At 35.2% G+C, this 72,089-nt stretch overlaps 2 long non-coding RNA genes across 2 annotated transcripts; one reads left to right on the forward strand and one right to left on the reverse strand.

Annotated features, from left to right (window-relative positions):
* Positions 1-34,180: 34,180 nt before the first annotated feature.
* On the reverse strand, positions 34,181-44,969 carry LOC137401771 (uncharacterized). The gene is made up of 4 exons (XR_010979392.1): positions 44,820-44,969; positions 37,900-37,990; positions 35,221-35,363; positions 34,181-34,923 (listed from the first exon to the last, which is right to left on the reverse strand). It is a non-coding gene; the product is annotated as an uncharacterized lncRNA (long non-coding RNA).
* A 297-nt stretch (positions 44,970-45,266) lies between these two features.
* On the forward strand, positions 45,267-48,909 carry LOC137401533 (uncharacterized). The gene is made up of 4 exons (XR_010979348.1): positions 45,267-45,434; positions 45,954-46,114; positions 47,013-47,147; positions 48,559-48,909. It is a non-coding gene; the product is annotated as an uncharacterized lncRNA (long non-coding RNA).
* Positions 48,910-72,089: the final 23,180 nt, after the last annotated feature.

Genomic DNA, 72,089 nt, shown 5'->3' on the forward strand with positions numbered 1-72,089 from the left:
TAGAAATGACGAAAGTGCATTTGTAATATTATAGGTGTTTTGGTTATCTTTCAATTATCTGATTGCATAAAATACATCAGGAGTGTAGTTCTTTACCATTCTTGCAAAGATGAATTGACATCGAACTTCACAACTGTTGAAATTGAATCCAATGCAGTCCACAAACAGCCAATCAAGATGCTAACAGATGCGACCATCAGTGGCAAAGTTTAACATGCTGAAGGTCTGTAGCATTGTCGCTAGCAATGATTACGTTGGCCAATCATCACAAAATGACGTCATAGCAGTCCATTATTGCGTGAGCTGATTAGCTGATTGGTGTGTGCTCAACTCATCATTACATGTTAGTGTAGTAGGCCTTACTGTAGGACAAACAGTTGGCTTATTGATTTTGAATAAAAGCGGTTCTAGTAGTGTTGGACCGAGAAATATTTCTATAGAGCAAGGCTAAGGACTGTCCTGGTAGAGTATGAACAGAAGGTAGCCTTTCTTATTTCTATACAGAGTAATTTATACATGAAAAAGTATCCTCTGATTTGCCCAGACTACTTCAATTTACCAAATTTCAATAGCTGCTATTTTACTGTAGAAGACCGGCTCATTAGAGTTAGTACAATTGTGTAGGTGCAGCTATGATTCACAGTCTTATACTGCATGCATAGTACCTAGAGTCACAGACTTATTAAACCACTTACCATCTTCCAAAACTTTGTGTGATTGCAGCCCTGAGATGCTTACTTTAAACTCAGTTTATAGAGAGAAAACAAAGTACATTTAACTTGTGATCTGCTAGTTGGTTTACCAGCTATGCTGTTATTCAAGCCTCAAGTTACACTGATTCCAAATTTGGATAGCATTTTAGCCAAGTGGCAGCAAAAAGTAGACTTCTCACATTTGCAGTTTAAGAACCTTTTATACAGGTGATTTTTGACAAAAAACAGATGATTGGTTGACAGTAATGTAGGTAATGGTAATTGGTAAAGTCTCTTGGCTATGATTGGCCTATGTACAGAACAAATCTCAAACCATGGATAAATATTACACTGATTAACCAAGTAGCGATAGTTTTATTGACCTCATGATCCCTTAGTGAGCGATGTATCTAATACAACAGCTGATTCCTTATAATTACAACAAATCTAATAGAAGTCATTGACTTTTTCTACAGATTGCAGAGCCAAGCGGATATTTCCCTATCAGCTCTTTTTAGAGCTACTACTTTGTTCAAAAGTCTGGCTTTGACTATTGTTGTTTACTTAGGGAGCAAAAAGCAAAAAATTAACTACAGTAAAACTACTAAGGAGGTTATAGATGTTGCATGTTAAACACTATTTCTTTTCAACACATGTTTTCACAATAATTTTACTGCCTAATATAACTGGTAGGAACAAATTGTTTTTAAAACTTTAACAGTAACTTTTATGCTTTTCACATTGGTTTAACAATACAATACAAGACATTGCAATCAATTTTGTACTAAAAGTGAAACACAAATGATTCGTTGAATTAACAAAAGATTTTTCTACTTTAAGAGTATCAAATACGTATTCCAAAATATTGTTAGGGCTCTCCCTGCCATGTACGCATCTATGCAAATCTTATTATTGACTGTCGTAGATGCATTTTTGCAAAATTTGCTGTGGTTGAGCAGCAACTGAATATTAATGATTCGTGACCACATAACCAACGATCATTAGTGATTCTACGCCATTAAGAGTGTTTTCGAAATTATTTTTTAAAAATTTAGCTATATTTGCAGAGCAAAATATAATTGTCAATTTAAAAATTCCAAGTCAAACACAAACTGTTTGTTACAATCCAAATTTTTAATTGTATAGTGGCTACTGCAAGCGCTGTCTTGTTTTAGACACAGAATAGCTTTTGTTGATGACATTGTAGTCGATTTTGATTCACAATTAATTAAATAATCAGATAATAAAAGTGACAGCACTGACTGTGATGGTGGTGAAAGTAATAGTCTTGTAAAATGAAGGAATATTATAGAGGCACATCATTACCATTATATAATTACTACATCGCCACACACAAAATACGAAAGTGAAAGAAAGTGATGAAAGGGAAAATACAAGCTGTAGAAACGATATGGCAATAATCTATTTTATATACTTAAGAACTCAGCAGCATCAATTGAAGTAGATAGTGGTTACAAGTTCATATTTATACCAACAGGTTCAAATAACTCATTGCTATCACTACTGTAAGCTATTACTTTATTTCCATTGCAGAACTGAGTAATGCAAAAAAAAGTGTTCAAGATTTGAACTTGAAGATGAAGGCTCAAGACGCAGGTAAATCCAGAAAATAATCTACTGTATATAATTATGGATTTTCCAGTTTCAACACAAGTAGACAGTAACAGGTTAATATTCATACCATTAGGTTTAGCTAACATTCTGCAATTGATATTGCAATCTATCACATTGTATTGTATTACAGATCTAAGCAGTTCAAATAAAAATTTTTAGGATTTGGATAGGAAATTTCAGGCACAAGCTACGAGTAGTATAAGATATTACCCTACTTTAAATTATTTTGTACTGGCCAGTTACACTGTAAGTAGATAGTAATATGCTCACATTCTTATCAATAAGTTTGGCCAAAATACTGCTACTATACTGCACATGCAGTTATAAGTTTATGTATACAGTTTCAGACACATGTAGACCAACTGTACATAAATATATATCTAAGCACTAATGTATGAACATTTATACATACTCACAGTCATACATATGCATGTAAATACTTCTTTCTTATGCAATTTGTAAACTAAAAATCTGATAAGTTTTCTGATTAACTAAAGTCAGTCAATTTAGTTTTTTCAACCTAAACGTTCATTTAATGTTTCCAAGGCATGCTAGAGGTTACATACTATACTTGTGTAAATATTGTAGAACTAAGGCTGGCGAATCAGAAACTGCAACAGCACGGGTCAAAACATGATTGGGAAGAGACGAGCATAACTCAACAAAGTGCAGGTAAGTGTATCCCCTACTATTTAAGGATTTTGGCAACTTGAAAGTGAATAGTTGAGCTTTAAAAATATGTAATAGAATCTTCTTAGGTCAGAAACACAACAAACATAGTTTATAGAGCAAAAAGGATTGTGAGAACTAATCAAAAGCTCTTATCCAGCAAAGAATTCCAGTAGCTTACAATTGGACAATTATCTTTTACTTATCTAGGTTAGCCGCTTGTTAAACTCTGAAACTAGAATTTCAATTTTTACAAGTGTTGGCAAATTGGCATTTATTATGTCAACAATAAATGGGTTATAAAATATTTTGTTTTTATTATAAATAGATTAAGGTTCTAGAATTCCTAAAAACTAAATTGTTTTTAGTTTATAATTTGACAAGAGTATTGTAGACGTTGATGATCAAACTCCAAATATTAACATGTCAGTATCTCGTTGTTTGAACACTCATCATGGGCTAATCCCCAATAAATATATTTATAATTTTAACATGCCCTAATAAGGTAATGCCTTGCACTGAAGAATTTGTACAAATTGAATATTTACTACAATTTTGGAGAGGCGATTTTTTAGTAGATGTACTTATATATATATGTATATATATATATATATATATATATATATATATATATATATATATATATATATATATGTTTCCACAAGTTTGTGTCTGTGTATGTCCACCTATAGCTAATAAAATCTTGGAATGAAGAACCCGTATAACAGAAGATTTGATCTCAGAATCTTCCATTCACTAGTCCAAATGCCTGACCAATTAAGCTACACAAGCTTGGTGGATTCATTAGGCAATATATTTTGATATGTATGTGGGTGCACATGGGCTACCACTCTCCGTTATGGCGCAACGCCATGGAGAGTGGTGACGTAATTTTCTGCGTGCTCAACTATGCAACCAAGTAGTTAGCTCATATTAGTAATATGACTCAAATTACCCATTGGTATTGTGCCAGGCTAATGGCAAGAGGCAGGCAACTACATTACCTTTCATTGATTATAAGCTGATTTTTAAAACTCGAGCAATGCCAGGCATTTCTCTAGTCTGTTACTAAAATTATTTCCTCCGGAGTAGTTTACAAAAATTAGTACTATAGAGTCAAGTTGGATAATATTTAAGTTAAGTAGTCAAAAAGAATCCCTGATAACTTACATTTAGGTTATTTGTGGGATGTTTGCTGCATCTTGTCACAAAGTTATCAAACTTGGTAAATGAACTTAAAATCACTAAATTTAATAATAACAAGTATTTACTTTTTGATTTGCTAGAAAAGAAATACTATCATTTTGTCTTGCAGGAATTCAAATCTGTTGTTTAGAGCAATATTTTTACAAAATTACCAATTTGATACACCTGCCTCACTAAAATACCAAAACTGCCATATTTGAAAACATGCATATTTTTAATTCAAACTTTATATAGAATTTTTCAGAAATTAAGCAGTTATGAGTCACAACAAACTAGAACACAACAGCCAAAGCTTAAAAATAGATTAACTGTTGATACAATTGATTAGCTGGTCAACTATGCTTTGCTTTTGTGCGCCGCATTCACTAGAACTTTAAATTCTATAGAATTTTGCTCAATGAAATTAAAAGTAGGCATAATGTCTTCAATAGTAACATAAATTTTCTGATTAGCTACTGACCAGAAGAAAAAATTAGAAAAGAACAAAAAGGTAGAAGAGACGGTCTACCCTTTTATCTTGAAAAACTACAACTTGTAGTTTAAGAAAAGATATTTTCTACAAATTATTCCTTTGAACATTTTCAACTCTACAAAGTTTTAATGCCTTTCTAACACTCATAAATCTGTATAAACTTGTAATTCTGTGTTCCACTTTACCAACTTGTAGAAGGAATAATCTGTATGCTCTCACTCCCTAGTTTCATAAACTAGAGTGTATTAAATAATATTTATGTTGCAGAACTGCAGGATTCTAACCAGAGAGTACAGGAATTAGAATTAGGTATGTTGGTATCGAGGAATAACTCATTAACTGATTAGTTTAAATAATAAAGTTAAAAAGATTATAATAAAAACAGTTTAAGTTAGCGCTTAGAAACACTAGATATATTCAACTAATTAAATTGAATAAGAAGCAGTGGTTAGTTGGCACATTTGGACTTTTGACCTGTATACAACATTGGTAAAATTTTCTAATATAAGCATAGCCAGAACTTCAACTATCAAATTAAACTTGACAGAAATTATAATTTAACACACCATTTCACTAAAAAAAATTTCTCTTATTATTAGTTATCATATTTTATACTATCATCAACCCAGTGAGAATTTTATTTATTTTTTATCACTCATGAAACTGTAACAACATGTTGATTCTGTATTCCAAATCATTAGCGGTTATAAGTAGAGTGGAAATTAGCCACAGAATATTGATACGTTTGAGGGTAGACATTGTAAAACAAAAATGTTGTACGTATAGATATAGAAACCTACAGCAATTATTGGATGCAAGCAACACCTGATAAAAAAGCTCTTTTTTGGTATGTGCTGTACATGTAAAATAATAGAGACAAAATAGTATATAAACAAAAAGCTATATCTTTAGTTAATTTAGCTTTGGCTATGGTTCTTTTTATAGCTATAACTTAGCTATGAAAATAAGTATAGGTACTAACATTAATTTTAATGTATTTAGTGGTTATGACCTGCTTATGGCTACAATTCTTACTTCATCCATTAAAGTTGTCATTAACGTTGGGATCTATGGCTAACAAATTAAAGCTATTTAAGCAGTTATATAGTTATACACATATAATTAAATAAAATTTAAAGTAAGTATTATATTAATCATTCCAATGCACACACAAATCTTTGCTTTCCCCTACTTTTTATTAATTTTCATTTCACTCACACAGCATCAAACATTAATATAATACGAAAAATGCAGAATAATGCTAAAAGATAATGCGTTGCAAAATATATTTTGGCAAACAGCATTTTGGCATTTTCGTTACTCCGCTGAATTCAGCACACCGATCATCAACTTAGAATTGTAAGAAGTATCTTTTTTGCTGTCGTATGGAAAAAACACAAAAAAATAACGATTCCCATCATAAGGCAAAAGGTTTACGGTATTAGGAGGTATAGGTTTTATAAACTGAAATGTGTTTTATATTTACTATTTATATTTTAATATGTTCTCATATTTCTATTACAGCACTTCAGAATTCTAACCAGAGAGTACAAGAGTTAGAATTAGGTATGTTGGTATAGAGGAATATCTCATGGACTTGAAATTAAAAAAAATTGTATAAAACATTAATGGGCACGATTTAAGAATACTAAGTTGAAGGGCTATATCCATTTTCAACAACAAATCACATTTGATAACAAAAAACAACTAGCTGGATGTTGGAACTTTTAACTTTTAAATTCATGAATCTTATGCGTAACTTACCCTGCGTCATCTACATCATGCTCATTAGCAAATATGGGTATTTTTTAGTAGGGTAGACAACTTTTCGGTAAAAAAACGAAAATTAATTGGTCAGTATTTGGGTGTTGAAACACTTTGGTCACCATTGGTTAATTGTTAAAACATGTGCCATTGATTAAACCATCCTCTTACCAAATACTGATTTAGGTTGAATGATTGTTAAAAGATAAGTGAATTCAATTAGATTTGCTGCTGATACTAGAATTATGTGTAATGAAATGGTATGTAAAGATTAGCATAATATAGTCAATTTAAAGTAAAGATATTGAGCATAAGTCCCTGATAATTTAAATATATCAAAAATCTTGGCCACAGTTCCAAAATTTGACACCAAATTTTAACTTTGAAATTCCATCATTGACTTGTATGAAGGTCACAGTTTTTATGACACAAATTCTAGTTAAATTCAATTTTAAAAAACCATCACAAGTCAAAATTACATGATATTACATATGGAGATTTAATCATAAAATAGTAAAATACTAGAAATCCTACTCACTATAATATCAGACAGAAAATCCTATTCTTCATCATTCAAATTGTTATCAATCGAACTCTATAGTGGAATAAAACAGGTTCTCTTTTTAATTTTAATGATTTCTATCGCATTTGTCTGCAAAACGACACTCCGGTAATTTATTCACCTAATTAATTTAATAATAAATTTTACTATCCTCCACTCATCATGTTTCTTTTACATGAATTAAGGTTACTCACAGGAATCTGTTTGTGGTATTTGACTTTTCTGTTAAAAAAGTACATAGCATCAATAGTGGAAGTTTCATTTTTTTTCCTGAGGCAAGCCAACACAATGGTAAAGTTTCGTTTTGTGTGTCTTGCGGTTTTCACAAGTAAACCTTTCATCTTTAATTTTTTGTCACTTGTTGTATGTATTGCTAATGACGAAAACATGTGGGTTTCTTTACTGACGAGGTTTTTAGAAATACTAAACTGTCTGTCTAAACTCGACCCATCAAATTTGATGAGAAATAGCTGTTAGGTGGAATTTGAAACTTTCAGCGTTGGTTATTTCATGAATAATAATTCACCCAACATCAGCGGCCAGTTTTTCTTTAGCAAAAATAAATAACCTGTACGCTCTGCTATATATTAGTTTTATTTATTGCAGATTTTCAAAGAATTATGGGAATGCAAAGAGAAATGCAGAGAGAGACACAGAAATCATTGAGAGAAATAGATGAGTTCAGCAGGAGATGTTTCTCTACTACAGACACAGGAGATCAAGAACATGAGGATTAACTAGCATTATGAGAATTAAAATTAAATTTGATTTTATAGGATTATAAAATAAAGCCATCACTTATTTACTACTTTGTTTTAGCGCTCTCATTACACACATTCTCAATTTAATGTAACTTTTTGCTACAAATCAAGTAAAAAAAATTTACTGTTTCTCTCTGTAAAAGATAAAATTTATGTTGCTTCATTTTAAAACCGCTGCATGTACGTCATCTTTTGGTACAAGTTAGACCTATAATCTAACTTTAATAAATGCTGTGTTTGCTGTATTTATCTTCAGCTAAACTGATTTTATAGTAGTTGTGTTACTTTCCAATTCTCATGACTCACTTTAATTTCCTTAATGTTTTCCTTGCACTTTGTAACAAGACTAGTGATTTTGATATTTTCAGAGATTATTACTTGAGAGAATTATCTACCACATAGTTCTGATAAGTACATTATTTAGAAAGTTGGTCAAGTTTGTCAATGGCATGTCGATAAACTTACATTGACTTTTTCAGTAGCTATTTAGACTGAAACAAGCCATCTCAGAGAATGTGCCGGTGTCTTGCACAGCAGCATCAGCATGTATCATTAGTCAGTTGAACAATAATTTGACAACAAGCTAAAAATAACGAACATAAATGCTTGTAAAGTGTAACTCTATAAGCATAAACGGGTACAGTAGATTTTATGCAGTATACTTGAGAGATTGCCCGCATGGCAATAAAAGGTTTTCTAGGACTATCACTGAACCATTAGTGCGGCAATATCACACACAGCCATTGCATTAACAATTATTGCAGCTAACTTTAGACAGTTTTTAAAAATACATTCACTAGGACATTTTGACTATGTTCCATTTCAGGACAAAAGAGTGATGATAAGTTGAAAAGCCAGTTTATATATGAAAGGTTTAGTTCTGCTGAGGCTTGACAGAAAGTGAGGGGGCTCAACTATTCTGGTTTTTCCCCATATTAGTATTGTTGAAACTTGGTCAAGCTAAACAAATAAAACACTTGGCAGTTAGTTAACCAAGATTCTGTGCAGACATTAAGTTTTGCATCCTTACTGTGGCATGACGTGTTTGCTGCACAATAGTGATTTCATATTGTTTTAGCCATAAAACAACTGGCTCTGTTATTAAAGGCTGTTAAATAGGATCAAAGTGTGAAAGAATGGCTGAGCAAGCTAGCAACTCACACCTTGTACAAGTAATCAAAAACATCTTACCTGTCATACATGTATGCCATTCTCAAATCTTAAACAAACCATCTAAATGATATGATGCTTTTTACTATAGAAGCTACAAGTGTAAACCTCCTAGTTGTAAACCACAAACCTGTTTGTTTATAACAATAATGTAGGAAAGTTATTAAAAACGTTAACAGAAATACTTCAAAACTTGATTAGGAAAGGTGTATTCGCTTTTTGTTAACCCAGTATGACAAGTCTGGTGTGATTCAGATGAATAAAGCATGTCAGGGCTTGCATCAGCAAACCAAGACGAGGGGCATAAATGAGCGTCTTCATGATTTCCATTAGCCAATTCGCTGTAAAATATTGAACTATTCAATCTATAAGTCTAAAAGAATAGAAAAAAATAATGATATATTCATTTTACTCTGATAATGTAGAAAATACTTAACAATTGGTTGGTTAAATGTGTGCCATACTATGTTAGTAGAGATTATATCACATTGTGTGGAATTGGAATATGACAATACTGCATTTTGAATAACAACAGAATTTGCACACGTCAATAATAAATGTATCTATAATACATGTATTATAGATACATTTATAATACATTTAGTTATGCAGTAAAACATCTATAAACTTGATCGACTAAGCACCATATAAAGTTTTTTTTGGGGTGACCACTGGAGAGTCAAACAAATATTTAGTTAGACTGTAGTATGGCCACAGGCTAGTACCTAGTAGACTGTAGTATGGCCACAGGCTAGCACCCAGTAGACTGTAGTATGGCCACAGGCTAGCACCTAGTAGACTGTAGTATGGCCACAGGCTAGCACCTAGTAGACTGTAGTATGGCCACAGGCTAGCACCTAGTAGACTGTAGTATGGCCACAGGCTAGCACCTAGTAGACTGTAGTATGGCCACAGGCTAGTACCTAGTACACTGTAGTAGGGCCACAGGCTAGCACCTAGTAGCTATCAACTTAAAAAACCTGGCCACAATATTGCTCACACTTGAGCCCCTCCATTAACGGGCTCTGACAAAAATATGAATTTTTTTCCTTTATGTACTTAAATAGCGTGAAACCTCTATCTGAAAGCCACATTTTTGAAATGACATCTCTATTTGACTGCCACTTTGACATCATTTGAGCTTTACACAAATAGACTAATAGTATTTTAAAGTGTAACGCAGTCTTGATAATTTGACGCATTAAAAAGGGTTTACAGTTAGGATGAAATCTGTGCAACTATTTTCAGACTATAACTTGTGCTCGTGTAGCCAAAGTTTTATCCTAGTTTTCGCAAAATCTTTTCTAAATAGCATGGGCGTAAAAGTTTTGTTTGCTAAACTAGTTTAAACGTTAATGTCGACTAGGTTAACAGTAAAGAAAAATATTTGCAGTCAGCAGACACTGCGGAAAGTATTGAACATGCGTAAGAAGATGAAATAGTTTGCTACAACAGAATACAACCTGCTGAGCAAACAGCACAGATGTTTTAATACACAAATGTTAATTTTTGTTTTTTTTTGCAAGTTTAATAATTATGGTTTGTTTATGTCATGTGTTCTTCAATTTGAATTTGGAGCATTTTATTGGATATTCTTGTGTTTTTCAACTTTCCCTCTGTTATGGCATATTATGCTATATATATATATATATATATATATATATATATTGACTGGCATACGAAACCTCTTCATGGTGCTTACCACCAACAAATATCTAAGGTTGGCGATCTTCACCAGACATATATGTGGCTGAACAAAGGAAACCTAACGGCCAATACAGAGTCGCTAATCATGGCAGCCCAGGAGCAAGTGCTCCCAACAAGGCAACTCCAGACGAAAATCTATCACACTAGAGACGATCCTAGATGCAGACTGTGCAAAGATGCACCTGAGACCATCCAACACATCATCAGTGGATGCAGACAGCTAGCAGGGAACGCATACACTGAGCGGCATAATCATGTCGCAGGTATTGTGTATAGAAGTCTATGTGATGAGTATGGCCTTGATAAACCACAACACTGGTGGGAAGCTCCTGGTAAGGTCAATGAAAATGACCGCGCTAAGATCCTCTGGGACTTCTACATCCAAACTGACAAGCATGTCCTAGCCAACCAACCAGATATAGTGGTGGTAGACAAGGAGAACAAGAGGGCTACTATAATAGATATAGCAGTACCCAATGACTACAATATAGCCAGCAAAGAAAAATAAAAGGTAGAAAAATATCTCCCTCTTGGAGAAGAAATTGAAAAATGCTGGAATGTAAGAACAACCGTAATCCCAGTAGTCATTGGGGCACTCGGCGCAATAACACCGGCGCATAAAATGTGGCTTGCCCAAATACCAACAACAATCAACTCAGGTGAGTTGCAGAAAAGTGCGCTATTGGGAACAGCTAAGATCTTGAGACGAGTGCTCAAACTCCCAGGTCTCTGGTAGGAGACCCGAGTTAGAGCAGAATTTACCACCCCTACGGGGTATCCGGGGTGAGGAAACAATTTTTTTTTTATATATATATATATATATATATATGTATATGTACTCATACTACAGAATGTACTGTTTTGGCTATTGAAGCCTCATCAGTGCAGCTCAGAGCTTAGGCAAGGGACACAAATCCCACTTCCAATGAGAGTTGGCTTCCTGCCATGAAACAACAGCTATATGGCCTCACAGACTTTAAGATATATATATGTATGTATGTATATATATATATATATGTATATATATATAAATTGTTTCCTCCCCCCGGATACCCCGTATGGGTGTTAAATTCTGCTCTAACTCGGGTCTCCTACCAGAGACCTGGGAGTTTGAGCACTTGCCTCAAGATCTTAGCTGTTCCCAAAAGCGCACTTTTCTGCAACTCACCTGAGTTGATTGTTGTTGGTATTTGAGTAAGCCACATTTTATGCGCCGGTGTTATTGCGCCCAGTGCCCCAATGACTACTGGGATTACAGTTGTTCTTACATTCCAGCATTTTCAATCTCTTCTCCAAGAGGGAGATATTTCTCTACCTTTTCTTTTTCTTTGCTGGCCATATTGTAGTCATTGGGTACTGCTATATCTATTATAGTAGCCCTCTTGTTCTCCTTGTCTACCACCACTATATCTGGTTGGTTTGCTAGGACATGCTTGTCAGTTCGGATGTAGAAGTCCCAGAGGATCTTAGTGCGGTCATTTTAATTGACCTTACCAGGAGCTTCCCACCAGTGTTGTGGTTTATTAAGGCCATACTCATCACATAGACTTCTATACACTACACCTGCGACATGATTATGCCGCTCAGTGTATGTGTTTCTTGCTAGCTGCTTGCATCCACTGATGATGTGTTGGATAGTCTCAGGTGCATCTTTGCACAGTCTGCATCTAGGATCGTCTCTAGTGTGATAAATTTTTGTTTGGAGTTGCCTTGTTGGGAGCACTTGCTCTTGGGCTGCCATGATTAGCGACTCTGTATTGGCGGGTAGGTTTCCTTTGTTCAGCCACATATATGTCTGGTGAAGATCGCCAACCTTAGATATTTGTTGGTGGTAAGCACGATGAAGAGGTTTCGTGTGCCAGTTAATTTCCTCATCATCAAGGCGTAGGTCTATTGTAAGAGCAGCCGATTGAAATTCAGCTAGCAACTTATCTGAAATGGCCATGGAGGCTGCATATGCTTTGATGCTTTGCTCCTCCTCTTTCACTGTCTGCTGTACACTTTTGAGTCCTCTACCGCCATCTTTCCTATCAAGATACAATCTAGTAGTATCAGATTTTGGGTGAAGTGCTCCATGCATGGTCAGCAGTTTACGAGTTGCTACATCGGTTTCTTTGATGGCTTCCTCAGTCCACTTTATTATGCCTGCTGGATATCTTATTACTGGCAGTGCGTAGGTATTTATTGCCATGAATTGGTTCTTGGCATTGAGCTGGCTCCGTAAGACCTGCCGAAGGCGTTTCTTGTATTCGGTAATGGCTTTGTGACGTACCTCGGCTTCGTGGTTGATGTTGCTTTGCATAATCCCCAAGTACTTGTACCCTTCTTCTATATCTTTAATGGTACCATTTGGCAATCTTAGGCCATCTGTGAGCATAGAATGACCTTTCTTAAAAATTAGCCTTCCACATTTCTCAATACCGAAGGTCATTCCGATGTCCTTGCTGTATACCTGAGTGAGTGAGTGAGGTGTATTAGCGAATCAATATCCCTTTTTTGTTAGCGTACAGCTCGGTGTCATCCGTGTAGAAGAGGTAGTTTATCTTGGTGCCACTCTTAAACTGGTACCCATATTGAGTCTCCTCCAGCATATTGCTTAGAGGGTTTAGGCATATGCAGAAAAGCAGCGGTGATAAGGAGTCACCTTGATAGATGCCTCGCTTAATTTTTACACTCGCCAGCTTTTTGCCATTAGCCTCCAGTTCCGTCTTCTATTTGGTCATTGACATCTTGATAAATACCACAAGAGCAGGGTGAACATTGTACATACTGAGGCACTCAAGTATCCAACTATGGGGAATTGAGTCATAGGCCTTTTCGTAGTCGATCCAAGCCATGGCAAGATTGGTTTGCCTTCTCCTGCTGCCTTGACAGACCGTCCGATCCACCAGTAACTGATGTTTGGTTCCTCGGGTGTTGCGCCCAATTTCTTTCTGAGCACTGGTCATATAGTGACTCATGTGCTCTTCCAGTTTGTCTGCAACTATTCCTGAGAGCAGTTTCCAAGTGGTGGGCAAGCACGTTATTGGTCGATAGTTTTTTGGGAATCGGCCCCTGCTTTGGATCTTTTATCAGAAGTAGTGTTCGTCCTTTGGTCAGCCATTCTGGATGGTCACCTTGTTCTATTAGGCATTCCATCTGCTTAGCCATTTTAGTGTGAAGTGATGTCAATTTCTTTAACCAGAAGGCTTGAATCATGTCATGGCCAGGTGCTGCCCAGTTTTTCATACGCTGCACTCTGCATTTGATGTTCTCTTTGCTGATGGTGATTCCTTGCTGAGCCAAAGTGTGTTGATGGCTCTCTTTAAGCCTCTTCAGCCAATTTGCAGTGGTGTTATGAGTAGTCTCTTTTTCCCAGATGTCCTTCCAGAACTTTCAAGTGCTAGATCAAAGATGCTTAGACATTGGCCTTTGCAGTTCACCTTTAAACTGGGAATACACTTTAGATGGATTATTGATGAACAGTTTGTTCATTCTCTTGTTATCCCGCTCTTTGGTGTACCTCTTCAGTTGTGCCGAGAGTGCTACTAACTGCTGTTTGGCAGGTTCTAGAGCTTCTATTGTGGCTTCCCTTTTTGGACGCTCCAAACTGTAGTTAGATCTTTCACTGAGCCTACTAACCTTCTTGCACAAGTCCTTGATCTTATTTTGTAGCCTCAGCTGCCAGGATGGAAGGGCTTGAAGCTTTGTAGGCAGTGGCTTAATATCCATCTCCTCCAAGATGACGGTTGCTGTACTGTAAATTAAGGCATTAGTCTCACTGATTGATCCAGTTGAGATCGACTCCAGTGCCAAGTTAATGTCTTCTAACAGCTTCTTAGGTATGGCCTTGCTAACTCTTCGTAGTGGTGCCCTGCTTCCATAATCATTAGCAGCTGACATCTTGTTGATGATATTTTCCGCAAGCTCTCTCACCCTTGGGTCAAGGTCCAAGTGCATGTCTTCTTCAACCCGTGAGTCAACACATGATCGTGTATGCGCGACAGTGTGTGTTGATATGCACTCCTCGTTGGTTGAGGTTGCTTGGGTGAACTGTTTCCTAATTTCATCTATCTCAAGTTCCGATATGAGGTGCCGCTTGATTATGTTACTCCTCTGAGCTACAAGTTGCTTAGCGGTTAGTGGCAATTCAGGGCACATGTTTATCCACAGTTGACGCATCCTTCTCATGTAGCCCCACTTTTGAGGTTCACTCATAAAGTAGCACTGCATGAGGTCCATGTTATCAGTCCGAGTCCATTTCATCCGTTTTAAACCAGTAGCCCATTTTTCACTGCCTTGTCCTGGTTCAGCTACAGGCAGCGTGGACCTTGTTTGACCGAGCGACGTCCGAGCCGGCATGGCTTTGGTTATTGCACTCATCATAGAGGTTGTAGACATTATACAAGCAAAGGTCTTGTCTATATATATATATATATATATATATATATATACATATATATTTATATCTATATATATATGTATATATATATATCTTACATTACATATATATAATTATTGACTTACATTATATATATAATTTGTTTTAACATATTGTTGGGTATTGTTAAATTTATTGAATAGTTTTCATTTGCTACTGTTAATATCTAGATTAACGTCCAGAGAGTCTACTATTTTTACTGGCTTCGATAGTAGTCTTTAAATTATAGTTAGCAAATATTTTACATATGTTCTTATTTTTTAATAATCTCATTTTTTATGGTTGTTTCATTTAAGATTGTCAAACCATCATCACTATATAGGTTGATGGAAGTGCCATATAATTTGGTGAGCTGTGATAGAATCGTGCACTCTACTAGCTCACAGTTCTCCGCACCATCGAAGCTGCCTATTGTGACGTCAAACAATAAGCATTTTTTTCTGCGATAAATGAGCAGAACTTTGTCACATCAAAGCATAAGATAAGATCACGTGTCAAAAAAATAACTACATAGAGTACTTCATTAACATAAACGAATTCTAACCTGTGGCGTTTTGATGATGACTGCGAATATCTGCTCCCTTTCAATCATTTAAGAGCTTGTATTCACGTTCCCACATTTTTTGCATCTACAACACAGCAGAGTCAGTCATGGTGAACCTTTTGATACTAAATAACTGTAATGCAAATTTTGATGCAAGTCAACCTTTAAGCTCACCACTTTTCATGCTTGGTTAGTTGATGTTCGACGTAGTCAGACAAGGCAGTCCAGTTGGCTGGCTAACCTTGGTGGTAGCTCGACTACCTCAACGAAACTTGTGAATAGTTACCTTTCTCAAAAAACCCACTTCCAACCTATTTATTGTTTATAAAAGAAATTAGTTTAGAGCCATCAATCTATATATACAACAATCAGTGTTGGTTTTTTGTCTTTTAGCTGTTTTGTCGTTCCACCTTTTTGTACACTTTTGGTTCAGTTATAGCGTTTTAATTCTAGTGATGAAAAATCAGTTCGGTAATAGGATTGTACTTGGAAAACCAAAACAATTAGAGCGCGTTCAAATTGTACTACATTCATGGTTCAACCAAGCACTCCTTGCAACCATCTTGCTCGCTAAGGTGTAGCGCTTATATTAATTGCAGCTACCGATCATATTCTGATGACTGCGCACCTGTGTATCTGAATCTAGTTAGATCGCTGAGTTAGGGAATCTTTTTTCACAGCGTTTTAGCAAGACAACAGACTAGGTCATTAACAATCTGCGGTTTTCTGTGAGCTGCAGTCCAGTTTTAAAAAAGGCTGTTTTTAAAACGCTTGCTTATCTTAGCTAGCTTACACGCTAAACAGCGTGCTTGCCATAATCATTAAACACCAACAAATTTTTACCTATTTTCATTATTTACAGTTTTACGTTATTTGTTTATTTATTCAAATAAAAACTAATTACTTTTCTAACTATCTTTTATCAATTCCTTTTAGAAGTTTGTCAAAAGTTTGTATGCATGTTGATGCATGTTATATACACCTTAACATGCACAATTTCCTTTCATTACCAGCGCTCATTACAAAAGCTCACTATGGTATATGTTTTGTTGATATTTTTACACATTTTTGCGTTGAATTTGACAAATGTGCAATTCACATTCTCTCTTTGCTTCGCCAGCCAAAAAAAATTGTTTACCTTAGCGCGCTTCAGTGATGTATTTAAATACGATACCTCATGCTTAAGTTTGTATCAGCATTTCTGCCTTCAAAATCTTTATTAATAGCTTCTAGGGCAGTGGTAATATTTTTCATACTCATTCCTATTTTATATGTACTCACTGTTAATAACAATTCAGTATATTCATAATTTTTATTTGATTTTGCCACTTTGTATTAATTATATCTGTATGAACTGCTTTTATTGCAATCATTGTAGTAAAACTGACGTTATCTATCAATTTCTTACTGATTATGTCACACTTAAACACCTTCACCACTGTCTTCTTTTTTCTGTATTTTCTTCAACTACAGCAAAACACATTATTTTTGATATGGAGCTTCAGATAATTTATATTCTCATTTTCATATTATAAACTTTGTGGACAACAATCAAATTCTTTGGATATCACAAACGGTATAATATTCTGATGGTTGAAATGCCTTCTGGGGAGCCTGCCACCCTTGTGAAATTTGTCAGCCTCTTGGAGGTGTAAAGTTTACCAAAGTAGGTATCAGCTAGATCAAACACACTGACCAAATATAAAAATATTCAAATATATAATGAACTAGTTGAATGCCTGTTAGAGGTTTTTGCACAAAAAAATTTACTTTCAATCAACATATGATATAAATAACATCCTTATGATATACCGAACAATTACCATTTAAACATATTTTAACAAAGGAGGACCCATGAATGAACTCCTGACAAACAACGGACTATGTCTCAGAAATGAAACTGTTCACAGATTCATGGCAATGTGGAATATAGACCACATCTTTAGCTGTGCTTACCATCAGCAAGGTAATAAATTAGTACAGCAGCAACATCAAACAGTCAAAAGAATTGTGGCTTGAACTGGATGCTCCTTGCAGGAACTGTTGCACTGGCACAATTTTTTCAGAAAGAATGGTGGCGCTCGCAAAGATAAAAAGGTCTACATGTTAGTAAGTCATTTTGTACTATAGATAGCTAGAAACCCATTCACACAGCCGAGAGATACTCACCTCAAGCATTTAAGTGTTTGAGAAAAAGTACCTGTAAAGCTACCTCATGCTAAGTGCACTATCACATATACTATTGGGGAAGCTACTGCATTAATATTCAACAGTTCATTTATAGTCAAATCTACCCTAAGACATATTAGTAACCTCTGAACATATTTAACCATGGTAGGGTCTAATAAAATGATCCCTCAACTATTACCATCAATTCAGACATATATATTTTGGCAGAAGAGATGAACCAGACAGATATTGAATTGGAACATAGTGAAAATGATGCTGACTCTCATTGAGCACACCTCACCAGACCATTCAAACCCAAAGCAGTATAGCAATATATTGTATGGGATATGACAACAGTGAGTTTGAAATCATGGGAATGCGTAAAATATTACATACTGCATAGATGAAGGTTTCTCACAATTGTGTATGTGAAATCTTTTGCTGCTATTTTTTTTAGGAGCTATCAATAAGCCATCATAGTCAATTATCATATTTTGATTTATTAAAAAAGAAAAGTTATGTAGGCAAACTGGAACCAAATGGCAGTAGAACATTTAGGTTAAAAGTGCAACTCCAAGTAATTGAAATCCATCCTATGACACTGATCTGATTATTTTTTGCTCTGTATTTGGTTTAACTTTAACTGAGTGTTCAAGTAAGTTATTTAGTTTTATTATTTCAATACTATACTCTGTGTTAATTACAGCCAAGTTCAAGGTGACTAGTAATCACAAAATGCGACAACAGAAATAAGAAGTTTTAACAATGAGTTCGCTACCGCTCCTACTATCACTAAGATGTTAGCTTGCAACTATCTCATGACTCATGAAAGTCAGAAGTTGACCTCAAGAGTTGCTCTCTCATGCCACATATTATATAGATATAGATACACCTGCAGGCAAGCTGCATAAAACACCTGCATAATTTGTGTTTGATTATCGAGTGATTTGAAATGTGTGAACTTTTAAATTCGCTGTAAAATATAAACATTACATGCCAAAATATATGTTTTAAATTTCAAAGTGTAAATGTATGATATTTAAAAATCAATAACTAAAAATTTAATGTTTACAGTAAAAACACATTATTGTGTAGTAATAAAACTGAAACGAATAACTTCATGAATATTTAAAAATGTTTTCTAATTGTATGTATGTGTATGTATATGGAAAAAGTTAAATATTTTCACTTTATAAATATGTGTTTATGTAATTATGGGATAAAGTGTTTATAAGCATAAACACTTCATTGAGGTACATGTGGGAGGTTTTAGAAATTGTCTTTTCATATCTACAGCAGTGAGCCTTGTTAGCCAAATGGTTATTTGTAGAAACTTTATTTGAGAACAAAGCAGTATAGTTGTTATATGTGCCAGGGTTAGCTAATAATTAACACATAGAATCTCCTCAGGAAGAATGTGGTACATTTTAAACAATTAGATCATTTTACTTTTTATTTTAATTCTTTATGTTGATCATAGCTAAATGCAAGGTTTATAATTAGGAAAATAATATGATAAAATATATTAAAAGTTTAAGAATTGAGTTAGCTACTACTTTTACAATTACTAAAATGCTGACTAGCAAATATCTTAATGAAGTTAGATTTTGACATAAAGAATTGCTCTCCCATGCCACAAGTTTTAGCTAAGAGTTTCTAAATGTCAAGATTATCATATCATCGTCAATTTTAGCCAGATACCACACCGCTACATGCAAGCATATGAAATAAAGCTCCTGCATGATTTGTGTTTGAATATGGAGTGGTTTTGAACACATGAACTTTAAAATTATCAGTAGGTCATAAACACTACATGCCGAAATTCTGTGTTTTAAAACAAAAGCTATAAATTTATGATAGTTGAAAATGGCTAACAAAAGATTGATTATATTTAGAAAAAAAGCTATTATTTTATAGAGATAAAACTAGAATTACTAAATTATTGGCGATTTGGAAATATTTCCACTTTGTTAAATCTGTAAATGAATGTGGTAAAAGTTTTACAACATTTTTTCAACATTCACAACATAACTTCACATGAAAAAATATTTGGTATTTTTTTCATGTGGAGTTGTGTTTTCACATCTATACTTTAAAAGCAAATATTTAATAACCTTGCTGCTCAATTTTTTTCTTCTAAAATGTAGAAATCTAACTGTATGTTTCAGAAATAATAAGCATTTAAAATTGGGGCATTAAAAGTGGAAGTAATGTAATAATAACATTTAAAATGGTTGATGTTGGAATTGGTTTATTCTCAAAACTATAAGCTTTTTTCGGCCATCAAGAGAGTATTGATTTCAAAACTGCTCTAATAAGAAAGTTATCTATTTTCCTATTACAACTCAATAGCACTTTTTTGTAGATATATTCAAATTAGTAATCAAAGACACTAAAACCAGATGTACAAGTCTGACGACTTTGATGATCCTCAAAACACTCAAATATATTTGTTAAAAATGTTTGGTTCACTGTTCTGTAGTTGGTACAGTTAATTTCTGCTGTATGTAGTATTATTGTTGCTTTTGGTATATACATGTAGTTTGCAAAAGAATGTTTCTCAAAAATATTAAAGTGTTGCGCTTACACACCATCAATATTTAAAAAAAATTTCATTGTTTCAGTAGAAATTAGTTTGCTGTTTTGTTAAAACACGCAAAGTATTTTATTGGTCTTTAATAACAAAAATAGTTGGTATAAAGCATAAATGTAGTACACCCAAGATGTTCATGCATAAGGTGATATGTATGATGTGTCTGGGGTATACATGTGGTTTGCTTGGTACACCTTTTCAGAGTGGCATGTTGCACGTTGCTTATTTTGTGCTCAGAATGTTTTGTGCACATTATTATGTATGTGTTCAGCAAATGTAGGTTTAGTACAGACCTTTGTATAACTATGTTGAACATTTTTGATATCTATGTGTATACTGTTTTCATGTTAAATATGCTGGAATTATAATTTTTTTGTAATCTCTAAACCTTTTAAATTGCTTTCTATAACGCCTCTGAAACTTCTTCTTGTTGTTACAAAACAAGTCATACTTTTTTAAAATAATATGCCCTATTCTTGTTTCTAGCACTAGAAAACTTTTTAAATTTTTGCTGGTTCATATGTGTGCAGTGTTACCCAGAAGGCAACTGTACATAGAGTGACATGCATATTTCTTTTCTAGAGAGCGCAACTCCAGTGTTTAATTATAGTCTGTTAAATGCATATATATTGCATTTTAAAACAGTTCCACATACAATATAACTTATATTTGTTCAGTATTGCAGTATAAATTGTGCAGTCACAGCGCACTTTCTTTCAAATCTGCGAGCCAGGTTTGATTGTTACGCGGCCCATTTTTAATTTTTTAAAGCTCTTAGCATGCTTTTGAACGAGGAGGCAAACAATGTTCTTATTATAAAGATCAAGAAGTTTAAACAGATAAAAACACACATAACGTATTATCCTAAATATAAAGAACAGTCAAGTGATATATCGGATAGTATTCCTGCAGACATCAAAAGTACATATTAATGCATATTACTTACCCAAGGAGCGGTGACACAAATTTCAATTAAAAAGTAATTACAAATTGTGATTGCAAATGAAATTACACTAGAAAATACAAATCAACCCACGCCAATATCATTTACTGGTGGAATCCCAACCGTATTAGTTCGCAGCATGTCGGTTTACAACACGTTATGCACAGCACATAAATTAATAAATATATTAAAATATTGCATTTATAATAGGGTACTGTATTAATTAATTTTCTTTTACACAACTATACAGTTCTAACGTTAGCTGTCTGATGTATATTAAAGTTTAGTTAGATAACGTTATGGTCTTGGTTACTAATTTGGCAGGCAACGTCTTTGCTAATTACAGAATGTCTCAAAAACCAGCATGCATTAGTTACTGCTTTGTTAATAGAATATTATGCTAAAAAGTATAACATACATAACTTTAACTACCTAATACATAACTACCCAACTTTAATGGTTTTGTCAGTAAACTACCAGCTGCCATTTTTATATAAATATGCAATTAAATTAATTTGCTTGCCAGGCATCACCTCACAGCTTGATAGAAATATTAATTACGGGCTCCAGAAAACCTCAAACACAGCTATCCATTACTTGCAACTTTGCTAATAAAATTCTATGCTAAAAGTATAATGTTTAGAATAAATACCTGTAAACACCATTTCCAATGTTGGATTGTAAAAGTACAACTTGGCTTTCTTAAATGAACGCACACATAGAGTTATTTTCTTGTCTATCACAAGCCCTCAGCATAATAGACATATTATTTACCGACCCCAGAATGCCTAAAAAACAGCTACTCCCCAACTAACAACGACATTCCTGGGATGTTCCGTAACGTTACGCTGAAATAACGTTCCAAAAAAAACATTGTCATAACGTTCTACAAACGTTATTTGATGATCATTGTAGAATTATGTTCCAACAATGTCGCAGGAAGGTTGCATAGAATGTTGTGCAATAATATTATCATAACGTTCAGCAGAATGTTACAGGAATATACTTTGGAAACGTTATCATAACATCGTTAGCGAACATTATTAATGAATGTCCCAGGAATGTCCCAGCAACGTTACTTTGGAATGTTCGAGTGAAAACATTCATATAACATTGGCTTGAAATGTAACTGGAATATTATGGGGTGACATCATATTTACATTCAAATAATTGTCCCAACAATGTTTCAGGAATGTTACTTTTGAATGTTCGAGAGTTGATGTTCATATAACATTGGCTTGTAATGTAGTTAGAACATTATGGTGTTACATCAATTCTACTTTCAAATGAATGTCCTAGCAATGTTACAGAAATGTTACTTTTGAATGTTCGAAGGTTAACATTCATATAACATTGGCTTGCAATGTAACTAGAATATTATGGCGCGACATCCTATTTAACTTCAAATGAATTCTCTAGCAGTTTTTCAGGAATGTTACTTTTGAATGTTTGAGTGTTAACATTCTCATAACATTGGCTTGCAATGTAACTAGAATATTATGGTGTGACATCATAATTAACTTCAAACGAATGTCTTAGAAGCGTCCCAGGAACGTTACTCTGGAATGTTCAAGTGAAAACATTCACATGACGTTGGCTGGCAATTTAGCTAGAATATTATGGTGTGACGTCATATTTACCTTCAAATGAATGTCTTAGGAACATCCCAGGAACGTTACTCTGGAATGTTCAAGTGAAAACATTCATATAACATTGGCTTGAATTGTAGCTGGAATATTATGGGGTGACATCATATTAACATTCAAATAATTGTCCCAACAATGTTTCAGGAATGTTACTTTTGAATGTTCGAGAGTTAATGTTCATATAACATTGGCTTGTAATGTAGTTAGAACATTATGGTGTTACATCAATTTTACTTTCAAATGAATGTCCTAGCAATGTTACAGAAATGTTACTTTTGAATGTTCAAGTGAAAACATTCATATAACATTGGCTAGCAATGTAGCTAGAATATTATGGTGTGACATCATATTTAACTTCAAATGAATTTTCTAGCAATGTTTCAGGAATGTTACTTTTGAATGTTCGAGTGCAAACATTAATATAACATTGGTTAGCAATGTAGTTGGAATATTATGGTGTTACCTCAATTTTAATTTCAAATGAATGTCCCAGCAGTGTTACAAAAATGTTAATTTGGAATGTTCGAGGGTTAACATTCATATAACATTAGCTTGCAATGTAACTAGAATATTATGGTGTGACATCATATTTAACTATAAATGAATTTCATAGGAATGTCCCATGATATATTTGATATTTTATTCATGAATTGAAGTTAGTTTATTCATGAATATAATATAATTGTAAAAGTAGCATATCTACTCTACACTGCATTTGCAATTGCTAATACAATGGGCAAATCCTGTCATTCACCAGGATATCCAACTAACAACGACATTCCTGGGATGTTCTGTAACGTTACGCTGAAATAACGTTCCAAAAACATTGTCATAACGTTCTACAAACGTTATTTGATGATCATTGTGGAATTATGTTCCAACAATGTCGCAGGAACGTTGCATATAATGTTGTGCAATAATATTATCATAACGTTCAGCAGAATGTTACAGGAATATACTTTGGAAACGTTATCATAACGTCGTTAGCGAACATTATTAATGAATGTCCCAGGAATGTCCCAGCAACGTTACTCTGGAATGTTCAAGTGAAAACATTCATATAACATTGGCTTGAAATGTAACTGGAATATTATGGGGTGACATCATATTTACATTCAAATAATTGTCCCAACAATGTTTCAAGAATGTTACTTTTGAATGTTCGAGAGTTAATGTTCATATAACATTGGCTTGTAATGTAGTTAGAATATTATGGTGTTACATCATATTTAACTTCAAATGAATGTCTTAGGAATGTCCCAGGAACGTTACTTTGGAATGTTCAATTGAAAACATTCACATAACGTTGGCTGGCATTGTAACTAGAATATTATGGTGTGACGGCATATTTAACTTCAAATGAATGTCTTAGGAACGTCCCAGGAACGTTACTCTGGAATGTTCGAGTGAAAACATTCATATAACATTGGCTAGCAATGTAGCTAGAATATTATGGTGTGACATCATCATTAACTTCAAATGAATGTCCCAGAAATGTCACAGGAACGTTACTCTGCAATGTTCGAGTGCTAACATTCATATAACATTGGCTTGCTATGTAGTTGGAATATTATGGTGTGACATCATACTTACATTCAAATGAATGTCCCAGGAATATTCATTAAATATTACCTTTGAATGTTCCAGCGTAAACATTTATATAACATTGCCTTGCAATGTAGTTAGAACATTATGGTGTTATATCGTTTTTACTTTCAAATACATGTCCCAGCAATGTTACAAAAACATTACTTTGGGATGTTGGAGTGTAAAAATGCGTATAACATGGGCTTGCTATGTTGCTATAACATTATGGTGTAACATATGTACATAGTTGTATAACTGGTTCTATTAGAGCTTTTGTTGGTAGTTTAATAAATAGGCGAACAACAAACCATTAAAAAAAAGATTAATTTTACTTTTACCCATTTTGCCATCCTCCTATGCAAATATTGTTTTGACTTGTACCAATTGATAGCAATCATTTGTCTTTTTCATCATAACAGCTGTTTGCAATCATTTTACTTTTCTCATTTTTGTATGGGAATTATTAATAGCTCTATCGATATTCATTATTTTGAGAAATCGAGCACAATGGTACAGAGAGTTTTAGACATTAGCCAAATGTGATTAATTATGAGTTGCAATCAGGAACATTATGGTCAGGCAAGTGTATCCTGACCATGACGGTTTCCACCGCTAATGGTCGCTTCTAGATCCCAAATTTTCAACTGGGATATATGCAATAATATTTAGAAAGAAACCTATTTAAACAAATTAGAAGCTTGCATCTAAAAGCAACAATGCTGTTGACATATTTGCTCGGAGCACGCCACACAATATTTATATTTTGCATACAAAATTACATAGAAGTTACCTTCTCATTTTGCAGCAAGATACAGTAACTTCAAGTGATGTTTTAATAATTTGGGAGTTGTACCACTACGCTTTAACAGAAGGACAACTTTTAGTTTCACATTAACTCGTTTTTATTAAATTGCTATAATAGTTGGTGCTTGCAGTTTTTTGAAACTAACATAGTTAAACTGCAGTAGTCAATAAAATGGAAAGTAAGATTATTGACTTGCTAAAATTCGCGAAAAGAAAGACACTGTATTCACTTTGCATACAGTTTATAGATGCTATTAACTGAAGATCCTAAATACTTGGTATGTAAAATAATACTACAAAGTTTATAGCAAGAATGACAGACTATCGCTGTATGCGTTTTGACCATAAACTCATTAGTAATGTAGTTAAAACCTCATTAGTAACCTGTTAAAAATTTGAGATAAATGCAAATATAGTTGAAAAGAGCAAATTTCAAAAATAATACCAACTGGTACTGGTACTAACTTCAGAGAGCGCTGAAAAAGTAAAACATTGGCTAATTTGATAACAGGCCAACGCAAAGAAGTTTGAATGCAAACAAAGAGTTTCTAAAGAGGAAAGTGTAGCAGTAATATAAATGTAACGAGGTTATAAAGCTGCAGCACTTACTAGTTCACAGTAGTTGCATCTGTTTAGACTGTTCTACATATACATTTGGTAAATAGGCATAAAGCATTCAGCTACAATTGTAGTTCTTAGAAGTAATGATGATGCAAAAAACAGTCTTTATATAAATTGACAAACGACATTTTATTAACAAGTACTTTGATTCTATGTGTGTAACATCAACTGATATGTTTTAGGGGAATTAATAATACTACGGCAAGGTTTTAAAAATTGTAGCATTAAGTTTTGAAATTCCAAAAACGATAATTCAATTGGCTTGCCAGATATTTGTTTTTTCATCATTAAAAGCTTTTACAAATTATATAGACGAAATACAAGTAAGTTTAATATGTGTATTAGTACATTTTAAACAAATTTTTCATGTTTACATTTTGTTTTGTAAGTTAAATGTTTTCAACCAATTGATTAAAAATGTATTTTGTTGAAATTATTTCAAAAGACTTGAGTCTGCTGTTGTGAGCCTGTGCAATATTTTTAAACATTTTTGGTTTGAGTTTTGATTTATTATACCAAAACAACATTGTTTGAATACTTTCAAATTACAATTCAATACTCGATTTATTCATACATTTTATTTGCATAACATAGTACCGAAAGTATATACCTTTCATTCCGCTAAATAATTTAGTTCTGTCATAATGTTAGAATAATAATAAATGATGATTTTACCAAATATGGCAGTTTTCATCAATTTAGTAGTTATACTAAAGACCTGGTAAGGAGTTGTTATACTGTGGTGTATTTTATCAGGATGTTTCATAGCTTCTGTTGTTGTCAGGTTTCAACTCTTTTGCAGAATCACATTGTACTAAGCATAAGTTTTAGGGTGCAGTAAGAGAAGTTACCGGAGGTTGTATCAGATAATTGCTAGTAATTCTAGAGAAATGCTATGAGGCATGATTAACACCTCATAGATGCAACCTTCCAAGGAGGGAAAACTCTAACTGGAAAAAACTGGGTAATCTGTTATTGAAATAGATTGCAGCTGAGTACATGCTTGAACTGAATCAGTGTTTTTGCATTACATAGAAAAATACATGTGCATGTAGAGAGCTCCAAGTCAAGTCATGTTTATGAAAATCTTTAACAAGTTCACATTAAATTAGTTTAAAAAAATTCATTTTTATCATGTTGCAGTTCAGATCCCAATAGGACCCTGAAGGATAAGCTAGATTAATTTGGCTTTAGAATTGTTAAAATACATCATATATAGATTTGATACTAAGCAAAATGGCTATAGTACAATGCAACCACAAATGGTTTTTCTATTGTCTGTTTGGGTAATAGGGTTTGTGCATTTAAAGTATATCATAATCCATTTACCATAAAGATTTCTTCTCCAGAAAGGGAGATATTTAAATATCTCCCTTTCTGGAGAAGAAATTGAAAAATGCTGGAATGTAAGAACAACTGTAATCCCAGTAGTCATTGGGGCACTGGGCGCAATAACACCGGCGCGTAAAATATGGCTTGCCCAAATACCAACAGCAATCAACTCAGGTGAGTTGCAGAAAAGTGCGCTATTGGGAACAGCTAAGATCTTGAGGCGAGTGCTCAAACTCCCAGGTCTCTGGTAGGAGACCCGAGTTAGAGCAGAATTTACCACCCATACGGGATATCCGGGGTGAGGAAACAATTTTTTTTATATATATATTGTGGAGGACTAGACAAATGTATTAACTATGCTCTTATCCTTAGATATCAATGTTCTGTATTACAACCTTATGTGTGCTTTTCTATTATAGCCTGTTATGTAACACTGCATGCCTCACAGGCCTGCCGCAACGTAATTAGGTGTTATGTAATTATTATGTAAGTGGGCGACGCTGTGCAACACGTATTCATGATTATATATAATAAATAGGCTAAATTCACTCACACGACTGATCACGTTTATGCCTGCCTGGGTGGCTTAGTCAGGACCATTCTACCAAAACTGATCTAGCTTCAAGTAAGGACTGCTTGGGAGATACCTAAGGAAGGCTAAGGGTTGGCTACGCTACAACAGGACCTGATCAGAAATGCCATAGCATTAGAGATCAGGCCCTACAGTAAGCTAGCCCGGAACCTAGACTAGCCTAGATAGGGTCTCAGAGAGCAGGCTGTGTTAGCGTTCCAAGTGAGCCTGAGATTGGGGCAACCAGCCGTGGCCTGATCAGACTACTAGGTGTGTCAGGCAGGCCGACGAGGGGAAGGCCCAGAGTTCAGGCTGCACCGGCTTGTTAGGATAGTAAGGCTGGCTCAGCTACCGGGCCAAGCCATTACAATATACACATATATATATATGTATATATGTATATGTATATATATATACATATATATATATATATATACATATATATATATATATATATATATGTATATATGTATATGTACATACATATACATATATACATATATATATATATATATATATATATATATATATATATATATATATATATATATATATATATATATATATATGTATATATTGTAATGGCTTGGCCCGGTAGCTGAGCCAGCCTTACTATCCTAACAAGCCGGTGCAGCCTGAACTCTGGGCCTTCCCCTCGTCGGCCTGCCTGACACACCTAGTAGTCTGATCAGGCCACGGCTGGTTGCCTTGGCCTGATCAGACTACTAGGTGTGTTTGTGCAAAGCTCATCACTTTTGTGATTTGAGCACTCTGGTGCCAGCACATTGATTTTCTTAAAGTCTGTGAGGCAACCTAGTTGTTTCATGGCAGGAAATCAACTCTCATTGGTAATGGGATTTGTGTCCTTTGCCTAAGCTCTGAGCTGCACTGATGAGGCTTCAATAGCCAAAACAGTACTGTCTGTAGCATGAGTATATATATATATATATATATATATATATATATATATATATATATATTAATCTGTGTCCAAGTGTAGTCCTGTTATAGCAATGATAATAATTACCATCTAGCTTCAGGGCTCATAGCCTCACTAGCTGAATGCCTGGCATTGCAGGGGTAATAAAACAACTTATAAACAGTTGCAGTTAATGTACTGTAATTGTAATGTAGTAGGTAATGTAGTGTTTATTAGCAGTTATATTACCCTTGCAACGCAGGGCATTCACCTAGTAATAAATGAAGCGTTGTGCATGTCTTGACAATGTTCTAATGAACTGGAATGTTTTGCAGAGATAAATTAATCATATTAGCAATGAGCATATTAGTCTTATTAACAATGAACAAGATGAATGTTTGAAATATGTGACATATTATCTGAAAACCTACCTCAAAGAAGAATAATGGCTAATTTTGTGAATACTTTTTACAGAAGCAGCGGACCATTTTAACCTTAGCTCAAGTGTTGTTTTTGTAGGCCCAAATTTATTTTGGCTTAGTGTAACTTTAACTTAAGTGACCTCATAACACCTTTCAGAGGTACATGTATATGGTTTCATTTGATACCATGCCTTCAAAGTTTGCTCCATAATCGAATTAAGGGCAAGTCAGTTAATGTCAACTCATGCATACCTCAGATGTTTAGATTTGTCACTCTGTAGCTTTTAAATGAAGTAGACGTATTGAAAGTGATTGTTAAGTATCCCTACCATAACTTTGCTAGTAGATGAACTAGGAAGCCTCATACTAAGTCATACACTGTGAAAAGAAGAAAAGCGATGAGACATGATCAAAGTCAACTAGCATTTGCAATGATTGGTGAAACATGTTTATTCATATAGAAGAGCAATAAATGTGAAAAATTCAAACAGCAAGCAGTAAGCGCTGTAAAATAGTCAGCTTGTCTGAGGTTGGGTGAAAAAAATCCTCCATAACATGACAAAAGCAATCACAAAGATTCTGTTATAAATTCTGCTGATGTTCCAAGCTTTAGCTGTGGGTAACAATATCTGTAAAGGCAAAGGCTTACAAAGATGTTTGATGTCAGAGATAGTCATTGACTCCGCCCAATGCACTCGTGCAACTGCATCAAGCTTTGAAAATATAAATTCTAACTGTTTACATGTTTCAAAAAACAAATAAGTCTGGTAAATCTAAAATCTTACTGTGCAATCATTGGTGGAGCTGTAGGAAGTTGCAGCTATGTGATTGCAGCCAATTTCATGCGCAACTAAAATTGATAGTAGTTGCTGCAGTGTAAACACACCGTAAGACATTTCCACTGTAAGCCTATTGAGTGATGTCATAGCGAAGAGGCAAACTGGTAAACATGACTAAAATAGTAAACTTTTGATTGATTACTGTTCATGCAGTCATGGAGCTTACTCCATGAATAATACCTACTTTGGGACAGCCATAGCATTGCTCAATGAGCGAATGATGGAGATGCGATGCACATGAGACTGGTGGGTTTAAATATACCATAGTCATCTATTTTGGCAGCACAACTAAATGTCTGGCCAGGTGTTTAGTGGTGTTTGGTGGTTGACTTGCAACAAAATTCACATTACCGTTATTTGATATGAAAATATTCACTATGTCTTACTCTGTTGTGTTGTAGGTGCAAAAGATGTGGAAATGTGATTACAAGCTCTTAAAAGCTCAAAAACGAACATAAAATCGCAGCCCCACGAGACCGCCGTAGTTTGGATTCCCTTTCCAAAACGGCTCAAACGTGATGTAGTTGTGAGAGATGGATTCTGTTTACACTTTCATGCAATCTTATTCGTCAAAATGTTTTCGCAAATATACTTCACGCATTCAATCAAACTATGTCTATTGTTCTTACGCGTCAGTTTTATCGTCATTGTAATGCTGTCACTTTTAGCACTGATATCTTATAACTTATCGCAAAAGTTCATTAAATATTTTAACCTTACCCCGAAGGAGTACATATCATTGTCTGATAATCATGACGAGCCTGTTGGTCACCTTTGATGATCGAAAAGCGCTGCAAAATTTATTTGCGAAGTGTTGGGTCACATTATCAGATTATGACTTGCCAATTAGACCAGGCCGAAGCAAAACTGTAAAGTAGTGAGCATCTATATTTGATATGCGGTCTTTGGTAAAACCCAAAGTGTTTGTCATAAACTATTGCTACGATAAGTTTTATATTGAGCTTTGTATTGGCCTTTCCATTCACGTGAGAACATACGTGACAAGACAATAACCAAACTTCGTGGTTACGTCATCGAAATAAAGAGATTCTAAGCTATGGCGGCTTTTCGTTTTTGAGCTTTTAAGAGCTTGTAATCCCTTTTCACATATTTTGCACCTACAACATAACAGAGTAAAACATGGTGAATCTTTTAATACCAAATTACTGTAATGTGAATTTTATTGCAAGCCAACCTTTGACACAGCTGCAACTATAATAGAAGACAGCTTCAAAACAGTGCCATTATATGTTGTAGCCACATGAGTATCAAAATGATTAATAAAAATTTGTGTGTATTTCTATTTTCAGAATGGCTGTAACATATATGCAACATTCCAAAACATTATGGTTAGGATGATGGCCCATGCGCCGCACGGTGAGATGGCATAGATAGTCAACGCATAGATAGTCAACGGAGTGAGCTCGTGTTAGCAGTCAGACATCCTCAGCCTGTGTAACAGTCCTTGACAGTGAGACCGTCTACTGTCGTGCTATTTGAAGGATGTGATTAATTCGCTCATCTCTTAGAGCTCAACTAGAGAAGAGTTCAACATGCTAGAGAATTAACAGACAATAGCTGCGTTTCCATGACGCTCATAATTTGCAAACTGAGCCAATCCACAAGTTATCTGCGTCATGGAAACAGCATAAATCCGCAAGCTAAGCGAGTTTTGCGATCTAAAAAACATTATCGAATCCATTGTTCTTGCCAATTATGGAAACGGCACTAGTGTTATTAATGTGCATTAGAATATCGATGACAATCACATTAAAAACATTTTCACGATTCAGTCGTTTTTATTTCCATTTCAGCAGTCTCAATGTGCCAACCTTCCGAATCATTGCTGCTAAGCTCAGCGGGGACAAGACTGCTTAGCTATTGATTGAGTCATTAATTAGGCTAGTACTTGACCTCTGAGGTCAAGCCTGGTGTTAAATCCACATCAGCAAGTGTTTATTGAAACGCTTGATTGCAGAGTACAGTGTGTACATAGCAAAATGCTTAATTATTCATATTCTCTGATTGTAACGCGCAGTCACTCGTACTAATTCCTCATTGAAGTTGAGAGCACTTTCGCAGGATTTTATTACATTCAATTTACTCTTTTCTACATTTCAAGTGAACTTAGGTACAATATACCAACATTTTACTCAATCGAGGCCTGCATTTGTTTCACCTATGTTGTCATTTAAGTTCCTTCTATTTTATTGTTTGCATGCAAAACTTTAGCACAGAATAGAAAACCATTTTAATATTTAACAAGGCTCTTTAAAACACAAACAAAATTATTATTAATAAAGTATCCTTATTCAGCTTTAGTCTTGCTTCATGCAATGAAAACAACTTCTCTATAAGATATCACTGTTTTTCTGCAACAATGCTTTATTCAGTTGCAGAATTTTTAAAAAACTTTAGCTGTTTTATGGTTATAAAATACCTGCAAATTTTCCAAATGTATAAAAGGAAACCTTATTGCAAATATCGTTCACAATAAACGAGCTGCTCTGTTTAAAGATCGGTCTATTGTTAGGGCAATGTTAAAAGGACTATAACTATGTTTCCATGGTGCGCAGTACTGCGATGCAGCCCCCTCCGAAGTCGAAGGGATTGACACGTTACCATGCTGCGCAGTGGTTTTCAGCAAATTAGCCAGAGAAGAGACATTGTATAAATCGAATCGCCTGATGGAGAAATTGAATCGATCATGGATACCGAACATCAGAAAAGGTCTTTTTATGCTTCTGTCATCATTATACTTTTATTTACAATACACAATCACAATGTTTTACAAAACTTGAACACAATTTTTACAAAGTAATATATTTTTAATAAGAATTTTTTAAGCAATATATTATTTAAACGTTATTTAGGCCGTGCCTCCTGTCTTTCGAAAGGTGTTGGCATCGATAACAAAGTCTGGGAAAGTAATCACCTCATCCTTGTGGGCGCAGACCATAATTAAATATAGGTGAAAGAAAATCAGATTAGAAAACAAGATTAGCAGGATAGCTTTTGTACTATTTCATGGCCCTCGAAGAATCCGTTTTCATGGCATGGGAGATATGTGCAGCCACCGCGCAGTTGCTGTTTCCTTGTTGCAAATTTGTACAGACTTCGCACTGATCAGTGCGCAGTGATTTCAGTGCAAAGACGCCGTTTCCATGATTCGGAAAGGGCGCAACTCCGAAGCACTGCGCATCATGGGAAAATAGTGTATGTCAAAAACCCTCCTAAGAAGGTTGAACTGGCTAATTTTGAGCACCTAATATTACTGCTGCAATATTTGGGTAGCCCTTTTGCTAGATTAATTAAACGCTCATGCTCTAATATTGTTCGATTCATTTTGGTTCAGTAAATGTTTGTTCCAGCTGTCTCAAGCCATTTTTAGTCCTAATAGTTCTATAAAACCACGGGTACGGGTACGCTGTAAGCCTCATAAGGACACAACAGAGAGCATTTAAATCCAAATTGCTGATTACAGCTGATGTCTGATCAGAACTTTGCAGGATAAAAATAAACTAACTTGAATTGCATAAAATTTGCAAAGTTCTCACAATTGTATTCACATAGTTAAACAGCTGCAAAATGGCTGAAGACTGTTTTGCCATAGATATGTTGGAGATTATATTCATGACCAGGGGAGTGTCCTACTACATGACTGACCCTGACACTATATTGAACTCATAAGTGATGTTACCACTTATACCCCATACAGAGTGAAGTAGCAGGGATAGCTCAATATGTATGTGTGCCTGTGTGTGTTGGTCTGCGTACTGCTACTCATGTTTAATTCTCAGCTTGACCTTTGGTGTATTTTAAATGCCAATGCGCTGGCTGAAGCTCACTACCCTTTCTTGAAGGTGACATTTACGAGCCTATTTAAGACCTATTAGCTATAGGAGACTGGGCAATGCAAAGCAGTGATGTCCTACATAAATAACCGCATGCTTTGTGACAGAAGGGCAATGCTTTGTTCACTTGCAGCTGGTCAGGCAAGTGAGTCATCATTGTTTACACTGAAAGAATCAAGAGACATTTTTGTTGCTACACGTAATTTGATATAACTACTAAAGCACACAAGATATTTGTTTCAAATTTTAGATACACCGCTTATACACTATGTATTTCCTACCCTGCAAATTTGTAAACATGAAGTTGAATATTTCATATAAAAAGTGCGAGTAAAAGTGTATATTGATGCACATGTATTCCAAAAGATATTGCAAAATTATCAATGTTGCCATATGCTATGGGCTAACATGTCAGATAGCTAGGTGTACAAACTGATTTCAAATGCATACACACTGGTACATCGTACGCTGATTGCAGTCTGCCATGAATATAAATGTTGGGTCTTGGGTGTTATGCAAACAGCATCAGCAAACTCGTAGAAAACAAGCGACAAATGGTACTCTTTTCTAGACATACTGTGAAAGGCTACACATGACTAAAGACGACCAGTCGGCTAAGCCTTGATCTGAGATTCCCTTGTTAGCTGCTACCTTTGTAGCCTCCTGATGAATTATAATCCTGAAATATCTGGAGGTGATATTTTAACTAACGTTGCGCTGTGCAGTGGAACGAGCATGGAAATCCCTGATGCAAATTGCTTTGTAAAACCGATGAAAGAGTTTTAGTGACCACCAGCTTGTGTATGTCTGCAGTGATTCCTTGTAAGTCGACACCCTGCCGTATGCTCAGTTCTGAGCCTAGACATATCTTTGTGATGACAGGATGAGGTGGAAACATACCACCTCTATCTTTTACACTGATTAGTATCGCATCAGGGGATGATGCGTAAACCTGGACAGGAGGCTATAAAGCTGGTGCAGTCATTGCAGTTGAGTTTTAAGCTCTGTACCTCATAACCTGCTAAATAAATATCATATGCTAATATTATTATAAAAAGCATATGTATCAACCATAAAATAAATTTAACTACATATCGCTGATCTGCTGCAGTATTATTTCAAGCCACTCTGCTTTCTGTATATCTGCTTTATACACTAACAATAAGTGAAAGTAGCTAATACCAAAATACATTTATATACCCAAATTATGCACCACAATATGAGCAGCCATGCAGTTTAGCATATGCAGCGAGGCTGCAATGTGTGCCAGATATTTTGTTTTGTAGAAAACCTGGAAATATTGGTCATATTTACCTACCGATGCACTCCACTATGTTCGAGCCAGACCTTGACAGTTCGATTTCCAGCTGTTCGCTTGATTTCAAATCATCATGGAAGTCATCGTCACCTTCTACATGACTCTTTCTTGGTTTAGATGAGAGAAGTAGAGGCAGGAGCCATCTGTGTCATTAAAATCACGTTTTAATTGCATAACACAATTGCAAAGAATGTTATTTTTAATAAATTTCGGTAGGTCTCAGGATCTTTTCACGAGTGACATCGGAATACTGTGCCAAAACTTATCCAAAGTTTCCAAACCAGCCATTGTACTTACCACTTAGATTTAATAGCAATTAATTTTAAAAATATTATTAAATTCACATAAAAGCTTTGCATCCATAAAGCTGGTTGCCGTATGACATTAATTAATACTCAGCATTTAGGTGGCTGAATGGCATGTGGTAGAGTCGCAAGTGGTGATAAGTGAGCATGCTAGTCACAGTAAATGTACTAAACATGGGCTAGTTAAGTTGAATCAAAAAGCACTAGAAACAGTATTGCTGTTTTTCTAGCAAAAAAGCCATTTTAAAGCTGATCCAAAAAATAGGTGCGAGCTTAGCAACAAGGGTAGTTACCATTTTTAGAACACATTCTCCTATTCTGTAATATATTTGATTGTTAATGTGTTTGCTTGCAGATTTCGATGCCATCTACCAAGTCCAGCATACTAATAAGTTAAGACGAAGAATCATAGTGCTATACTTTTAAAATTATAAAATAAAACACATTTGTCTACCTTTGGGTTGTTATGTATAGAGTTCCATTATAACATGTTTTATAGAGAAAACAAATAAAGCAATTGAGGATTTCAGGCCTATGCCAACATAGGTCTGACATATAAGTCTGACAAAGATACTGATGCTCAGCAAACCAAGCCAATCAATGATTAACCAGATTTTTGAGAATACAATAGAAACACTCATGAAGAGATCTGCCATCTTACAATATTCAGTTATAAGATACACAGTTTTACAAGCAACTTGTGTGGAGTATAGTATGGAAGTTAGTGATGTACTTGCGGTTATTATACAATGTATATAGTTAAAATCAATACACTCAGATTTTCAACAGTTTTGCTGGAAACAATTTGCTGTTAGAAAGTTGCTGGCAGCAAAATCACAAACTACTATCTACAACCACCACAAACATGCTGCTTTAGTAATGAACTTGTCAATTGAATAGTTCACTGATGACATAGAAATTGTAATGACCCTCTGTTTAAAGGATTATTAACTATAAGTGCTGGATTGGTGGTTCAAGTAGTTGGTTTATGATTTGCGAATTTATAAAGGACTGTATTTTAGGTGTAGATTTAATGTCAAGAATTAGACTGGTTTGTTTTAGTTAAAAAACTTTAAAACAGAATATATTTATTAAAAGTTCAAACTTTCAATAGCAAAAACATGAAATATATGAAGGCTAATCAAGTCAATGGCCGATGCTCATTGCGCAAGTCTAAAAATATAAAGAGTGATACAAGAGCAGAGTGATACGTAGAGCGTGAGTAAAATATGGAGTTCAAATTGTTTCTGATCTACATAGGCTTATATATGTTTGCCTAATCAGTCAGGCAATCGTCACATCCGTAGATCACAGACGATTGGGCGCTGCAAAGCTTCCTAGGCAGTAAGCGAGTAAGTACAAGGAAGCAGATAACATTTATGCTAAGCAGTAAAATAGCAGGTGCTAGGAAGTTGGAATAATAAATCTGCAAGTAGCCTGGGCATGGCTCTCGTGGGGATTGGGAGAGAGAGCCTGGGACACATCGCAACACGCGGGGAAGACAACTCTAAAAGCCGACTTCTGAAGTCGCTAATATCACAATCGCTATTTCCGAAGGAGTATCATGTGACGGTCTTATTTATGATCTCCGCGAGTATTATGTATTATTTTTAATCTGAATTGGCAGCAAACAAACGCTGGTTAGTAAGTATGAAATGTTGGTTGCATAATAAATCAATAACGACAGTTATATTATTTCATATGTTCAATTCATTATGTTTTGATTTAATTATAATAAAAAATTGAATCAATTGAATAAAAAAAATTCACAATAACAATACAAACATAGCAAACGAACAGCAATAGAACAACAAAAATGAATTGCACGCTGCTAGTAAAGAAAAGTTTATCTAGTAAAAAGTAATCTCAGTTTTATTTTACTCACGAGTATTATTATTCGCGACAGTTATTATGAACAACTCGGATCTACCACTGCAAAACGGTGCCATCTGAAAGCAAATACTCTTTCCGAAGCCAATAGGAAGAACTATAAATTGGTCAAAACCTGCGATAATATGTTGTAAAACTTGAGACTGTTTTGGTCTCAGTGTGACTATGCCTAGCTTTGATAGATGAATTTTGAATGGCTCCATTTTTATCAGTATAGGAAATGAAACTGCTAACGTGAAAACGCAAGAGAATAGTAGCCTATGGTTCCTATCGTTTTATTATCAAACGAGGTATTTCGTAACCACCCAGCCTATCAAAAAAATAGCGCTTTTTACTAGATCAAGTCACGTTACCGTGACAATAAGCTTTTAAACGCGCCACATCTAATACATCGTGAGATACGAATCTAACGACACGCTTCCATTAGTATCAGTCTGAGCGTCATATGTAACATATGTCGCTCGTTTTGCAGAAGTTATCTTACCTTTTTTTCGCTATGTGTCCCAGGCTCTCTCTCCATATCCACCACGAGAGCCATGCCCAGGCTAGCTAGCAAGAGTCCAGAAAGCTGTTTCCTAATCACATCAGAAATGGTTAAATAAAAGGGGATGAGTGGTTATGTAAGAGGTGTATAATACTCTTAAGACAGGATGCATAAATACTAATATAGAAGTTGAATAACATGATGAGTTCCTTTGTTTCACAATGACAAGTATTCATGGGGTGTGTAACTGAAGATTACAAATGCTGGTCGCTTCACAAAATGGCACCACAATGCACGATTATATTAGCTCAAAATTCAAAGGCAGACACTACCACTGAAGCTGCAATAAATTAGAACTGGAAACAATTGCCAAAAATGAACTAAAGTCAGATATATGCTTCTACTGAGAATACCCTCTAGAGAAGAAAAAAAAACATCAGTTTCTATTAAGCCCCTACAACAAACTAATAAGCATTAAACCTGACACCACTGCCCTACTAGAGCAGATACACGATGTGACCAACCAACAATATTCGTTATAATAGCTTTTGCATAACATAAGTTTCCTCCTAAAAGCAGAAAGCTAAATCTAACAGACTAAAGCTGCGGTCACAGCAGCCGATTTTGGGTCAATTCTCTGACCAATTTTTCTACTGACCGAGAATCGTATCGTGTGAACAGCGCAAACAAGCCTGATACCGATATAGTCCAAAGAGAAAATTTTTTTTCAAAGCCGATATTCTATTTGAGTAGCCAATGACATCTTTTTTACCGTGAGTCATAGTGTCATTAAAGCCTGGTTTCCATATGACAGCACAATGATCGTGCGCAGCCCAGTGATCGTGCACAATGCATTTTATAGGCCGCAATGCGGTGTTTCCATCTCGCGCGTAGGCACCACGCTTGCATTGGACAGAGTGGATAATTTCCTTACTTTTTCGTAGGAGAGACAGATTTCTTCGGAAAACAGCCCTCCGTTTGAATTATGGGATGGGTTGACAAGGTCTAGCGGTGTATTGTGGGATACATAATCGTGCGCACCCATCGCAAGGACCCATTCTGTTGGATCCTTGCGATTAGTGTACGCACGTCGCGCTATCGTCGTGTGTTGAAGTTTCCATATCACAGCTGGCCTACGCACGCAGGACGTCGCGGCCTTGTGCTGTCATATGGAAATCAGGCTTTAATATGAACACCATATTTGTCTTCACACCTGTGTATGCTATTGTCATAGCTTCACTCATGAGTAACCGCAACCCGGAAAACTGCTGTGGAACATATAACTGCTGCGCACATTATGTTAGCAAAAGATCGTCCTCCTTATGGTTATCCATTATTAGCGATGAGCAGTGCAAAATAATCAGGCAGTTTGCTAAAAAAGTTCACTAAAAACATTGTAGGAAACAGTCAGCAAAATTCAAGGAGTGACTCACTAAAATATATCAGCTAAAGTTATCTGACCCTGCAAATAAAAAACGGACAAAATCACCCACTCTCAGATCAAACTTGGCCTCTGCACAATGGCTGATCTGAACGCAGCTTAATACTAAAGCCTGGTTCACATATCGATTTCGAAACTCTGGCGGTAACTTGCGCAGCAAAACGCTTGCGGCACTAGGCTCGGTGGCATATGTTCACATATAAGCTACATCGCTAAACATAATCGAGGAATCACATAAAATGTTCGCTCGCCATGCCGTTTCTATAATGGTGACCTTCACCTGTACGAGCATTACATGAAGGTTTTGCCTGCGGCCTTTTGCGACATTTGAACAGCCCTAAACTATTGCGAGGCCGTCTGCAACTATCGGCGGTCCTTGGCTGTATTCGGCGCATAGGTTCCCATTTCACCGCTAATAGCATGTGGTGCTGTCGCCAGTACTTTGCGACGTGTATGGGAACAGGTGAGTGACCAGAGCACACATACACACACACAAACAAACTGCTTATGAATCATTCAATAAACTAGTGGACAACCAAAGCGACACAAATGATTGTCCATCCTGGTTAGGTTATTAAACTATTGAGGCACTCTGCTTGCGCAAACTCTAGTGCGTTCTATACAAGAGGTCAGAGGCTTTTCTGCTCCTTCCAACCTCGGACAAACAGCACAAATAAGCCTAATTGCCAAAGAAATAAGTATAACATCATAATTCATGTAGTAATTGGACAAGCACTGATCATTTTTAGTACCAAAGATGGCTGTGATTCTTTGTAAAGTGCTTAACCTCATCCTATTCTGATATTCGATATTCTAGAGCACTTGCACTATTTAATTGAAAAAATAAAATAAAAATCATGACTAGGCTGAATTATTAATAACAGTGACTATATACATGTAGAAACGTGTGTATACAAAGGTTACTGCTGCAGCAGAAGCTACTTTGAAAAACTATTGAAAAAGTTTTTATGGACGATACCAGTACAAATGTATAGCAATGAAGCACACCACGGTACTTTGTAGATTTAGCGATTGCTTTATAAGAAACTGAAAATAGGAATGTAGCAGGACATCTGAAATTGAAACGTCACATTAAAAGAGAGGTAATGGATTTTAAAATGACTTTATAAAAATGAAACAAATGGTAATATTAGTTAATAGTAAAAATTACATATACATTTAGTTAGTAACCTACAATCGCAATACGGATACCGAAAAAAAATGGCCGAAAATCACAATCTTGTGGTTAGTTATGCGTGTTTGCAAACTTGCGATTACAATCTTCGCAAGTTTAAATCCTCTGCGAAGCGAATTTTTTATTACTAAAACTATCCGTATACAACTGGACCGACCGACTAACGCTCACATTTATATATAGATTGAATGTCATCCGCTGCTAACAGTATTGCATTGTAACATATTGCCACAATTTATTTTACCATTGCTTTAACTTATTGAATAATTATATTAATTACACTAACTATCATGGTTGTTTTACTTTAAGTTTGGTCAGCTGCCAATGACATCTTCGATAACAGAACGACTTTGGAGAGACCTCTGCAAAAGGCTATGTAATATTGTATAGCCCTTCGGACCTCTATAGAACCTCTCAGCTATGTATGCATGTATGGACCACGTGATGTAATGGAAGGTGCACCAGTAATAGATTCGCTTACTTGAAACACAGCCTTTTAGTAATGTTGCAAAGGTGACACGCTAAAGCTGTGGTCACGCGATGACCGAACTGACTTAAGTTTGGAGGTTAGTTTACTTTGGGTCGGCTAAGCCACATGTCACATGGCATCCGAAGTCAGTTCGCCTCCTAGATACCATACGCATGGAGACAGGACACTGTTTCATTGGTAGTTTTTATGTATTTAAACTAAATATTTCTATTGTAAACAAAAAACTTTGAGGAACAATTATTAATTATTATTACACAGCAGACTTATCAGAAGATCGTTCAGCTGCTCAGAATAAATCACTCGATAGAAAAATTTTGCCAAACCTTCCATCAACAAAATTATACTTTTTGTTAAGATATGAATGTTTTTCTATGCTGAGTACATAACAAACAAAAACAGTCTTCATCATAGTACTGTGGTTTTACATAAATAAAACAGGCAACGATTATTCATCAGGATGAGTATGACACATTACTTATATTCTACAGGAAATAAAACCACAACCATTTTTTAACATTTATGCAAAACTCAAGCACAACATCTTACATGCATGCAACACAATCACAAGTCCGGGAGAGCCTGGTCATAAATTGTTTGATGTTGTTTATTTAACCAAATAAAAAGATCGTCCCATTTCTATTTACCTTTGCTCACACGCACGTAAATAGAAATGTGACGAGTGCTCGGTAGAATTTTAACCAGCCAATAAACGCAAGGGTTCGACCACAAAATTTTGAGCAGGATCGAAATGGTTCGTTTCAGCCAGAAATGTCTTCGGCTGAACAGTTTACAACTGACAGCGACGTTGTTTTGTGTCGTTTAGTTCATTTCGGCTCTCACGTGACCACTGACCACCCTTAAAGAGTATTGATGAGTAAGAAATTTGTAAGCTGCGAGTCTAAGATACACCGGTAACTGCTCAGTTGAGCGATAATCCCATTGAAATACAATTCTTGGATAATACTGTGATAGTGTGGCATCATGCGGATCGATCACCCATAGACTCCCCTTCAATCTATTGCATGTGTGTTTCTATTAATAAGACAAAACTGTCACCATAGAGCTATAAGCTGGGCTGACTAATACTTTTTAACGAATGCCATAGCTGTTTAGTAGTTAAAAGTTACCGGAGAAGTGGAATTGTCTGCTCCAAGGAGAGATAGCTTTATTGTTGCAACAGTATGTGTAGACGTGAACAGAGCCGTATAGCACACATGTGAGCTCTACGACCCTGAGAGTGAATTTTAAAAAGCTGAAGTTTTTGTTGTTGATGAAAAGCAGCTTAGCCTCCAAAGCTTTAGTTTTAGTTTTAAAGGTTGACTTGCGACAAAATTCACATTACAGTTATTTGGTATCAAAAGATTCACCATGTCTTACATTGTTGTGTTGTAGGTGCCAAATATGTGGAAATGTGATTACAAGCTCTTGAAAGCTCAAAAACAAAAAGCCGCCGTAAATTGCAATCTGTTTATTTCTCTGACGTAGTTCTGACAGTTTGGTTATTGTCTTGTTACATGATGTTCTCATGTGAATTGAAAGGCCGATAAAAAGCTCCATATAAAACTTATCGTAGCACTAGTTTATGACAAACACTTCGGGTTTTACCGAAGACCCCATATCAAATATAGATGCGCGCTACTTTCAATTTTGTTTTGGCTTGATCTAATCGTCACGTCGTAATCTGATCATGTGACCCAATACTTCGCAAATAATTTTTGCAGCAATTTTCGAATATCACATGTGACCAACAGGCTCGTCATGATTATCAGACAATGATATGTACGCCTTCGAACTAAGGATAGAAAGTTTAACGACTTTTTACGGTAAGTTATAATATATCAGAGCTAAAAGTGACTGCATTACAATGACGATAAAATAGACGCGTAAGAACAATAGACCTGGTTTTATTGAATGTGTGAAATATATTTGTGAAAATATTTCGACGAATGAGGTTGCATGAAAGTGTAAACAGAAACCATCCTGTAACAACTACGTCCCATTTGAGCCGCTTTGGAAAGAGAATTCAGACTACGGCGGTCTCATGTGGCTGCGATTAACTGTTGGTTTTTTTAGCTTTTAAAAGCTTTTAATTACATTCCCATATAATTTGCACCTACAACACAACAGAATAAGACATGGTGCATCTTTTGATATCAAATAACTGTAATGTGAATTTTGTTGCAAGTCAACCTTTAACAATAGGTCATATATAACAATCTTATTTTTTGTTCATGAAATGACGAGAACACCTATTGTAGGTTTTCGTAAACAGTGTTAAATAATACAGTGTGATATTCACTGTTCTTTTGAAACCTTTGGCTCAGTTTTTGTCGTTGCTTGTCACAGTAGATATTACAAATAATTAACAAAACAATGAAGTGTTCAGTTATTGTTATTAGCTTGCTTATATGACATTGTCAATTTACTAAACAAATCTTCCTTTTGCAATTAGAAAAATAGTTTGCGCCCATCTGGGGCATTGGTCAGTAATGACACAAGAAACAACCATCGTAACCGAGACTGTCAACTTGCAGAAAATTCTCAGATAGATGATTTATACAGCTTAAAGGCAATTACGCGGCTATATCAAACAGTCAGTTCACATACCCGTTGAAATGATTGTTGTATTGTCAGATTTGCTCTTTACAAAATAAGAAAAAGGGGGATGCACCTTCAAAAAAATTTCCAAACCTTTATGCAATCTTGTTGTTGAATTTAACTCGAAGAGAGATTATCTCATTTATATCAACTTGTAAAAATCACAATTAGATAAATTACAGAATTTAAAAATTACAGTTACTACATGGTCATGTCATAATAATTAGTCTACATGTATTTGCTAGAATAGACCATGGATCCGCATAAAGTTACTTCCACTTGGCAATGCTTAAATAATTTTGGCAAAGATAAATTTTCTTAGAATTGTGTAACATATTAGCAGACAAATCACTGAAAATTATGTTTTTTGCAAGGAATGTTAGAAGTGAAAAGGTTGCTTTGCTTGTTGTCTGATGGATTATTTTTGGACTCAACAAAGTTTCATGCTGTAAATAAAAAATGATTATTGAGTCTTGACTGACAACTTGCAACTTCGTTTTTCTTATCAGTCAGTACAATAAATAGTTGTGTAACATAAACATGATGTACTGCTCACAAAAGAATCACCTCAAAATCTCTTTCTCATAAAAGAGTCTTCAACTTATTCACTACGTAATTCATTTTAGGTTGAACATAATTAATTTGTATCAACAAAAGCCATTCAAACAGCTGCTCACAAAATGGGTCAGGCCAAACAAGGCAAGTCTTCGTCGGATGCGATGAAATTCGTATGCTCTCTACGAGCGCGTTTCAGAGCTTTTGTGCTTATAGATGTTGGGAATCATCCGCAATTAACGTTTCACATGAAATGAATACAAATGCTATATATATAATACTTATAAGAATCCTTTACTGTCAGTTTCACATGAGCACACACTACAATAGTCTCCATACTAAGCATTTGAACCAAGAAAATTTGAATCCATTCACTTGTAGCTACAAAAAGAGAACCAAACCACATAATATAAAAAAGCTCCAATGAGGGGCTTCCGTCTGATTTAAATTGTCTGTAAGCCCCACAGAGGGGCTTATAGTAGTGCATGAGTTAAATCGGTCACCACAAGGCAAATATGGTATTCATTATTCGATATCAAGTTGATTTCAACCCTTCGGGCACCATTTTCGCAGGTCTGCGAGTGTGCAGTGGCTTTGTGTAAGGCAGTTTTGTAACTGATCAACAATTTGAGGTTTCTTACCAAATAGCGTCAAATCACGTCCATTAGTAGTGAATAAATCACTCGACGATATTTATTCAGAACTCTTTTAGCAGTTTTAACACGACATCATGAGTATAGGCAGCGGTAATCACATCGGTAGTTTCAGAAAAAATCACCAACTTGTCGGAATCTCCAACAGGTATTCGGCGTTAAGTATGACTCGCTTGGTCTTCCATAACCGTGGTTTTACGACGTTTTGTCAGTTTACGTCTATTAAATCTTTACAAAGAGATTAAACGCCTTTTTGTATTACTGTATAATGAACCAAAATATCAACCGAGATTGTTTGTGGGCATATACATAGAATTTAGTTATAACTTTTCGGAATTTATGAAGTTCGATGCGTGGGAAAGCTAAAAATCCGCATCGTACTCCTTCGAAAGATTTCGAAGGTATGCATTTACATCGTATTATGCCTGAAAATATCGGACAAGGCAAAACTAGGAGGAGGAAATATCCGCCATATGATTTATTTTTCCGGTTGTTGTAGTTTAATTAATGATTTAACGATGCTTAACTCATCTGCAATACTTGCAATAAAATTCACAATATAGTAATAAATGATATTGACGCTCTTTGCGATCGTTATTGCTGGTGAGTAAAGTTTTTTGCATTGGTACAAATTCAAGTTTTTCTCCGTAAATAAAACCGAGTGTTAAAGACTGTGTTTCTAAATAATTGCACTCCATGGTGGTAAACTGCAGTGGATTATCGTTCTTGGATGCGTTTGACGTTGGAAAACAGCTTGAAAAGCATCAGCTTGCAAGTTTGAACGCCATTTCCTAAACTTAATTTGAAGAATTCTTTCTTTGCCATTATTTTTGTCTCCAAAATTGTCTCCATAAAGATGAAGATCTATACGCATATATCAAATGAGTAAAGACATGTTTGTTAGTCACTGAGCTACTAAACTTGTTATTCAGTTGGAAAATGTTGAGCAATATTAGTAGTGACCAACCAGCAGTTTTTAGTGGCCAGATTTAGGGTTTGCAACTACAAGGTTATCGGTTCAATCTCAGTCCAAGTCCATAACCATTAGATTCTTACCATATAGATAGTTTATCGATTTGTTGTTTGCAAGATCTCTAATGTGGTTTGTTTGCGATTTTTTAGAATGAATCTCACAAGATCTGGCCATTATCCTTGCAACTAATCGTCTAATCGTTATCTAGTCAATCACCACTACTATGGTCAATTTGCCAACCATACACCGGTTCGGCTCAACAGTAAATTCTCCATAACCAATTGAATCGGTATCAATAAATGTGGGACAGGTGAGATCTAGACATATTTCTTGCATTTTTCCATCACTATTGCAAATTTTCCATGTCTGTGTTTTTATTATACATGTTGTAGGCTTACTAATATGTTATCAATATGCTTTAATTCAGCTACATGGAAAGTTTGTTTATTTGTGCCCTAAGCCCTTAACGTCGTGACAACCATATCAAATTCGATAAACTTGCCATATAATATTCAGTACATAAGACCAGTCCTTCTACTGCAATGTCGCCTCGCGCACTGACCAGTGTGTATTTATGCTACACCTACAAGCTTCCAGCTCGCTGCGCTGGAAGATGTTACCATAGAGCATTTGTGTTTGAATCCCAACAGTGACTTCGTTTCTTTCATGAATTTAAATAGTATTGCTGCGGTGTCTGCACAAAAATATGACGGTAATGTAATTCATGGCACGATTTCTAGTAAAATTCAACTTCAAAAACCGTTGCAAATCAAAATTACATGATATCACATATAGGAATTTATTTATAAAATAGTGAAATACCAGTAATCCTACTCAATGTGAGCTGATTGGAACACCAGGTCCCCATTATTCACCATTCGAAATGTCATCACTAGGATTCTCTTCTGGAATTACGTGATATGTTTTGAATTTGATGTTGGTTTTTGTAGTATCCGCCTACAAGGCCACACTTCAGTATTCCATTTGACACATCCACTATTGGGCATTCACACCTTTTTCTTGTACATGAATCACGATTTCTGACAGAAATCTGTCTTGCGGCATTGCTACTCTGTTGAATACCTATTATCCGAGGTAGCGGTTTTGTTCTTGTATTGAGGAGAACCAGTACGTTGGTTAAGGGCTTGTTTTTTGTTCTCTGTGATCTTCACTATAACATGCTACTCTCAGGCTTTTGTTAATTGTAGTATTCCCGACGGCGCCAAAAAAGGCGTCCTTACTGATGGTGTTTTGAATGCCATTTCTTCAGCTACGCATTGCCCGCCTCTGATCCCGATTGAACTATTAGCGAATAAAAGATTTGGGCCATGGAAGAGGTCACGGTATGTACATGTCAAAACCAGGATTTTCGAACCAAACTTCAGATCTCGACTTGTACTCTTGAATTTACGATAGATCTATAGTTACTCTCCCTTTAACTGTGATTTTTGTTATTGAAAGTTGGAAAAATTAGTTTCAAATTTAGAAATGCTGTAGTACAAAACGTAGATTTTTTTGGCAGATTGGAAGCACATTTCAACACTAACTACCTAGCACATCAGAATTTTAAGCAGAGAAAATATGGAAATCTAAGAGTTGTGTGCACGTGTACATAATTAAGAAAGCAACTCTTGAAAGTTTGCATTGTGTTAGATTATGTATAACTTGTGATAAGCATGTTAGGTTGAGAATCGTGCTGCCTTTTACCAAAATGTCAACTTAGAGCTAGTAGTGCGATGTAATTTCTTTTTCTCTTTTTATGACATGATTTTCAGCTATTTGATTGTGATATAAGATAGGTATGATTGAAGAATTTGACAATATGTAAGAGGCAACAATAGCTGATTGACTATGTATTTTTAAAAGAGTGTACGCGCTAATTCAAACAAGCTTATAAAGGAAATTGAAAAGGCAGGCTGCTCGCATACTTCTAGATCAACTAAAACTTACAAAATCTTATCGTTTAATTTTTCATTAAATATCTGCACGGCGTTTCTTAAAGCTTTGGAACAATCTGCAATAGCATTAGCAGTGCTTCTCATTTACCTGCGTATATAGCTGTTTGCACATATAGCGTCTCATCAGAAAGGTTAACCTCCAAGTAAATAACTCGACTAATGCGGAGTTGTTAGCTTACAGTTTGTTATTATTTTTTAATGGATATGTCCAAGTTTGTGTTTTTTGCTACATGAGATTTACTAATTAATTTACCGCATTGCTATTCTACAACAACTCTTTTTAAATTTCAAATTATTAAAATGATAATTCAGCATAAGAACAATGCGACTAGGACATTAGTTGCTTCTGAAGAAACTTACTATTAGCGCAACCCTAAATATGATATGCTTGTGCATTTTTCATAATATGCCAATATGAAGTTGCAGCCTTATAGGAAGCTCAGTTATGAAGCCATTAAATAAAAAGCTGATTAGGATGATTTTGAAAATATGGTGGTTGTGCACTCTTGTATCCACCTGTGCCTATTATGAGGAATCGCGATTCCAAAAACTTGAATGAGTGGACAATATTACCTTATTATAGAGTGCCCACAAATAGTGAAAAGAAAAGTATTGCTGGTACTATTTCATGTATCTAGCAAGTGACACTGTGATGTGGCAGATCAACCTCGATGTTCATAATTACTTTGTTAACAGGTTGTTGCCATATTTAGTTTATACTCATATTTGCTTTGTTTGTATTCTGTACTTTTTAGCAGTTCTCATCTGCTAATATAAATGCTTCTTCACATTTCAGGGCTTAAAGGATTGTACTGTAATCTGAATTGTTGGATGAAAGAACAGCCTTCGCCACCACAATCCAAGGACGGACGAGCTGGAAAAACTTTAGTCTAATGTGGTAAAGCATTTGGTGGACTGTAGCATTATTCACAAATATGATCATAGCTTTGCTTGTTTGTCTCTGTGTATCATTGATATATAATTTATTCTGGTGTAAAGGTTGTGGTATTTTTCTGCCATGTTTTGATGATGACAATATATATAGAGTTTAGTCATTTTATAGCTATATTTTTATTGTGTTTCATATTATTTTTTGTTATTATATCATGCAACTGTTTGTACCAAAATATACAGCTTCGGAACCATGCCCTAACTATTGAGATGCTCACAAAGATTATTTTAAGAATAATCTAGTAAAAGTCTTCGTATATATCTAAGGTGCAATATTTGTTGAATGTCCGTCAGCCTTGAGAAGAGATGTTGTGTGAAGGTCAAGCATGGCACATTATAGAAAAATTAGGTTGCTTCCGAGACGTAATGTTGGCGGAATGTTGTATAGCTTAAGGAAAGAATATTGTCGACGGTTATGCTCGGTACATTATAGTAACATTGTACGCAATTCATTAGAGGAACATTCTGTGAAACATCAAAATGTTAGAAATTGTCTACACAGTTACATCCCACTAATGTTCTGCACGAAAACGTTCCTGGGATGTTGGCTAATATCTTTGAGGCAACATCATGAAAGGCATGCTTGTGGAATGTTCTGTAACATTCTCCCCATGTCGCAGGAATTTTGCACCAGATCATCTGCTGAATGTTCCATAATGGTGTAATGCCATACTGTTCCGAACATATTAGAAGACAATATTATGTGAATGCTTATACCCAGACATTTCAAAGTAGCAATCCTGTAACATTGCTGGAACATTCGATAACAATGTTTTGTAACAACGTTATAATAACGTTAGCAAACCTTTTCCTCGTTCTAACGTTCTAGCTAGAATGGTACAAAAACGCATGATTCATTTTTTGGAAGTTGTCCCCCTTTCATAACAAAAAATTATTTAAAATGTAACAAATTAAAAATGTTATAGATTTTTCATTACAGATATAAAAACAAACAAAATAATGAAAAAAAATAATGATAAATTTGAATGATTTATGTAAATGAAATAAAAATTCACTACAAATTTCAATTTTCGCACTTCATTAGACATATCGCAAAAATGACTAGGGTCCATTAGCTCTGTCTATCCGTTAAACGGGTCAATGTAAGACGCGACAGTGTGAACTCATCGCAACTGACCAAGTCGCTACATATACATGTTGTGTCAGATGGTTGGTGGTAGTCTATCTACCGATTGACTAACCTTCCGTGTCGTCTGACAAGCCGACGCGTATGTAAATCATTTCGTTAGTAGAGCGAAGCCAATGCCCATTAACTTGTTTGCCCTTATAATTATATTTCGTTTTAGCTCAACGCGATTTCCGCGGCATGAAAAGCGATTCTCAGTAGCTTGGAATATTGTACAATAAAGGTGGAAATCCCTACGCGTCAATGTCCCACCAATGTTCTATGCGTAACCTTCCTGGGATGTTAGCTAATAGCCTTGAGACAATATTATGTAAGAAATGTTCGTGGAATATTACGCAATGTTCTCCCAATATTGTGGGAATGTTATGCAGGATCATTTGCTAACATTCCAGCAACGTAATTCCCACATCGTTGCTGGGACGTTGTGGGAAATACGTCCCAGCAACGTATTTCCCACAACGTTGTAGGGACATTATGGGAAATATGTTCCAGCAAAGTAATTCCCACAACATTGATGGAACGTTTTGAGAGTTACGTTCCAGCAATATTTTTCCCACAACGTTGCTGGAACGTTGAAAATGTGTCTACAAATAATCTTGTGACAACGTTACGATGTAACGTTTCTGGGACTTTTCGGAACCTCCCTGGAACGTTCTGGGAACGTAAAATTGTTAGTTGGGTCATTACTTGCCACTTTGCTAAAAACATTCTAAGCTAAAAGTATAACGCCTACGATAAATATATGTGAACACCACCTCAAATTTTTGATTGCAGAATCAAAGCTTGGTATTTCTAAATATTGTAAAGGATCTGACCCCGGTAGCTGAGTCAGCTTTACTTCCTAACAAGGGAGACGCAACCTGAGCTACTGGCCTGCCTTGTCCGAGGCCTGATTGAATTGCCTGTGGTGGTCAAGTCAGTCCAAGACAAGAACCTAGTAGTCAGGCCTGCTCCGAAACCAAACCCCCGGCCTGCCTTCTGGATCTCTATCTCAGGCTAGTCCGGATCCACTAGTGGCTGGTCTTAGGACTGGATCTCTTGTGCCATGGCACACCCGATCAAGTCTAGACAAAGCCGTGGATCGTCTCCTAGCCTTCTAGAGTCACCCTGGCAGTTCCGTCTGATGGTTACAATGAGCCTGCTTGTGCAATCGGTGAGCCAACCAGGCAGGCCACAATAGAATCAGTTCGTACGAGTATGTAATAGTTTTATTAGTGATAGCTTCAACACATGTGTTCACAAGTTTAGGTGATATCAAGCACACTTGCCTACTCGCTGCGCTGACTTATATAGCCAGCGCACTATGGTCTAGCTCCGCCCATCAATCTATTTATAGCACAAAGGATGTACAGGATATAATAAGATTAGTACAGGGTAAAAATACGATTATATAACAAAAAGGCAGTTCAGGAATACGATTACATAACAGAAAGGAAGTTCGGGAGTTTCGGGCAAGTGCTAGTGAGGATATATATATGTATATAAGTGTGCAATAATTGATATATGTCCCGGTCCTCCACAATATGCACTTAATTAGATTTATTTACTTCCCTATTGCAAGCTCACGAGCTCATAGGAATTATTATTTACAGGTTATACAATATTACTTAGATAAAACTGATCTGTTAGAGCAATAACAATGATTAAACAAGCATAATCGTGTGATAAGGCTACTAATCAATAAATACCCATGAACAATAGAAATACACAAACATAAGATAATACATTCATATAGGAGCAGTCTTTGTTACACCTAGTAGTATTGCACCCGCTTTACGCTTCACACAGTGTTTAATGCATATACTACCTGACTGCTAGCGGTTAGCTGATTGTTGACCTAACTTCATCATGGCTGCCGACAGCAAAGAATTGAAGCAACTGATGAGCAGGCATTGCGACGAGCCTACAGAGAACCACGAGAAGCTAAGCGAAGTGTTAAAGAAGACAAGTGTTGAAGATCGATGTGAGGCAATGCTCTCATGTAAAGGATCAAATGGTTGGACACCAGCAGTAAGATCAGCAGTACAGAAGGATATAGAAACCATGAAGTGTATGTTAGCTGGATTTAGTTCATTGCAGTTCTATGAGGTGATGAAGCATAAAGATGATTATGGTGATGTACCTTTGCATGAGGCTGCATCAAAAGGTGACACTGTTATGATAATGTACCTCCTAGGTAATCTTTCACCTGAGCACAGGTTTGAAATCTTGAGCATAGCAGGTCGCTTTAACAATACACCAGCTCACTGGGCAGCAAAAGATGGGAGACCTGAAGCATTACGACTACTGCTAGCCTGTGGGACAGCAGAGCAACAAAGAAAGCTGCTGGCCATTACAAACAATGATGGAAAAACGATTAAGGATCTTATTACGGCGCCTGACCTCACTTATGGATACTTCAGTAAACAGGGTAAGATTTTATGAAGAAAGTACAATAAGCTGATAAGTTGCTAGAACACTAAAAATATCTCACAGCTGCAAGTTCTGTAGAAGTTAAACTAGTTGTCAAATGCTTTAATATTTAATACTTTTGAATGGCGGTAGATTAAAAATGCGCTTAGATTTTTGATTCTGACAAATTATAAACTAATAGCCTAACTTTAGGCAAAAATACGTAATATCAAAGACTTCTTAAAATTTTATTTTAGGTCTTACTACAGAAATGAAGATCATAATTACATTTAAAAATGTTTTTAAAACTATCAAAATACATTTGTGACTGCTACTCAGCTCACTATTTCGAATTGGACACCAGCATTTTTTAGCAATCTTTGTTTAAAATACAAGTTTTCCTAACCTTTCTATAAGTATAATTTTTTGCTGAGATGTAGCTATTTTATGATTTTCACAGCAAACTTGGTTAAGTTAAATGTGATTACTAAAGCTCTAATAGGATTGAAATTTTTTTGAAGGAAGAAGCTTTCTATTTTTTATTTCAGTTCGGCTCTTGGTTGAAAAATAGAAAAAATGTATTTGTGAGACATAGTTTACAGGGTATGGCAAAATACATGTGCACATACAAATCACAATTCACACCACCCTGGCTTATTACTCACACTCTACCAAAAAACTTTGTTTCAATTTACTTTTCAGTATGATTTTGTTTTAGATTTTTGTAAATAAATATTCTGTACAAATGATGAGGTAAAGCAGACTGCTGAACAATTGATGTCAATAAGTCATGACTTGATGTTAACAATAAGTCAAACTAGTTTCCTAAATTTGCCCTAGCACTATACTATAGTTGGTGTCTGTTTATTTCATCCCCAACTGTTTTGACAGTATTTTACCATAGTGCTTTAGGTTATCAAATAAGGATAATTTAATTGGTTTAATTAGTTCATAATTTTAGCTATAGATCACTCCCTACACAACAGACTTTCATGTGGTTGACAGGATGTTATTTGTCAACTTCACAGATGAGAACAGGCAATAAATGTAAAGGAAACTGCTTGTTTCCCTTCTTTCATATATAAAAAGTTAATTTCCAAAACCAACTACTGTCATATTTTTTAATTCAATAGTTTGGCTATGATGGAGTAGTATGACACAAGCTTTAGCCTGATACAAATTTTTTTGACAAAAATCAGTTATTTCCAATATAAAATTTACTAAGAATAGCTTTGGTTTCAGATATTAATTATGTCCACAATGAACTTTAGTGTGAAGACAGTTATTCCCAACAAATAATCTTATTGGTTAAAAACAAATAAGTCGGAAGTCTCGTAGATTAAATCTTTCGCTACAGAACTTTTGGTTAAATGTAAAAAAATTATTAATGTCAAACATTTATGTCATAGAAACAATAATTAAACTAGTTTAAAATGAATAGCACATTTTAAACATTGTCTGCATTTGGCAAACAAACAAAAATTGAACATTTTCTAGGTTCATGCCTCTGACTGTATGGTAAAATGTGCATACAATTGAATTATACATCAAATTATGAAATTATTTTCTAAAAATAGTTTTAATAATAACTGAAATAGATAACTAACTTATGCAAAAACTAAGTCATGCTTTTTATTGTAAAATTTTCTTGAAAAAGCTTGCATCTAAAATTAAATTAAAAATTAGTTATTTCTCGAAACGAATAACAAATTTAATTGAAAATGTTTAGAAACTAGCATAATTGTTCTCGCGGTTTCTTCTGCGCTAATCACTTTTATGAGGGAATTTTAGATCGTAGATCTGCTAAAGAAAATGAAACAAAAATTATTGCTAACCATAAGACGACTCACCTACAATGACGTTTGGTGTTGTACTGTATTATCATGTTTATTAAAAGTCCTGAAATGTTTATTTATAGTGATGCTTGGCAATTTGATTTGTAATGACTTCAATGAATAAGCCAGCTTTTCACTTTTTTCACTAACAAACAATTTTTTTGCATAACCAGTTATTTTTGGAACTAACTGGTTAAACTGTTTTAGAGCTTCACGTGTTTGCTTTTTGAAAACTTTGGAAGAAAACTAATTTGATGGCACGTACACATTGGATAAACTTTAAACATAATCTAATGAAACATACTTTTTGAATATGCAGTGACTTGCCACAAACTTTCTTCAATTTCCAAACCTTCTGAAATTTGCTTATAACTGGTTTTGGAAATAAAAAACTCTTAATTCATTTCACAGAAATAAATTTGAGTACAGATGAACCATGTGCACATAAAGTGAACATTGTGCAGAGTGGCCATAGCTATTTATGCCTTTCCACTATTTTCTTCTTTTTGTATGTACCTGAGTTATAGTTGGTTGCCGTCTAATATTGTCTTGGTACTTTTGCTTTTTGTTTATTTTGGCTCCTTGTTGGCTTCAATTAGCTTTTTGTTGGTTTGACTCGGTAAGCAAGTCTCCTCACTTGCAGCAGAGTATCCTGTTGTATCAATACTCATCTAATCATGATGTTGGTCAAAGAGTCGGCAAAGCAGTCAGCCTTGGCTTTGGTGCTCTGCCACCACACTCTTTTTTGTCTACCATGGCCACCATTTGGCTTTGTCCACCGCGTACACAATGCTTTCAAATTTGGCGCCTCTGCATGCTCTCTGATGTGACATGACCTGGTCACAAAAAACCTGCTCCCAATGACAGAGGTACCTAGAGTCAATAAAGTTTTGGCTAAAAAAAGTGTAGCCGGTTTTTTCCATTGCTAATGGTGAAGCCACACAGGTCACAAGTGTTGATATTTTATAGCTTAATGGTATAACCGAATCTCAAATTTCGTCACTGATATAGTACTCTGTAGAGATAATCTCTTTCTTTAGCTCAGCATGCAACTTCTTCAAGTCAATGAGTAGCCTTGAAGACGGTATCTTTGCAGAGGCCGGCAACCCAACAGGTCTTTAGTAAACGATAAATCCACACTGGCTCGGCCAACTCAGCTCTTTTCATTTCCGCCAGGCAGTTGAAGCCCTTGTGAATCTTAGAAGGGTGTCTCAGTTAGCTCACTTGGCAGGATGCTCCGCATATCATTGAAAAGAACAATCTGAGCAAGTATCGGCTTGTCAGTCATAAGCAGAGTGTCAACCAGGTGTGACTTGATATGAGTGTCTCTGTGTAAACAGCTTTGCCTGCTGGAGACAGCTTAGCTAGAACACTCTCTTTCTCTGTTGCTAGAGAGTTTCACTGACTCGTTCTAGCTTGCCGAGCCCATGTTTTAGCATGCAAATGCAGATTTCTTGTCTGAGTCTAGCAAGCCTGTCAACTGCTCCTCTTCCATGTTTTTATAAAATATAACAGGCTCAACATTTTTTTGAGACAGCCATGTTTGAGCCATGTTGATAGGTTTGTTAGAAGGTATATCGCTAGCTGTAGCTGTGATGTAGAAATTGCTGTCTCCAAACGAACCTGCTCACCGAGGGGTGAAAAAGCAAATTGTCCTGGCTCACTAATTCCCAGAGATTGCTGCCTCTCATTTGCCACTGTATTTCTAATTCAAGGTTTTTTTACACAAGCTTGCTCTCTATACAAATATGGCTGCCAAGTGAGCCGAGTCGATTGGGGATTGTGCCCAGTGACTCCAGGTGCTCTTTGCTCAAGGCAGAAGAGTCTAATTGACGTTGTACTTGCAGGCCGGGCTGGCTGTCCAGAGCATTGCACTTCTTCTAGCTACCTTCAGAGTTTTTTTAGCCTGGCATCAGGTTTCGGCTGAGCTTAGGGTGGATGGTAACCTCTGCCATCTGTTTTGCCTAATCTAACTTACTGTAGTTTTTAGCACAGCTCGAACCCCCTGCCTTTTGGCCCTAGCCTCTTTGATGTTTGTTCTCCTCTGAAGTAGCCGGGGTTTAATCTAGCTCTTTTAGGAAAGCATGGATGGGATCAGCTTGCTTTGGCTCTAAGTAAAAAACTAGCTTTTGTGCTTTTTTCAAACAAGTGGGATTTAACCAAGCTTTAATGACCTGGTACAGCTCAACCAAGAGTTGTCTCTTCTATTCTTTCTCTTATTAAAAAGCCAAATCCAGTTTCTTGTGTATACAGCGGAGTTTTGTCAAAGTCTTCTGCCGCTCTTGGAAGTTGGAATGTACCTCTTCAAGTTTCTTCAGCGTCTCAACCTAGTACTCATGTGAGGACTGGGCTTCTGTAGGCAATGGCTAAGTCCTGCTAATCAGGCAGCCACAAGTTTCATCCAAGTATCAACGGGGTTGCCATCTTTTTTCTGGCCAAGTCCACTGTACCTGAGCATGCGCTCATCAGTTCAGGAAAAACTTGTTATATTCCTTCTGACCTTGGGTCAGCAGTAGTGCTCCCAGAGAGAGGCCCAGCTGCCTGTTATTTCGTTTAATTACTCTGTAAGCTTGTAGACAGTAAGGTGTCATATTGCTCTTTACCACTCGCCAGAGTTGGCACAGCTCAATGCTCCTCTTTGTCTTAAATCATGCTCTCATGCTAGCGTGGTTTTGCTCTAGCAGCATGGCTCTGCTCTGCTCGTGGTTTGCAAGCAATGCAGCAGAACATCTATTCATTCAACACCCTTGCCATTACTGGGGTCAGGGCCTCTGGAAGAGCCATGGCAGCTTACATCTTATGAAGTGATCTGTGAGCAATAGGTTTAAAATTTTATCCCTTTATTGTTTCTAGCATTGGTCCCAGTAAATTAATGGCTACCTTCTGTCAGGGACGCCTGGCAAAGAGTTTATGCCTACCGCTTGTTGTTTTTGTGCCCTTGTGCTTTGCTGCTTGACACGTCTCACAGCTCTTAATGGGTTTCCTAACAGTGTCTGTCAATTCTAGCCAATACTGAGTTAGTCGCAGCGAGCTGATCGATTTACCTACACTAAAGTGATCAAAAGTGCAAGTCTGCCAAACGGTTGATTTTCTGATTGCTGATAGACATACCATGCGCCACCGAGATTAGCAATAAAAGGTTGTCTAGGCCTCTATTAATCCAAAGCCTAAAGTTTTGGTTTTCCCAGCTTTAGCCAATCACGTATCAGTTTCTCCACTTGATTGATGGCATGGTACATGGTGGCCACCAATTCTCAGTCCGCAGATTGCATTCAAATCGGCTACTTGTTGGAATTTTCTTGAGTCACTACCCAAAACATGCAACGTAGTTCTAAGGTGACCTTGATGAGTCTTGAACCATTTCCTTAACTTTTGTGGCAAATAATAGACCCATGAAATTAATAAACTCTTACATGTTTTTAGCTATCCCTTGCACGGCTGGTGAGCGTTCTTCTAGTCTCCCATTAGAATATTATTCTCCATAGAAAGTTTTTTTGTGAGTTTTTGTCTTTCAGTTCGATGAGCTTGCACTGTTGGTAGTCTTCACATATCAGTCAGCTGAGTTCATCAGCATTATTGTGGCGAAGTCTGGGTTGGTGTTCCAGCATGTCTAGAAGATGGTTGAGATTTCCAGCCACCTAAACATTGGGTTAAGGGACTTCTACCCCTGTCATAGAGATTGGAGCGGTGCATGGTCTGTGCACAGAAAAGAGGACCGACCTTACAGGTTGGTCAGAAATGCTTCGCAAGTTTTATCATGGCAAGCAGATCCCTCCGAGTTATACAGTAATCTTTCTTGGTAGGTGCCAAGATCTTACTAAAAAGCCTAATCACCTTCTTGCTTCCTTTCTGTACATGTGAGAGCACAGCACCGACTCCACAGTCATTGGCATCTGTATTCAAAACATTCGGCCAGCTCAGATCAGGGTAGCCCAGTACAAGGGTCTCAGGCATATGCTGTTTAGCTCATCATTGGCCATCTGTTTTTCTTGCTTCAAGTTCACTTCTTGTCTTTGGCAGTCTGTTTGTGCAAATTCTGTAGTGCGGTAGCAAAGCTACACTAGCTCTACATTGCCGGTGGTGACCTACTGTACCTGAAAAGTTTTGCAACTCCCTGAGCCCTTTGGGGTTGGCTATTCTTGGACTGCTCGCATCTTTTCTGGATCAGTAGACACAACTTCCGAGCGCATCTTTTCAGGATCAGTTGACACAACTTTCCAGCTAAACACATGGCCTTGGCAATGCACCTGTGACTTGAACAGCTTACATTTAAAAAGTTTCACCTTCAGTGCAATTTACTTCATGTGCTGGAACTCTTTATTGAGCCGTTGTAAATGAGACTCAAACTCTAAGACATATACAATGGTGTCATCCAAATGGAGCAACGTCTTACGATGCTAACCATGTAGCACAGTCACCGAATTAAAAAACTAAACTGCAAGACATTCTACTCACAGAGATTTCTAAGCAAGACCTTTTTAATTTGCTTGGTGATTAAGGGTACTTACCAGTAGCCATCGACCAGGCCAAGTGTGCTGAAATACTTGCTGAAGACAATGCATCGAGGCTGTAATCGATTCGGGATGGGAGGTAGGTGTCCTGTTTGATGATGGCATTTACTGAACGGTAGTCAACAAAGAACCCTCTGTTCTGTCGGTTTTCGGTTTTTTTTTATTGGCAGGTTGGCCCCGCTACATTTGGTGTATTTGCATTTGAAGTTGAGACACTTAAGCTAGAATGGAGTAGTTTGTCATCTATCTGGGGTCATTTACTCCTGCGTAAGTGCTGTCAGCTTAGAGGTGAAAGGGTCGATCCATGAATTTGAGGCACATTGGGACTTAGTTTATTTTTGGCTTAGGCAGTTCAAACTTGAAGCCAACAGTTGTCAACTTAGGCAGCCCTATATCATCTTTAGCAGACAATAGTTAATTGTGGTTCAATGTCTGGTGGTGGCTTGGTCAACACCACTGTTTTGCACCACCTGAACCTTACTGAGCAACAATCGCTCATGCTTGTCTATCTAGGGCAATGGGTAACCATCAACTGAGACTACAGGCTACTGAAATTCTTTGGCAAGCTGGCGTGCCACTACTTATGCTATTCCTCTGATGGCAACCTTGCAGATGTGGCTCACCAACAAAACCTCATTGATCCTTATGTCATCTAGCCTTATAGGAAATGGCATGAATCTACAAAATGGCAGTATGACAGTGGCCATAAAACAGTGGCTGTAACTCTCCTTCAAAAAGTCCCTCATGTTCTTAGAGTTCTTGTCAAACACTTGATTGCCCAGCAAGTTTGTAGTGCACCTGGTATTAACCACAAACTAATTGGGTCACCCTTTGAATTTTTTCGGAGAAAGTAGATGTTTAGTGTGTTGATCTAGCACTGGTGTCCAATTCAGTTCTAAACAGCCCACACCTTGCAAAGCAAGTTTCTTAAACCCAGGCTCTTTTGAATCTACCAAAGCAGCTTTCTAAAATGTCTGTTGAGTCTGACCAACAAACATATGATAAATTGGCTTAACTGCTTTCAAGAGAGGCTTCCATCAGCATGTCGGTGGGTTTCCCTTGGACTCAGTTTTGAACTTAACCTTAGGAAACTACATATTCAGAGCAGGCTTCTCAGGCGTGAGATCAAACTGGAATCGGAGCATAATAAAAATTTGGCTAGCTGCTAAAATGGTCTTCTAATGTTGCACCCGCCGAGAGCCTTCAACTGACTTTCTGAGCGTACTCCAAGCAATGCAGCCTGTGGTGACCTGGTCTGGCTCAAAACATGCTGCCATTTTTTACTAGTTTTTGGGTAATCTGAGTCTAGTTCTCTCAAAGCTTGTCTTAATTTTAGCAAGCCATGACTGAAGTCTTTTTCACTGCTTTCTCAGTCAATTTGACAGTTGCAAACTTTCGCAGTCTCTGTTTTCTATTACTTCTCGGACTTTTTAGGGCAGTAGGTCCTCCTGTCAAAACATCTTTAGCAAGTGACATGTTGGGCACTATGTCAGTCAAAATAGCAGCACTGTTTTCCATTTTGCTGAAGAAAAACTGGTTAAGAGTTTTAGCAAATAGTAGTTGTCTCTACCGTTGCATCCCTTCCGCGTTTCCCTAGTGTTGGCGTTTCTTGCTAGGATAGTTTCAGCAAACAATTCATTTATCCTTGCACCCTTAGCAGTGTAGGTTTTTTTTGTCTTATAAGGCTGAGCAGGTATTTTGCTGTGGCTGTAAGACTTGCTAAGACAACTGGTGCACGGTCAGTAGAACAGTGCAGTCTGGTCCGAGACCTTTTCCCCACTCTCTCGGCGCAAGCATCTGAATGTCTGTTGCTTTTTGTGCAACAGGAATCCGAGATTCCACCTGACTACTTGAAACTACCAGTTCATTTTATTGTTCCACAATATTAAATACACCGAGCGACAACTTGAATATACATGCATATTTCTCAAACCTATCTGAGTCATATGAGCAAGGCGAACATACAACATGCACTGAGGCTACATGCAGTAGTTTCAGTGTGCGTATGTTGTATGCGCACACGAAAACTATTCACTAAGGCATTTTATTAACTAATAGAATAATTAATGAGCAATGATTTTGGTTCTATAAAGTTGATAAGATCGTCACCAATTTTTTAAATTGAAACACCAGTATCGTAACATGGATCGTTGAAAACTTGTGATAGCTTTAGTGTTTGTTTAATTGTTTCAATTGTTTCAGTTTTATAGCTGCTTGTTTCCAAGCCCAACTGTCATCATCACCAATGAGCCAGCGTAAAACACAACTGTCTTGCTATTAAAACCAATAAATTTGGTTTGTGATAATACTAGTAATAATAATAATAGTAACAATAACATATTGCTTGGTATGACACTGAACTGTCTTTTATTGCAATTTATAAATCAACAGTACTAGGAGCTGCCCATATTTTAATAAAGACTCATCAGTAGAAAGAATCATTGAAGTAATAACCTTTTGGCTAAGAATAAAGGCTTTGGTTCACCTAATACCAGCCACTTGGTTGTGAAGACAGCTTCTAGAATAAAAAAAGATAATATTATTAGTTATTATAATAAACTAATTCAGAAATCACTGATATCTCAGTTCTCTCTCAAGTAATGTGGTTCAACATTTTTGTCCTGAACTTATAAATGGACAATGAAATGCCAGCATTTACTGTGCAATTAAAACAGTTTGTCAATGAATGTAGAAATGATCCTACTCTTATATTTGCTACTAACCAAATACCAAGAAAGCATCAACTGGCTATATATAAAAACCTACTAGTTGGACCTATTTAGACCCATCATCAATGTTCTTTTGTGAGCTTAAGTTTAGAGGTATTTTACTGCCTAAACCTTTTTTCTTATTACAAAATAACTTTATAGTAAGAAAAAGTTGAATTGAATACTCATTTATCAATATTCTGAACAAGAAACGATGACTTTCAGATAAAATCTTTTAATGGGAAGTTCTGGAATAATTGCGTACTATCATAGCTCATTCTAGCTGTACTACCCGGTGTTGCTCAGGAAGTAAAAGTTTTTAAATATTTGCGGACATAAATCATATTCACACCACCCAAAAGGTAGAAACATGGGGCATTACCTATTTTTAAGGCTGCTGGCTTCCCAGTAGGCATATAAACCACCGTAAATGTATGCAATATTTAATGTCTCAATGATTTGATTTTTGTAAATAGAGTCTATTACATGAAAATGACAATAGAAATTCTCTAAAACATTTCACGAGAAGAGCAGTTGGCGCAGATCGATATAGTTTACACAAAAAATAAGACACCATTAAAATTGTTTAAAGGTGAAATAATTAGCAAATAATTGTTGAATAAACTCTGTTCTACTACAATGATTGCAAAAAATATAATTTAATTAAAAAATGATATAAGACATTCAAAATATATTGTATAAATCAAATGAATAATAACAATGAAAGGCTACTGTTGCTGTGGAAGATATTCTTAAAAATTGTCTGGGCATACCGCTAGTACATTGCTGAAGCGCATGAGAGCAAACGATGTTCTTTGTTTGACCGAATGGCGAGATAATGTATGGGCCGTTTTTACTGCCTACTCGGAATAGCGCCCATGGGAAAAGCAAGGTGTTAGGAGGTGAACGCCGACAGTTTTTAGTAATTGACCATGAGATTTGTTGATAGTCGATGCAAATGAAAATCGAACAGGAAATTGAATACCTTTAAATTGAAACAACACATTTGTTGGATTGAGTGTATTGTAGGAATAAAAAACTTTTTCAGTCATTGCAGCTCCAGTAAGCACTGTTAGTAACACAAATAAGATTTTGTTATAGATTTGTGATGATCATTCTTGTTCCGTTACAAATTTAGGTAAATCAAATTTCAATGAAGCGTAACTGAGGCACCAATGCGTGGTTGAAGAATATGAAGAGGCATACTCGCAGGCCGTAAAGAGTTTAACAAATCTGTTGGATAATTGACAGAGTCATTCTCTTCAACAACACAGTCTATGCTAAGGAATGAACTTCCTCGGATGATTCATTGCGGGTTCTTTTCTTTGGAGGCTTTAGACAATGTGTAACTTCTGAGAATACATGTATGTAACAGATTAATCAACAAAGAGAGAATATGGCAGAATTTTGTAATTGAAATTTGATTAGAACAATGTCTGCAGAAAAATAGTTAGAAGAACAAGTAATATTAATAATAAAGATTAGAAACTAGCTACATTTAAGTAATAGGAACAGTGATAGAAAAATGAATAATGTTTAAACTTAAAACACAATATAAAAATTATGTTTAAAATATGTGAATCTGAAATTATAATGATAACGAAACAAAGTTTAAAAACTTATATTATAAACTTCAAAAGTTATAAAAACATTATAAACCTGATAAGATAGTGTAAATATCCTGTATATATAAATGCAAATATAAGGGTGCAAGGAATAACTGGTACTTTTAATATTACACTATAGTAGGCCTAGAGTAAATCTCACAGTTAATTTAACAGATAATTTTACTCTTACAGTAATCTTACAAAGTTTTGTTATAAAATGTGAAATTAATCGCGAAATACTAATTTGTTAGGATTTAAACGTGAAACACTATATTCAAACTATGCTTGAAAGTCGTGAATCGCAAATAATAAGAATAATGAAACAAAATTTAAAACTTAATATTACAAACTTCAAAAGTTACAAAAAATTATATGCGTAATAAGAGAATGTAAATATCCACATGTAAATGTAAATATAAGAGAGCAAAGAATAATTGATACTTGCACTATTACACGATAGTAGGCCTAGAGTTAGTTTCGCAGATAATCTAACAGATAATCTTACTCTTCCAGTAATTTGACATATGTTTTCATAAAATGTGGAATTAGTCATGAATTACTAATTGGTTAGGTTTGGAAAGGATTATGGGAAAGCTAATACACAAAGCGAGCCCTGTAATGAGCTTTTGTGAAACACGCTACGTGATCATAGAGTTTACTAATTACTACTTGAATAACAATCAAAATATAAGATTTGATTTCCTTCTGATTAATTTTGTCATTATCTACTAGCAGTCCAGCTAATTTTAACAAAACTTGGTAGATAAACATTGTGAGTTTGAGAACTCATATAAAGCATTTTTTGTAACTATATCTAAAGATTAGCTTCATTTTCAGAACTTGGAGCTGCAAGATGGAGAGTTGAAGAGTTAGAGTCAGTTGTTTCACATCAGAAAAAAGAAATAGAGAAACAGGCTTCTGGTAAGACTTTGCTCAAGTTATAAAAAACCAAAGGAGACTGTTATTTGTAAATGTATAGTTTCTGTATCTGTAATAGCTGCTTCTTGTTGCTACACAGCTTTATAGCAATTCATTGTTCGTTTAGTCTAAAAAGGTTTAAGAAAGATGGTAAACGAAAATTACAGGTAATATAATAAATGTGCATATTCAGCCATTTAAAAGTTCTATCACAGTTGATTCTGGCAGAAAAAAAGGGCCATCTAAACTTGAAAAAATGATAGTATGGTATATTAGGACCAAAACCGGCCTTAACTGCAGTAAAGCAAGATTAAAGACAGACACATATAGTAGAACATAATCAAATGATAGCCTGGCTAAGACTCTATTTTACTATTCAAACTGCTCCCTTACACAGATGGCTAGCAAAGATAGTATATAAGGTAATTTATACAATGAGACGCATTTTCTGATTTATCCCGATGCCAAGCATTTGTTAAAATTTCTGCCGTTTGGCAATAGTTGCTACTTTAAAACTTCATCAGAAACTTCGGCTTTTGAATATGTACTAGTTGTTGAAATTGACCACAGTCATCAGTTTGTATTTGTATATAGCCGGTGTCAGACTCTTTGTTCATGTTGACTCACTCATCTGTTATGTAATTCTTATGTAATAATCATTTCACTCTCTTGTCTTACTTATGTAGTAAGTCAGTTGCTGTTTAGCTTTCAAATATACAAGAGTAACAACAGTGAATGCACTTCTGTAGCACCAACCTGTGCTTGAGTATATGATGAGAGAACATTGCAAAATTAACTTGCGCTTTACTATACAACTTTCTGACAATGCCAATATTCATACTTGTGTAAAAGAATTCTCAAAGTTGTTAGAAAGAAAGCAAAGTGACAGCAAAAAGTAGAAATGTCACATTTGCGACTAAAGAGCCTTTTATGTAGGTGAATTCAGCAAAACAAAAAATGTTTGGATACAAGTAAGAAAAGTTGAACATACATGTATTATCAAACATTGGCCAATGCACAGAATAACTCAAAATCATAAAATTAAATATTACTGTATTTAAATGACCTGCAGCGGTTATATTTATTTTATGTTCATTTAACAAGCAAAGTCTAAAATACAACTGCCTATTCATAATAAATATTATATGACTTTGTATACCTTATGTGCCTTATGAGCTGTATACTATTTATTATAAATAGTATACAACTTTCCAGATTTTGCTAGCGGCTGCTGCATTGCATTGAATACACTTGCGAAATCAGAAGTTTTCTTGATTAAAGAAACATGAGTAACTCCTTTACTATTTTCTGCTGCATTTATTGAAATGTTTGGTTCAATCAAAGAGGCACTCAAAACCCATAATAACCTATAAAACCCAAAATCATTAACTGATCAATGCACCATTTTTTTCTAGCAAACACCCAAGTTACAAACAATAAAACAATATTTAAAACTAAGGTTTGGTTTTGTTGAGAACATCAAGGCTAATACAAAACCTAAATCCCCAAACTAATTTTGAAAAGTGATTATGTAGTTGTTCTCAAAGGAAGTAATTTTTTTCTTATACTGAGCTTAACCACCAAAACAGATTATTTTATTCAAACCCAAATTTTATTCCCTTACTGTATCCTCATTAATGCTATTTAAATTGTATATTTTTATATTCCTTTTCTATATTATATATATTTATATTATATGCATTTTCAGAGTAACCAATAATTTAAGTAGTGCAAATTACCGCAAAGTCAAGGTGAATCTATACAAGTTGTATAAGAAATAAAAAACTGAATAGATATTTCAATGAAAGTAATTTCAAGGTAATTAAACTTGTATTAAATACTGCTACCATATGACCTATTTCAAAATATGAAACCGTGACTAACTTTCTATGATTACCAAAAATGTAGCCAGTACTCGTGAAATTTCTTTGCTATCCTTTTTATGAATACATAATCATATCCTATCAAAGCAAAGCCTTTTCTTGTTTGTGCAGCTAAACATCAATACAACTTTTGATCAAATAAATTTAAACATACTTTGCGGATGGTCTTCTTGAGGGTAGGCTTTAATCAGCCCTTAAAGGTTTGTGCTTAGCTAACCTTTAATTTTTATCTTTTGTAGCAACCATCGGTTGATCTTGTAAATATCATGTAAAATATTTGTTGAAAAAAATCAGAGGCAAACGACAACAAACTTGTGGACAGCAAACAAAAAGTACCACAAGATTAGCTGTGTGTGTAGTCGATGCAATAAGTACATGTAACTTATCAACTACAATTTGCCTTTGTGGGCAGCTTTTACTAAAACTGTACTTGCTTCATTTTAAGTGTGTGATAGTTTTGACAGACATCTACCCAACTGAAGTCAGTCACCGATGACAACTTTGTACCAATTATATTTCATATTAGGCAACAGAAAGTAAGATAAGTCATTTTCGAGTTTGATAAAAGCCTCTAATACCTTAAGTTAAGGTTCTTGCTTTGTCTGAGTAACTTCCTGCATTCATCTCATCTTCTGGACAAAGCAGACACAGTCAATAAAAGTCTTTAAAAATTTTGACTGCTTCTTTTAATGTAAAGTTTATAGTTTTACCAAAATGTAAAACAATCAGATGAAATTTATATGGTACACAATATTAGCATTTAATTTTTGTGTCAACGGCTTTAGCTTTTGTTAAATAAAAAAAGAAACCTACTTGAAGTATTTGTAAACTTACCGGCACAGTATAAACAAATGATAGCGTGTCTATATTCATGTCAGTGGGTCTAGGTAATATTGCACCATTCATATTGTACTCTATCAAGTTATTATATTTTCCAGAACTGAGTAGCACAAAGAAGAGTGTTCAGGAATTGGATATGAAAATGAAAGCACAAGCAGCAGGTAAGATAAATTATTAATATACTTCAAAAGATTGTTAACTCACTAGTTACAGTATAACTTATAATAACCTGTTCATGTTTATATCAACAGGTTTAGCTAACACACTGCTATTAATATTGTGATCTATCACATTGTTTAATGTTACAGAATTGAATAGCTCAAAAAACACTGTTCAGGAGTTGGATGTGAAAGTGAAGGCACAAGCTGCAGGTAAGATAAATTATTAGGATATTTTGAAATAAAAAACTCATTATTTGCAGTATAAGCAAATAATAACATGCTTATACCAGTGTTTTCTGCTAGTATTCTTCTATATACTGATATCACCACTAAATACAATTACACTTGCATATTTTCTAGTGTTCAAAAGTACACATACACACAAAGTATTATTTTGTAAATATTGTAGAACTAAGCTTCACAAATGAAAAACTGCAACAGTCAGAATCAAAACATGTTTTGGAAGAGAAGGCAATAGCTCAGCAAGCTGCAGGTAAGTGTACATGTATTTTTTCTTATATTTGGGGCTTTTGGAAACTTAAAATAGAATGGTTGAGCATGAACAAAATGTGAGAAATACTTTTTAGACAACCACCAACATTTACATAGTTCATAGAGCAAAGAAAGATTGTGAGAATCGGTCAATAGCTAGTACCTAAATATACAATTATAGTTTCTTTCACTTAGACAATAGTCTTTTTTTATTTAAAGTCAGCCGCTTGCTAAATTATAAAAATATAAAATTATAGTTGCTTTCACTCCGACAATCTTTACTGGTTATCTTACACCAGCTTCTTACCAAATGATAAAACTAACCTGTTGATAGTTACAATTGGTTAGTTATACAATTAGTTATACGTGCCGGTATTTAACAACTTTACAGTTAATGAGTTATAAAACTTTTAGTTTTCATGGTAATCAGACTAGGGTTTTCAAATTTGCTATAATATTTTCAGTTTCCATCTTGACAAGAGTAAAGTAGAGGTCTTAGCAGTCATACAATAAACTCTAACTGATAAGTATTTGGTTGTTTGAACACTCTGGTCATCATTGGCTAATTGCCAAAACATGTGCCCATGATTTTACCACGCTCAAACAAAACATTCTTTCATGTCTAAGTATTGTTAAGAGAGAAATGATTTTTTAGTAAATGAACTTCTGTTACCAAAATTGTTTGCCCTGGAGTAGTTTACAGTAATGATTATTATAGAGTCAACTTTTGATAAACTTTAAGTAAAGCAATTGAGTATAAATCGCTAATAATTTGAGTCTAGTTTATTTAACGTATAATTTCACGGTATCTTGTCATAAACAACTAAACCAAAATCATGAATCTTAACTACCTGTATCTGCCTCAAACTTAAAAATGCTGATTTCTATAATGACCAGTGTTACTTTATTGTTAACTCGAAAACGCTACCATTTTATCTTGAAACAACTAAAACCTTCAGTTGATAAAAATATTATTTACAAATCATAAAATTCGTTTACAGCCATTTTCATCTCTACCAGCCATTAATGACTTTTCAATACTCACGAAGCTGTAACAGAGGGGCAGCTCTGTATTTCACATTATAAATTTGTATAAAGATTATCAAATTTGAGTTTTATAAACTAGGCTGTATATTATTGATCTATGCATTTTGCTATTACAGAACTGCAGAATTCAAACCAGAGAGTACATGAGTTGGAATTAGGTATGTTGGTATAGAGGAGTATTTCATTAACTTATTAATTTAAATCCTAAAGTTTATCAAAAAATTATGAAGCAAGTCCGTTTAAAACAATTACAAACTTTTTTGGATATATTCAATCAATCATTATTGATAAGAGAACTGAATTGAAGTTTATTTCTTTTACAGAACTTCAGAATTCAAACCAGAGAGTACAGATGTTGGAATCAGGTATGACGGCATAAAAAAGTATTTCATCAACTTATTATTTTAAATTGTATTTTGGTAAAATAAAAATTAACACGATTTGGAAAAACTAAATGGACTGTCTATATTCAACCAATCATAATTGATAAGAAACAACAACTAGCTGGTATATTTGGTACTTATATATATTTGAACTTGATAAAAAATGGATATACTATAATGTTTTGTAAATACATGTCTTGTTTTTACCCGTAAATATTGCCTGTACATGTTGCAGCATTTCAAATAATATTGGAAATGCAGAAAGAAACACAGAGATCATTTAGAGCAATGGATGAGTTTAACAGGAGATGTTTCTCTACTGGAGACACAGGAGATCAGGAGCATGATGATTAACTAGTGTTTTGAGAAACAAAATGAATATTGATACTACTTGGTTAAAAAATGAAACCATATCTGATTTAACAGTTTGTTGTGGCACTATCAGTACAAACCTTCTTAGTTTAAGATATTTTTACTACAGTTCAAGTAAGTAGCAATTGCAGTTTATCACTACAATGGAGATAAACGTGTACACTGATTCATTATGAAACTGCTACATGTGCCTCATCTTCTGGTACAAGTTGGACATATATTTTAACATTTATAATATACATATGTGCTTGCTGTTTATATATTTAGATGATTCTAAAGCAGTTTTTTCTTTCATCTTTCCTGATTCACTTTATATTGCTTTATAACAAAATAGCAAACTTTTGAGAGTGAATGATTGATTCCCTGTTGATTAAGTTTATAGTGCCATATAACAATTGTATGATATAAACTGTTCAAATGATTACTTTGAATTTTGCTTCATGAAGTCATAAAACTCAAACAGTTGTTGGTAATGAACAAACCGTAATCGTTCATCATATTCTAAATCATTTTCAGTTGCTAAATTTTAGACCAGAGCTAAGCTTAAATTGTGAGTTTGTTACTAGACCGGTTTTTTATAACCTTTGTTTACTCAAATAATTAACATTTAATAAGTCTAAAAGCAACATTTAACACTTCAACTGTCTGAGTACTTGTTTTTCCTAATTTCACACAAAATCTAATGCAAATACGCTGTTCCGGTTTATTAAACATGATGACAATTTTTTTTTTCAAATGGCCAGAAGCACCTGAAAGACCTTGACATATCGTCGCCTCATACTGTATGAGAATGCGTTGTCATAGCAACTTGAAACTTTGTAGCAACACTCAGGAGGTGTTTCCCAGCAAACTCCGCAATGGGGTTTTCAATCATGCAAATATGCAAGTGCATACAACTCCATTCCGGGAATTTTAGAATCAGAACTCGTATTTATAACAGTAAGACAAGGGAAGAAGCAAAGCCAATATAACACGCTCAAAAGTTATGTTATTATTCATATATTTTTTAGATTACAGCTTGAACTTCTTTTCCAAACGACATCAATTGTGGGCATTTCACTGTTTGATAAGTTAGATAGGTAGTTGAAATGGCCATTCAAGGATTAGATTTTTAGAATTAAAACATGGTCTTTTACCTTTACTATTGGTCAAATATAATTACATAATAAACCATAATTATAGATATATAATTATGGTTCATTATTACATTTATAAATCTATATCACAGATATGTATTGACCCTAATAAAACTTGTAGATTGTACCTGTTGTCTTTGCTACCGAATGACACCTCAAATTTTCTTAGTGAAAGATGAGTCGAGCTGACTGTAAACATCAACGTATACGCTTAAAATACTTTTCAACCTGTTTTAAAGCTTCACTGTATGTAGTACTGTTGAAAGTAGTCTTTGTTTCAAGATATAGCATTAATGGAGATGCTTTTACCTGCCCCTAAAAATATAAATGTGACTTTATGGTTAGACCTTTGCTACTTCAACATTTTATTGACACAAGATTCACAGTAATTCTAGTATATTGATTAATATGTGAAGTTAAAGTTAAAAAACTACATTAAACACTCCTACAAAGTGTTCCTGTTATAACGAAAGTTCCAAATACTGTGAAGAATTTTGGTAAATCTTTTGCTTTGGATTACATTAAAAATTATATATCACCTCAAGTTCCAGTTCACACTTGTGAGACAAAACATGATGCGAGCGTAGCAATATGTCTATACTCGTCGTGATAGGTCATCAGAATTGTCAACAAACTAGAGAATAGGTAGTTGAGCAATGACTCATAAATACTTTAAGTTGATTGGTTGGGGCAACTTTATTGTGTGGTGAGCCAGGAATTTGATTAAGAAGATGTTATTATCAGCTGAAGCGAACAACGAGCGTCTGTATAGAGAAAATGTAACAAATGAACGTTATGCAGAGTTTGAAACAATAAAGAATTTTTGAGCTGTTAGCTGTCAGTTTTTCTAGATTAAATTAAATTTGGTCAGACCAGCTATAAAAGAACCAGTAATCTTTGTAAGCTAAAACAAATTTTCTTAGTTTTAGCAAGTTCTGGAATTTATATAAATCTAAATATTCTGTCGAAGGATGTTCTACTAATGTGTTTGTTAGCACAATGCATTAAAGTTAATAAAGAACTAGGTCGCTAATCAGGCCACCCATTGATCTTTATGGGAGACTTTCAGAGCTCCCAATACACTAAAAAATTACAGTGTTGCAGTGTCGGCAGACCAATCCGAATGTCACAAGTTGGAGCATTTTCAAAAGTTTTTTTTTATTCCAACCATGACCCTTGAATACAGATAGATTATGATCCATTAGTACTAAGTTGTTTATAGTAAAGCTATTTTTTGTTTTACTTTATTGTAAGCGTAGAAAATATTTGTTATCAGTTATACTTTACAGAACTCACTTTGCTGTTTAGAAAAAAAAAACAAGCAAATCATTGTCAGTGAACGTCAGTAAAAGATATACATTCCCATCAACTCATTATAAAATTACGGCAATCATAGTCTATGAAACTTATGAGGTTGATCCGAAAATGAAAAAAGTTGTTGTGCAAACCAATAATACGGCAGTTGCGGTACAGCCCACTAGATAAAAATTTATGTCAAGTTTTTCAATTTTTGTATGGCCAAAGGGTGTGTTTGAAAAGTTCTGTAAATGGAATCGGTAATTTACATGTGTTTTACACATTGTATTGGAAATGTCAATTCAATATCAACATCATTATGCTAACTATGCTAAATATTAAATACTGGAAAATATCAAGACCAAATTAAATTTATTTGCAGACTGAATCATCAAATTATTTAAAAATCACTGATCACGCTCACATCCAACAACTCTGCCCATATAAAAATGTATACATTATTTATTACGTATTCATGTTACATTCAAATTGAATCAATATAATGTTGACAAAAACTCGTTTATGGTTGACAGTAATTTTAAAGGTACTACATTATTCATGGTATGTTCAATTCAGCATGCTTATGACTCATAAGCATGTTGAGAGGCAGAGGTTATGATTTGTTTAGTTTTGCAATGCTTAGCCGAAT

The sequence above is a fragment of the Watersipora subatra genome, chromosome 8 (genome assembly GCF_963576615.1).
Source record: "Watersipora subatra chromosome 8, tzWatSuba1.1, whole genome shotgun sequence".
Lineage (NCBI taxonomy): Eukaryota > Metazoa > Bryozoa > Gymnolaemata > Cheilostomatida > Watersiporidae > Watersipora > Watersipora subatra.